Below are 64,879 nucleotides of genomic sequence, written 5' to 3' on the forward strand. Positions count from 1 at the left end.
ATATTCCAACGCTGGATAAACAGGGGGCGGTAGGAATGGAGGAGCTAAATACTATTAAGATCACCAAGGAGGTGGTATTAGGGAAATTAATGAGACTGAAGGAGGATAAATCCCCTGGGCCTGATGGATTACATCCAAGGGTCTTGAGGGAGATAGCGGTGGGGATTGTGGATGCATTGGTGATAATTTTCCAAAACTCCCTGGAGGCAGGAACGGTCCCAGTGGATTGGAAAATGGCCAATGTAACACCTATATTTAAAAAAGGAAGTAAACAGAAGGCGGGTAACTATAGACCGGTTAGTCTAACATCGGTGGTGGGTAAAAGTTAGAGACAATTATTAAAGAAACACTAACGGGGCACTTGGATAAACATGACTTCATCGGACAGAACCAGCATGGTTTTGTGAAGGGGAAGTCCTGTTTAACGAATCTGCTCGAATTCTTTGAGGAAGTAACAACCCGGGTGGATAAAGGGGAACCGGTGGATGTGGTATACTTGGACTTCCAAAAGGCTTTTGACAAGGTGCCACATAAGAGACTATTGCTAAAAATAAAAAATTATGGGATTGGGGGTAATATATTAGCATGGGTAGAGGATTGGCTAACAAATAGGAAGCAGAGAGTGGGGATAAATGGTTCATACTCGGGATGGCAACCGGTAACTAGCGGGGTTCCGCAAGGGTCGGTGCTGGGACCCCAGTTGTTCACAATTTATATAAATGATTTGGAGGAGGGAACCAAGTGTAATATATCAAAATTTGCGGACGATACAAAAATGGGAGGAAAAGTAGGGGATGAGGAGGATAGGAAGAGTCTGCAAAAGGATATAGATAAGCTAGGTGAGTGGGCAACAACTTGGCAGATGAAGTTTAATACTAATAAATGTGAAGTCATTCACTTTGGGAAAAAAAATGATAGGGCAAGTTATTTTCTAAATGAGGAGGAGCTGCGTTGTAATGCAACGCAAAGGGATCTAGGGGTATTAGTACATGAATCACTAAAAGTTAGTATGCAGGTGCAGCAAGCAATCAGGAAGGCCAATGGAGTTTTGGCCTTTATTGCTAGGGGGATTGAGTATAAAAACACGGAGGTCTTGCTGCAGCTGTACACAGTATTAGTGAGACCACATTTGGAATACTGTGTACAGTTCTGGGGTCCATACTTAAGAAAGGATGTACTAGCCCTGGAGGCAGTGCAGCGAAGGTTTACAAGATTAATTCCTGCAATGAGGGGATTGACATATGAGGAAAGGTTAAGTAGGCTGGAACTCTACTCTTTGGAGTTTAGAAGAATGAGAGGCGATCTCATTGAAACATATAAGATCGTGAGGGGCCTTGATCGGGTGGATGCACCGAGGATGTTCCCAATGATCGGGGAAACTAGAACTAGGGGACATAGTTGCAGAATAAGGGGGGGCTCTTTTAAAACGGAGATGAGGAAGAACTTCTTCACCCAGAGGGTGGTTAATTTATGGAATTCACTGCCCCAGGGAGCAGTGGAAGCAGAAACTTTAAATATATTTAAGACTAAAATAGATGGTTTTTTAGCTGCCAAGGGGATAAGGGGCTACGGGGAGAGGGCAGGGATATGGACCTAGGTATGGTTAGTATAGTAAGACCTGAGTGATCTCCTGGACAAGTGTCGATCGCCTGGATTGGGGTCGGAGAGGAATTTCCCGGATTTTTTTCCCGAATTGGACCTGGGTTTTTATCCGGTTTTTTGCCTCTCCCAGGAGATCACGAGGTTTTTGGGGTGGAGAGGGGTGATAGCGGTATAAAGGGGAGGGTAGTGTCTTGTGTTCTGTGTCTTGTGTCTACTGTTTGTGGGTAAGTGTGTCTGTTTAGTGTTCAGCCATGAGCGAATGGCGGTGCGGGCTCGACGGACCTGGTGGTCTACTCTCGCACCTACTTTCTATGTTTCTATGTTTCTATTTCAATTTTCCACACATAGACTGGGAAACACATTCTGTAAATGGGCTGGATGGTTTGGAGTTTGTAAAATGTGTGCAGGATAGTTTTTAGCAGCAATACATAGAGGTACCTACTAGAGAAGGGGCAGTGCTGGAACTCCTGTTAGGAAATGAGACGGTCAGGTGGCAGAGGTATGCGTTGGGGAACAGTTCGGGTCCAGTGATCACAATACCATTAGTTTCAATATAATTATGGAGAGGGTCAGAACTGGACCTAGGGTTGAGATTTTTGATTGGAGAAAGGCTAACTTTGAGGAGATGCGAAAGGATTTAAAAGGAGAAAATTGGGACATTTTGTTTTATGGGAAAGATGTGGAAGAGAAATGGAGGACATTTAAAGGTGACATTTTAAGAGTACAGAATCTTTATGTCCCTGTTCGGTTGAAAGGAAATAGTAAAAATTGGAAAGAGCCCTGGTTTTCAAGGGAAATTGGACACTTGGTTTGGAAAAAGAGAGAGATCTACAATAATTATAGGCAGCATGGAGTGAATGAGGTGCTTGAGGAGTATAAAGAATGTAAAAATAATCTTAAGAAAGAAATTAGAAAAGCTAAAAGAAGATATGAGGTTGCTTTGGCAAGTAAGGTGAAAGTAAATCCAAAAGGTTTCTACAGCTATATTAATAGCAAAAGGATAACGAGGGATAAAATTGGTCCATTAGAGAGTCAGAGTGGACAGCTATCTGCAGAGCCAAAAGAGATGGGGGAGATATTGAACAATTTCTTTTCTTCGGTATTCACCAAGGAGAAGGATATTGAATTATGTGAGGTAAGGGAAACAAGTAGAGTAACTATGGAAACTATGAGATTCAAAGAAGTGGAAGTACTGACACTTTTGAGAAATATAAAAGTGGATAAGTCTCCAGGTCCGGACAGGGTATTCCCTAGGACATTGAGGGAAATTAGTGTAGAAATAGCAGGGGCCATGACAGAAATATTTCAAATGTCATTAGAAACGGGAATAGTGCCGGAGGATTGGCGTACTGCGCATGTTGTTCCATTGTTTAAAAAGGGTTCTAAGAGTAAACCTAACAATTATAGACCTGTTATTTTGATGTCAATGGTGGGCAAATAAATGGAAAGGATACTTAGAGATAATATATATAAGCATCTGGATAAACAGGGTCTGATTAGGAACAGTCAACATGGATTTGTGCCTGGAAGGTCATGTTTGACTAATCTTCTTGAATTTTTTTAAGAGGTTACTCGGGAAATTGATGAGGGTAAAGCAGTGGATGTTGTATATATGGACTTCAGTAAGGCCTTTGACAAAGTTCCTCATGGAAGGTTGGTTAAGAAGGTTCAATTGTTGGGTATTAAAGGTGGAGTAGCAAGATGGATTCAACAGTGGCTGAATGGGAGATGCCAGAGAGTAATGGTGGATGGCTGTTTATCAGGTTGGAGGCCAGTGACTAGTGGGGTGCCACAGGGATCTGTGTTGGGTCCACTGTTGTTTGTCATGTACATCAATGATCTGGATGATGGTGTGGTAAATTGGATTAGTAAGTATGCAGATGATACTAAGATAGGTGGTGTTGTGGATAATGAAGTAGATTTTCAAAGTCTAAAGAGAGATTTATGCCAGTTGGAAGAGTGGGCTGAAAGATGGCAGATGGAGTTTAATGCTGATAAGTGTGAGGTGCTACATCTTGGCAGGACAAATCAAAATAGGACGTACATGGTAAATGGTAGGGAATTGAAGAATGCAGTTGAACAGAGGGATCTGGGAATAACTGTGCATAGTTCCCTGAAGGTGGAATCTCATGTAGCTAGGGTGGTAAAGAAAGCTTTTGGTGTGCTGGCCTTTATAAATCAGAGCATTGAGTATAGAAGTTGGGATGTAATGTTAAAATTGTACAAGGCCAATTCTGGAGCATGGTGTACAATTTTGGTCGCCTAATTATAGGAAGGATGTCAACAAAATAGAGAGAGTACAGAGGAGATTTACTAGAATGTTGCCTGGGTTTCAGCAACTAAGTTACAGAGAAAGGTTGAACAAGTTAGGTCTTTATTCTTTGGAGCGCAGAAGGTTAAGGGGGGACTTGATAGAGGTCTTTAAAATGATGAGAGGGATAGACAGAGTTGACGTGGATAAGCTTTTCCCACTGAGAGTAGGGAAGATTCAAACAAGAGGACATGACTTGAGAATTAAGAGACAGAAGTTTAGGGGTAACATGAGGGGGAACTTCTTTACTCAGAGAGTGGTGGCTGTGTGGAATGAGCTTCCAGTGAAGGTGGTGGAGGCAGGTTCAATTTTATCATTTAAAAATAAATTGGATAGTTATATGGACGGGAAAGGAATGGAGGGTTATGGTCTGAGTGCAGGTAGATGGGACATGGGGAGAATACGTGTTCGGCACGGACTAGAAGGGCCGAGATGGCCTGTTTCCGTGCTGTAATTGTTATATGGTTATATGGTTGTAAGCCAGCACCTGCCATTCCTTATGTGTCCATACTCTTTACTCTGTCTTTCTTAACTTCATTGCTTTCCAGGTTTGTATTTGCCGCTCCACCTATTGTTTATGGCACCTGCCCCTTAACCTCTCACTCAAAACCTTAAGTGATATTGGCTGCATTTGTACAAATTGCTGCGAATCATTTGGCATTGGCCAAATTTCCTCAGAGTTCGTAGAAGTAGAGACATTGGTGTGCTTTGTTCCACTATCTGTCACAATTTGTTTCTACAGTCCTTCAGAGTAAACTCATCCAGGATATATGTTGGTCATTAAATAATCGAATAAATTTGCATAGATCATCAATCTCGCGAAAGTAATGAAGACAAAGTGGCTGGAAGTAATTTTTCTAATCCAATTTATCCTATCTATCTAAGGTCATATTAGAATAAAATACTAGAATCTCTCTGTATTATCACGTCTAACTCTATCTCCATTCTACACTATTTTTTAGAGTTTGTAGATGTAGCGCGGAAACATGGCCCTTCGGCCCACCGAGCCCACACCGACCAACAAACCCCGCACGCCAACACTATCCTACACGCACTAGCGACAATTGACATGTATACCAAGCCCATTAGCCTACAAACCTGTACGTCTTTGGAATGTGGGTGGGGATCCCGGAGTAAACCCACGCAGATCGTGGGGTGAACGTACAAACTCCGTACAGACAAGCACCTGTATTCAGGATTTGTAGCGCTTAAATTCTCTTTTTTGTCTTTTGCTCTCATTCAACACAGCACAGTATGTTAACTAAGTTTAACACGAACAAAATGTTTAATAAAACATACAACTAGGAACAGGAGAAGGCCACTCAGCCCCTCAAGCCTATAGTGTCATTCAATCATTCCATGGCCGATCTAACAGTAACCACCACTGCACATTCCCACCTATACACAATAATCTTTCACCATTTTTATACCATAATTCATATATCTCTGTCTTGAAGACATTTAGATGGTCAAACTTCGAGGAAAGCTGTTTCAAGACCTCAAAGCCCTGAGAGAAAGAAAACATATTTTAACTGTGACTTAAATGGATGGCCCCTTATTTTTAAACAGGGACCTCACGTTTTAGATTCTCCAACAGCAAGAAACTACCTCTCCCCATCCAACCTCACAGATGCTGCTTGAACTGTTGAGTTCCTCCAGTGGCTTGCGTTTTACTCAAGATAGACACAAAGTGCTGGAGTAACTCAGCGGGTCGGGCAGCATCTCTGGAGAAATAGGATGGGTGACGTTTCTGGTCAAGACCCTTCTTTAAACTAAAGAAGGACTTTGTGTCCATCTTTGATATAAACCAGCATCTTCAGTTCTTTGTTTCTGCTTTTTATTCATGTTTAAATCAAGACCACTCTCACTCTTTTCAACTCCAGCCAATCTACGCCTAGCCTGAGCAACCATTCCAATTAGACGACCCAACCATTCCAGGTATGAGTCGAGTAAACCCTGTCTGAACGGCTGCCAATGCATTAACATCCTTCCGTACATAAGGAGAGGGGTACAATATGTAGAACTCCAGCTGTGGTCTCACCAATGTCCTGAACAACTGAGGCATCAACGTCCTACAGTTGTGTTCAATACTTTGCACTAAATGATAACATTCTGTTTGCTGCCCGCAGTATTGTGTACCTGCACTCTTGCCTTTTGTGGATCGCGCATTGGGATTCCTATTTAAGTTATTCCTACTCGAGTTGACTATTATGTCACAGGATAACCTACTGTTCAAATGCTTGACATCCATCCTGAATTGATGTGTTTTATTGTTGCAGGCTGACATAACAGGTGAGAGGGCCATCAAGAGAGAAGAAGGAGAGAGACTGGCCAGGGTAAGGTGAACACTCCCCCCATTCAATTGCACAAAATCATGAACTTGCATCTCATTTCCTAGAATTTAACTGTACAAGGTTCAATATTGCCAATACAAGGGATTCCACATGCTGGAACCTGGAGCAACAAAGACAAACTGTCGGAGGAAACAATGGATCAGGCAGCATCTGTGGAGGCAAAAGGATGGTAAACGTTTCGGGTTGAAACTGAGAGTGTGAAGGGAAGATACTATTAAGAGGGTAGTGGGAGGGGGAAGGCAGGAGCTGGTAGGTGATGTGGAACCAGATGAGGTGGGGGAAAATTAGACAATCAGAGCCACGTGAGGTAGGAGGAGGTGGTTGGAGTTTAAAGCCCAAAGGCTAGTGGGTGAAAGGTGGAAACAGATAAAGGACGGATGATAGGCAGATGGAACCAGGTAGTGAAGGGGATAGGAGTGGATGGGTGTGTGGGTGATAGGTGGGGGGAACCAGATGAGGGAGGGTAATGGATCAGGGTAATAGGGAGGGTGGCAGGAGGAAAAGGTGAACATTGTGAGAGAGAGAACATGGGGGGGGGATTATTTTCACCTCCAAGACTGCAGGCCCAGGTTGTTGAGCACAAACTCCGACTGACAATCCAGTCCTGCGATGCTGCAGGTGTCGGCCAGGTGTGATACGAAACAGAGATCACACTGAGGGCCACAAGATCCCGTGGCAGCTTTGGAAGTTGATGCGTGTCTACATATTTATCCCTCAAATAGGATCAGCAACATAATGCAATCTGTTTTTGAGATCTTGCTGTCTGTCATTGGCTGTTATGCTTCCTATTTACACCAATAACTGCTCTTCCAAATACTTCATTGGCTGTAAAAGGGGATTTATGAGGTTTTGAAGGCATCATGTAACTGATGTTACAACTGATTGCAAGATAATGAGTTCCTTCTTTCTGATCCACAGGAATATGGCGTTCCTTTCATAGAGACCAGTGCCAAAACTGGCATCAATGTTGAACTAGCATTTCTTGCCGTAGCAAAGTAAGTTGTTATTTAATTTGCGTTTGTGAAGTGGGCGGCAAGGTTGTTTTTATTACCAAACTCTAGTTGTTCTGAGGGTACCCAGACAGCACGGGCTCTGAGTCGGAGAGTGGTTATGAGGCCATTCAACTCTTTGAGTCTGGACTAGTTCTATGTGGGGACCTTTGGCCTAGTCCCACCTCTATCCTCTTCCCTCGTCCCTGCAAATTCTCTCACTTATGATTTTTATTCAGTCCCATTTTGAACGCTGCCATTGAATCCACGTCAAAGATAGTCCGAGGGTTTCCAATGAGGTGGATAGCACTCCTGTGCTACCATGTACCTCATTGGGGAACCTCAGGCTATCTTTGATCAGAATTTACTGGACTTTATCTTGCAGTAAATATTATTCACGTAATTCCCTTTGTCATGTGTCTACGTTCAAGAAGGAACTGCAGATGCTGGAAAAGCGAAGGTAGACAAAAGTGCTGGAGAAACTCAGCGGGAGCGGCAGCATCTATGGAGCGAAGGAAATAGGCAACGTTTCGTTCCGAAACGTTGCCTATTTCCTTCGCTCCATAGATGCTGCCGCACCCGCTGAGTTTCTCCAGCACTTTTGTCTACCATCATGTGTCTAAACACTGTGGACGGCTCGATTGTAATAATGTATTGTCTTTCCACTGACTGAACAGCATGCAACCAAAGCTTCTCACTTTCCCTAAGTAAATGTGACAATAAACTAAACTAAACTAAACTCTATGACCAAGGCAGTGCATTGCAGACCCCAGCCACTCAGCGAGTGAGAATAATTTTAATTTGTGTCACTGTTTGTTCTTTAATCTTCATTCGATGTTCCTCAGTGTCTGACAGATGGCACAATGGGCTAAGTGTTCGGCTGGCAACCGGAAGGTAGCCGGTTCGAATCCCGCTTGGAGTGCATACTGTCGTTGTGTCCTTGGGCAAGACACTTCACCCACCTTTGCCTGTGTGTGAATGTGTGTGAATGTGTGTGAGTGATTGGTGGTGGTCGGAGGGGCCGTAGGCGCAGATTGGCAGCCACGCTTCCGTCAGTCTGCCCCAGGGCAGCTGTGGCTACAGAAGTAGCTTACCACCACCGAGTGTGACTGAGGAGTGAATGAATAATGCGATGTAAAGCGCCTTGAGTATTAGAAAGGCGCTATATAAATCCCATCCATTATTATTATTATTGACCTCTCTGCCAATGCAGCAGCTTTGACTCTGTCTGAGACGGTCATGGTCTTGAACACCACGACTGGAACTTCATATCTCCCCACAACCTTCGCTTTTCCAAGGCGATTCCCAGCTTCAGTCAATCCTCATAAATTCCATGATTCCTGGAAACATGTCTGTAAATCTTTTCCGTGTCCTCTCCAAATAAAGTGTAGCATCTGGAACCAAGCACTGCACTCGAATTGTGGCCGAACTAGTACTTTAAAAAAAGATTCATACTGACCTTCTTGCCCTTGTTGTCTGTGCCCAAATGCCCCTGTCCCACTTATGCCCCTGTCCCACTTAGGAAACCTGAACGGAAACCTCTGGAGACTTTGCGCCCTACCCAAGGTTTCTGTGCGGTTCCCGGAGGTTGCAGGTAGTGGAAGCAGGTAGGGAGACTGACAAAAACCTCCGTGAACCGCACGGAAACCTTGGGTGGGGCGCAAAGTCTCCAGAGGTTTCCGTTCAGGTTTCCTAAGTGGGACAGGGGCATTAGCTGTAAAGCTCACTGTTCTGCGCACATTTGAGCAACTTTCTCCATCTGACCCTGCCAAATCCCTCTGTTCTTGCACCTTATTTTTGAATTATCCCTGTCAGTTTATATTGCCCCTTCTCATTCTGCCCACCAAAATGTAACACCTCACATTGCCCAGCATTAAACTTCCATCTGCCACCCCTCCCTCCTCCCATTCTACCAGATGTTCCAGTTGCCCAGTTGGGTTGAGGTGAATGATTCAGTCCCACTGTCTGATGGATCCATGGTTCAATGGGTTGTCCTTGGAAAGAAGAAGATCCTTTGCCCAAAGCCCAAAGCAAGGGCTTGTTAGAAAACTGACCCCAATTACCTGTAAAGTAACAAACTCACTGTTTCTTTCCAGGGAACTGAAGCAGAGATCTGCCAATCAACCCAATGAGCCCAAGTTCCGAATCCACGAGTACATCGAATCTCAGAGGGAAAAGTCAAGATGCTGTGGGTTTGAATAAGTGGCTGACCTGGTTGGAGGACTCAGGGTGTGGAGCAGTAATCAGCTTCACCAACTGACTGTGAAACGTGCACCATTTGTAAACCACCAGTCACTCTCAGCTTGGTGTTTAACTTAACCGCCCTGCACCCACCCATGCCCTTACCCATTATATATTACCTCCTTATCCGCTCTGTGCCCATACTGCCCCTTTAGCCTCAAAGGCCTGGGGTAACTCAGCAGCTCAGGCAGCATGCCTGGAGAACATGGCCAGGGAACATTTCGGGTTGGGATCCATCTTCAGATCCTGATCTGAAAAGTCAGTTATCCACGTTCTCCTGAAATGCTCCAGACCATTGTGTCCTTTTTTGAAAACTAGCATCTGCAGTTCCTGGTTTCTCCATGTCCTTAGCTATTTGGGATGGATTCCTTCCATAGCCATCCTCTGAATCATCCCAATCCTTACCCATCCAGTACCTGCCTCATACGTATCACCCTTACGTTTACTGACCTAAAGCTTCCAGTCTACAAACACTAGTTTCCCTGACATCCCTCCTCCCCACTTTTGTAACTCCTTCAGCTTGAACAGCTTTAACACCCCAAGATACAACTTCCCTCAAAATCTATCCTCGGGCTATTCTCATTGTATTTTAGCTGTGCAGACCCAAAACTCTGGAGTTCTCTCCTCACCAGCAGGTGTCCACTCAATGACCAAGCACATTGTGTGTCCGGGATATCATTAGGAAGTGGGAATAGGCTGGGAATGTTCAGGTCTGTGCCAACCCGTCAGTCATTCATCCCCCTGCTATGAATGGACCTCGACCCTTCAACCCAACAACTCACTTTGAAGCAACTAAATGCACAGGGACCTATGGGCAGCACCTCCTCCTCATGTGACCTGGGCTGAAGCAGCTTTTAGGCACTGATCTCAAACTTGATCTTGAGAGGAATAGATCGGGTAGATGCACAGTCTCTGGCCCAAAGCAGGGGAATCGAGAATCACAGGACATAGGTTTACGGTGAGGGGGGAAAGATTTAATAAGAACCTGATGGGTAGCCTTTTCACACAAAGGGTGCAGGGTGTGTGGAACGAGCTGCCGGAGGAGGTAGTTGACGCAGGTACTATCACAATGTTTAAGAAACATTTGGACAGGTACATGGATAGGACAGGTTTGAGGGATATGGGCCAAACGCAGGCAGGTGGGATTAATGTAAATGGGCCATGTTGGTTGGTGTGGACAAGTTGGGCTGAAGGGCCTGTTTCCACACTGTATGACTATAACGATGCATTCAGCGGTAGATAGATTAGATTAGATAGAGGCTGGGTTACTGGCTCACCAGAATAACTCCAGAGACAAAGGGTTAATTATGAAGACCTATGAAGCAAGATTGCAAAAGACCGGAATCTGAGAGTTTGAAGATTGTGAGAGGGTAGGTTAAAATCTAGTTGTTCATGTCGGCAACGACTTCACCACACAGAGGGGACTGGAATTCCAGGATGGGAATCAAGTGGAAATTTTAAAACAGAGATCTATTTTTTTGTTGTGATGAAAACCAATTGGTTCTAATGGACTTAGGATGCACATCAGCTAATTGAAAGGCAGAATAGGCTTGAGGGGCTGAATGGCCTCGTCCTGCTCCCATCTAACTTATCAGTACATCCAGTCTCATCTACTTCAGGTGTGAACACAGCATGAGTGCAGGCCCTTCATCCACGCACCCAGACAGTGGGAGGAGGGAACTGTACCTGCCCCTGCCCCGTATAAGGAGCCCGAACACAGATGCTGTTCAACCAACATTAGACCCGACTCCTTTCCAATTGCATTGACCACCACAGATCCTGCTCAGCTGCAATGTGTATGATCTCTGCACAGCCTTCAATTAAATGAACAACGCCCAGCTTCAGTGTGGAAACGAGAGCTGCAGATGCCAATTTACACAAAGGGACACAAAGTACTGGATTAACTCAGCGGGTCAGGCAGCAAGTCTGGAGAACATGGATAGGTGACGTTTCGGGTCAGAACCCTTCTTCAGACTCAGTGGACGGGTGCTGACTGAAAGGTCACCTATGATGCCGCCTGACCTGCTGAGTTACTCCAGCATTTAATGTCCAGCTTCACCTCCTCACCAGGTAACAGTTTCTTCAGGCTCTTTGCTCCAAACTCTCTATCATGCCACCAATGTATATTTCTGCTTTTAAGCATGATTTAAACTGAAGTTTCATCCCAATGGTCACCAGCGGCTCAATTCGTTTGACAACATCTAGAGAAATTATAAAATGCCTTTTTAACCACGAGGTGAAATTATTGTATATAAAATGCTCTTTGCTTGGTACTGGGCAATGAGATTGCTGTTCTGATGTTTAAACTGGGAATGCATTTGTTTTACATGTAAGTTTCTTCAGTCATGTAGCTTATGGAAAAAAATGGTGCCTACAACAGGAAGTGAAGTAACAGTATTTCCTGGAAAGTGTCCTTTGACCTCTTGCTGAAAGTGGCGAAGCCTTTCATCACAAAATGCTAATGCAATGTTGGCATCTCCGCCAGAGTGCCCCAGATGCCTTGCACCTTGCCATTAATCATGCTCTTGTGTTAGATTTGCACCATGCCCCCCTTTCCCCAGGGTGCGTGTTGACATCCCGTGACAATGTTGTGTGAGAGGCACACAAGACAAGATGGTGACAGAAGGAACTGCAGATGCTGGAGTCTTGTGCAAAAACACACAAAGGTGTTGGAGGAACTCAGCGGGTCAGGCAGCATCTGTGGAGGGAATGGGCAGAGGAAGAGATGGTGTCTTTACTTTCCACAGGGCAGAAGGTGCAACAGCAGACTCATGTGAGCGGGGCGACAGGGAGATTACTTCTCACAGAGTGAGTTGCCCTTGTGTGGAAGGTGCAGGGGGCACGTTAGTATGTTTGGAGGTGGGATGGCTTGTAGTTCTTATGGAAGAACCGACATAAGCACTGATGCAGTGTTTGTGTCTCTAAGGTAATTCTGGATAGAATGCTAGCCTAGTACCGAGCCTAGGATTCAACAGTGTAATACTTGCATGGGACAGGTTTCCTCGTGCAAAGTTTGGAGATGTTCTGGAGAAAAGGGCGGCACGATGGCGCAGCAGTATTGTTGCCTTACAGCGCCAGAGACCCGGGTTCAATCCTGACTACGGATGCTGTTTGTGCAGAGTTTGAATCTTCTCTCTGTGACCAAGTGGGTTTTCTCCGGGTGCTCGAGTTTCCTCCCACACTCCAAAAACATGCAGGTTTGTAGGTGATTTGGCTTGGTAAATTTGTAAATTGTCCCGAGTGTGTGTAGAATAGTGCTAGTGTACTGGACATGGACTCGGTGGGCCGAAGGGCCTGTTTCCGCGCTGTATTTCCAAACTAAACCAAAAGAGTGTTCACCTGCTCCAGGGACACAGGCCGTGAGTGAACAGTTCACCATATGGATGAATGAAGGGGAGCAGGTTCTGGATCTGACTAAGGTCAGTGAATCTGAATAAGGGGGTGAATAAGGTTACCACCTGTGGTGTGTCTTACCCCAGAGTCCAGCACAGCTGAGACACACACACACACACCCCGGTCAGCCGCTGTGGATCCGATTCCAGCTTCAGGTTCACGGCCTTATCCCAGGCTGGCTTCCTGGCGGAGTGGTGAGGGAGCGCTCCCTGACAAACCTCTCTCTCTCTCGGGTGGATGTGCAGGATAATAGATCACCGTTTTTGTTTTGGGTTACCTTGCATTGTAAAAGTAATTCCGTGATATTTTAATTTGATAGTTTGTAGTATCATCGACGAGCCTACCACTTGGTCCAAAGTATCTCGCTTAGTGTAAGAAGATAGACACAAAAAGCCGGAGTAACTCAGCGGGACAGGCAGCATCTCCGGAGAGAAGGAATGGGTGACGTTTCGGGTCGAGACCCTTAGTGTAAGGACAGGTGAGGGGGTCTGTCTTTTTTTTTCCATTCCAAGGAATTTATTCACCGATTGCATATTACAGTTACCAAAAGTACAAAAATGTTCAATGGTCACAATACATCAAGCAGTCATTATAGTACAACGGTGCAATCTTTATCTACAATGCTCTCGACCCGACCGCCCGTGGCAAGTAGCTCCAGAGTCCCCGTGGACATTGCGTGTTCCCTCTACAGGGACACGCGAGCACGGACGTAGGCCCCGAAGATGGTGTGACCATCGACCGCCCGCTGCCTGGACCCGCGAATGTCCATCTTGGCCAGGCCCAGGAGCAAACCGACAGGGAGATCCCACCTTTCCAGATGGCCCTCCCCACTCCCTGCCCCGTGCCCAAACATCAGGATGGTGGAAGTAAAATGCAACCAAAACTTGAGGAGCAGCCGCTTCAGATATTGGTGCAGGGGCAGCAACCGCTCACACTCCATACACACGTGGAACACGGTCTCTTCCTCGCTGCACACGTTGCAGGCGGCTGGCGAGTCCGTGAACCGACTCAAAAGTTTATTACACACCACGGCTCTGTGCAACACTCTTCACCCCAGGTCCTCGATGCGAAGGGGGAGGACTACCTTGTGGAGAGAACTCCACTGGGGACCGACAGGGGGTCTCTCTGTCTCTGTCTCTGTCTCTCTCTCTCTGTGAAGAACCCAGTCCGTGAAATAAAGTTGGTCATAGTCAAACAGCACGGAAACAGGCCCTTCAGCCCAACTCGTCCATGCCGACCAAGATGTTGGTTAAAACCTAACGTGCTGGAGTAACTCCATGGGTTAGGCAGCATCTGGAGGGAATGGAGAGGCAACGTTTTGGGTCAGGGTCCTTCTTCAGACTCTGGCTGTTGGTTATGTGACAGATTAGATTCACTGCCACTCGCTGGTGTTTGCCTCGAGTCCACCCTTGGGGCAAACACTTGCCGAGTTGTGGAGGGGGTCAGAGGGAGAGATTAGTGCGTTTGGGTTGTTCACGGTGAGAGTCACTGTGTGAGTTCAGACCCATCCTTTAACCACTGTGCCGGGCCGGGTAAAGGTGACCCCCTCCCCCTCGCTCATGGCTCCATCCCAACACACAGGGCCCCTCCATTTCCTTCCCCCCGCCCCGTCGCATCGTGTTGTTGTTTGATGAATAAAGTACCTTGTTTGCCATCACTGACTCGCTGTTTCCCTGCCGCCCGATCCTCTCGGCTCCTGGGGACGGGTCGGTTTTCGAAGCCCGCGGCCGCGTGGAGTTACCGACGGTGAGTTGGGTGGTAACTGGGGACCCGGGCAAGCGATCGGCCCCGCCGCTCTGCTGGTGGGACGGTGCATACACACACACACACACACACACAGGTTGCCCACGCCACATGTAGCCCCCGTTCAGGAGAGGGAACAGCTGCTTTCGGTGGTGAGATGGAAAGATATTCAATGCCCTGGGATGTGAAACTGAACACAGGTCGGTGCTGAGCTGTGGGTTGAAAGGGGGAGCAGGAGAATGTTCAACCACTATGTAGCTAGTCCAGCGTGTAGCCCACACACACTCTCTTTCCAAATAGTGAAAGGCCTGGATAGAGTGGATGTGGGGAGGATGTTTCCACAAGTGGGAAAGTCTAGGAACAGAGGCCGAGGCCATAGCATCAGAATAAAGACATGTACCTTTAGAAAGCAGATGAGGAGTTTCTTTAGTCAGAGATTGGTGAATCTGTGGAATTCATTGCCATAGAAGGCTGTGGAATCTAAGTCAATAGATATTTTTAAGGCAGAGATTGACAGATTCTTAATTAGTAAGGGTGCCAGGGTTTAAGGGGAAAAGGCAGGAGAATGGGTTTGCGAGAGAAAGATGGATCAGCCATGATTGAATGGCGGAGTAGACGTGACGGGCCGAATGGCCTAATTCTGCTCGTATGATTTATGAACTTCCTCTGGGACTAGACCACCCAGTGGTTGAGATCCAGGTGAATTACAAAAGCTTGAATCCAGAAAGGTAGTGCCTTTTGTAGTTGAATAATACATGGATAGTCCCTGCTAGACTATCACACGATTAAGTTGGCCAAGCAGTGGTCTGATCAGGCTGGTTTTGGCGATCAAGGTGTTTGATAGGACATTATTAATTTGCTGGTGAGAGACATAAAAAGCAACAATACCTCAGCGGGTCAGGCTGCTTGTCCGCTGAGTTACACCAACTGTTTGTGTCTATCACCAGCAAATTAATGGTGTCGCTGGTGTCCAATCAAACACCTTGTCTATCTTTGGTTTAAACCAGAATCTGCAGTTCCTTCCTAAGCATTCATTTGTTGCTGGCGGTCAGAATTAAGTGGCGATGACTTTAACCTCACAGCTGGGGCCTGTAGTTGAGAGGAACACACGGGAGAAACACTGGAACTCTCCCCCAAAAACAGGTAGTGGAGACAGGAGGATCGACGGAAGCTTTCAAAGTCACGGTTAGCAGATCGCGTCGCGAACAGTATCGAGGAATGTGGGGCAGCAGGTAAACGGGTGAGATGCAGATCAGACCCGTTCCAATGGCGTGGAGGAGCAGGCCCGACAGGCTGTGGTGGTGCTGGTTTAAACCGAAGATAGACACAAAAAGCTGGAGTAACTATGCGGGGCAGGCAACATCTCTGGAGAGATGGAATGGGTGACGTTTCGGGTCGAGAACCCTTCAGACTGGTTCGGGATAAGTGAAACGAGAGATATAGACGGTGATGTGGAGAGATAAAGAACAATGAATGAAAGATATGCAAAAAAGTAACGTTGAAAAAGGAAACAGGTCATTGTAAACTGTTTGTTGGGTGGAAATGAGAAGCTAGTGTGACTTGGGTGGGGGAGGGGTAGAGAGAGATGGAATGCCAGGGCTACCTGAAGTGAGAGAAATCAATATTCATACCACTGGGCTGTAAGCTGTCCAAGCAAAATATGAGATGCTCTTCATCCAATTGTTTAGCCTCACTCTCTGACAATGGACGAGACTGAGGACAGAATGGTCTGTGTGAGAATGGGAAGGAGAATTAAAGTGTCAGCAACTGGGAGATCAGGTTGGATCACGCGGGCTGAGTGAAGTTGTTCCGCAAAACGATCGCCCAGTCTGCGTTTGGTCTCGCCGATGTAGACCACAGAGTCCAGTAGGGAGGCGGGCCACGTGCACGAGCAGCGGCTCAGGGTGAGCCCGGACATCCCGGCACCCATGACATCTACCGTCCGATCCGGCACCGGGGACAGATGCAGTCCGCTTTGGCATTGGGGAAATCATCCCGCGGACCGTAGTTTGATGCCCTTAGTCTGGTTTATCACTATTTCTCTCGGAACCCCTAGCGACCTCTTGCGGAACCCTGGCGTTCCGGGCAACATCGGCAGAGAAACGCTGGTCTAACCTGTCCAATCCCTTTAAGAATTTTGTTTCGATAAGATATCCTCTCATCCTTCTAAATTTCAGTGAATATAAGCCCAATCAATCCATTCTTTCATCATATGTCAGTCCCGCCATCCCAGGAATCAACCTGGTGAATCTACACCACTCTCCCTCAATAGCAAGAATGTCCTTTCGCAAATTAGGAGACCAAAACTACACACAATACTCCAGGTGTGGTCTCACCGGGGCCCTGTACAACTGCAGTAGGACCTCCATGCTACTATACTCAAATCCTCTTGCTATGAAGGCCAACATGTAATTTGCTTTCTTCACTGCCTCCTGTACCTGCATGTTTACTTTCAGTGACTGATGTACAAGGCCAACCAGGTCTTGTTGCACCTCCCTGTTTCCTAATCTCACACCATTCAGATAATAATGTCTTCTTGTTCTTGCCACCAAAGTGGGTCACCTCACATTTATTCACATTATACTGCATCTGCCCACTCACCCAACCTATCCAAGTCACCCTGCAGCCTCATAGCATACTCCTCGCAGCTCACAATGCCACCCACCTTTGTGTCGTATGCAAACTTGGGGATGTTACATTTAATTCCTTCGTCTAAAACATGAATATGTAAATAAAAACATATGTAAATAAAAAAAACACCTTTTAATTCTGAGGCTATGACCTCTGGTCCAAGACTCTCCCACCAGTGGAAACAACCTTCCCACATCCACAATATCTATGCCTTTCATTATTCTGTAATGCCCCTGTCCCACTTAGGAAACCTGAATGGAAACCTTTGGTGACTTTGCGCCCCACCCAAGGTTTCCGTGCGGTTCCCAGAGGTTTTTGTCAGTCTCCCTACCTGCTTCCACTACCTGCAACCTCCGGCAACCACCTGCAAAATCCAGGAACCGCACGGAAACCTTGGGTGGGGCGCAAAGTCTCCAGAGGTTTCCGTTCAGGTTTCCTAAGTGGGGCAGGGGCATTAGTGTCAATGAGGTCCCCCTTCAACCTTCTAAACTCCAGAGGCCCAGTGCTGTCAAGCTCTCATCATATGCTAACCCACTAACCTCAGTTGGCTTAAAGGAGGAGAATAAGTTGTGCAACCCAGCGTCAGGTGAAACCATCTCTTTTATTTAAACAAAGCATCATAAAACTGCTCATGTGTAACTTAAGCCCCTGTCCCACTTAGGTGATTTTTTTCGGCGACTACGCTATCGCCACATGGTAGCAGGGTGACGTCTGTATGGTCGTGACGTAGCTTGTCTCCTGTCGTAGGTGGTGTCGTAGGTTGTCGCCAGGATGACACAGGTTGTCGGCAGGTGACGTTGGTTGTCGCCAGGTCCGTTGGCGACTATCTGCTTCAACCGGCGACAGGTGCCGGTGACTGAATTGTCTTCAGTTGTCACCGACAGGGTCGTTGCTTGTCGTGGGTGGACGTAGGTTGACTTCGGTTGTCGCCTGTGTGGTCATAGGTTGTCGTAGGTGGACATCCTAATGGGTCGCTGGTTGTCGTAGCTTGTCGTAAGCATTGTCGTGGGGGGGGGGGTCCAGTCGCCAGTTTTTCGACGACCTGCTAAGACAATGACAGTCGCCTAAGTGGGACAGGCCCTTAAAGCTAAGATTTAGTTCAATGAACTTTTTGCAACTTTGTCGGCGGCAGAAACGTGGTGACTCTTGTGTACTGTCTAGGTGGGATCTGCTGTCTGATTTTACCGGGTCGTATGCAAAACAAAACATTTCATGCTTTGAAATGGTGCATGTGACAATAAAGTATGATTGAATCAATGAAACATCAGCAGGGTCGGGTGGGAAGGAGTCCTTCTCTCTGTCGCTGTGAATTATTCGGACTAATAGAGCCCCAACTCCTGTCTTCAGGTCCTGGTCAGCAAGCAATTTCTGGGCTCCAGGCCTTTTTGTGAGCAGACCATGTACAGACCAGGCGACAGCAGAAGAGGGCAGGTGAGAGTTGTACGGGCTATATCTGTGGTGCAGGAGGCAATGAAGGCCCTTAGCAGGAGAGGAAATAGGAGCGGTGACAGAGAGAGCCAGGCACTTGGGGTCTTCCGGCTGCGCTGGTTATGCTGCTTCTGTGTACAGGTCCACCACCGATGTTCCAGCAACTGGTGGTCTGGCACCTCCTTTAATCCAGATACAATAATGAGAGCGCGCTTGAAATCCCCCTCCCCTCCCCCCCGGAGGTCCCCCCGAAAATGTGGCATCTTGGCCGAATGTGGTGGCCGATCTCAACCTCATCGCGATTGGCGGGGCAAATTTGCTGCCTGAAGCCGGGTTTCTGGGACTTGGACCCGGCCAGAGCCGTTAGATCCGTTCCCATAGCCGGCTTTGCGGGCCAGTATCTCACCCCCCCCCCCCGCTGAAAAATCAGTGGTGGACCTGTAATATCTTATCCTGGCCGCTCACACAGAGTGAATTTGTTGCCTTAACCCGGTCTGCCTTAAGGGCCTGTCCCAATTAGGAGATCTAAACAGCAACCTCTGGTGACCTTGCCCGCCACCCAAGGTTTTCACGAGGTCACAGGAGGTTTTGGTCACTCTTCCTAATAGTCGAAAGTGGTTTCCGCGTGGTCGAGGCTTCATCTAGGTTGCTGCCATTTTTTCATCATGATTAAAACTGGCCTCGACTAAAAATAGGTTGCTGTTTTAAAAATCGATAATTTTGTGGTCGCAAGTCTAGTCGTAGCCGGTTGTGATGTTCGTCAAAGGTAATATCCCCGGGGTGGGAAACAAAAGTCAATAAGCATGTGACCTCTGTCACTCCTGGCCGTTCTCAATCACAGTTCAGGGGGGATTCGTATAAAGTTTTTAAATCCTCTTGCAGCACATTCATCAGGTTATCATTACTGTCCAATCTTCTCTGCTTCACCCACTGACACCTCTTCTTGTGCTTTCCCTTCTGCCTTTCTTGAAAGGCTGATGAAGCAAAAGGGCTGCTGACAGCAGTAGATGTACTTTTTGTAACATCCACCCAACTAGTTCCTTCACTGCTCGCATGGTTCAGAATGATTTTTTTTTTAAATCTGGGAGGCTTTTATTGTAAGAAAAAAAATGCATTCATGACATCATTTTATCATTGCCTCCTGCACCACAGATATAGCCCGTGCATTCATGACATCTGAGCTGTAACCAGTCGACGCTGGTCATTGTTGGTTTTCAGTTTGGTTGTTTGAGGTCGAAGGGGGCGCTGTTCAATCGCGGACCAATTTAACAGAGACCATCCTCGAGTAAAACGTGCAAGGTCGAAGCCAGTTTTCAACATTGTCGAAGGAGGTCGCTGTAGGTTGAAGGAGGTTTTCTTCATGGTCGAAGGAAGGTTTTCAACACATGCGTGGGAGGTGGTAGGAGGTTGCAGGTCACCTCGACCTTGATTTTTTTTGGGTGGCGGGCAAGGTCACCAGAGGTTGCTGTTTAGGTCTCCTAAGTGGGACAGGTCCCTTTAATACATGACTCTAAACCCAACAATCAGGTTCAGATCGACACCGCTTGCAACGGGACTGGGTAGATGCAATGCACCAGGATGTAATGCAATGCAATAGGACTGGGCAGATGCAATGCACCCTGCACGGGTGAGTAGCAGCAATGCATCAGACCGCCACAAGCAGTGGGCAGAAACAGGGAGAAGCTTGACTATCAGCAGCTGAGCAAAACGTAGCCTACATCCACGACCACTCAATGTTCAGTTAAGTGTTAAAATGTGTTATCAAAAAGAGTTAAATGCTCGCGTGGGAATTTGGATCAACAGCTCCCTCGCCTGGTGAATCACCGCAAGCTCAGCATCTCTTGCTGCTGAAAGTCTGCCTGGAGTCCAGGCTTCGATCAGCCCCTGGTGGCTGTCAGTCCGCCACCTCGCTGTAGTAATACTTCTGGGCACTGTCCGACATCTTCCAGTTTCCTGCCCGGAACTCGATGATCTCCAGCAGCAGGAGCCGCGACAGTGAGGAGGGCCGGTCCTGGAGCAGGAAGCCGTCTCGCAGAAGGCAGAAGAGCTGGTCCATGCGCTGGGTGCTGGCCCGCTGCAGCTGCTCCCCGATGCGATGTAACTGTATCACCAGGCAGTCGACCTGCAGAGGGAAAAACAGGCCTCAGGTGGGGTGGTGGGGGGGGCCGTGAACAGAGAGAGAGCTTCGGGGGCAACCGCAAAGCAGTCGCAGACAGAGAGCCAACGTCTTACAAGGAAGGTGGAGCAGGTCAGAGTAATACGGCACGAAAACGGCCCCTTCGGCCCAAATTACCCATGCTGTCCAAGATGCTCCACCCCACGGTGGTGAACCTGGGGAATTCTTTGGCACAGAAGGCTGAGCTCAAGTCAGTGGATATATTAAAGGCAGAGATAGATAGATTCTTGATTAGTATGGGTGTCAGAGGTTATGGGGGGGAAGGCAGGAGAATGAGGTTAGGAGGGAGAGATAGATCAGCCATGATTGAATGGCGGAGTAGACTCGATGTGCTGAATGGCCTAATTCTGCTCCTATCACTTATGATCTACACGTCCCACCTGCCCCCATGTCCCTCCTGGCCTTTGCCTGTCCATGTATCTGTCCAAATGCCTTTTAAATGTTGTTTGTGAGGCGTGGAAAGGACTCTCAACTTTAGTCTATAAGGCCTGAGGCAAACAAAGCCACGGGATATCAGACACAGAGAGAGAGACAGAGAGAGAGAGAGAGAGAGAGAGAGAGAGAGAGAGAGAGAGAGAGAGAGAGAGAGACAGAGAGAGAGAGAGAGAGAGAGAGAGAGAGACAGAGACAGAGCGAGAGAGAGACTGAGACAGGCACAGTCAGAGAGAGACAGAGACAGAGACAGAGAGAGCGAGAGAGAGAGAGAGCGAGAGAGAGACAGAGAGAGACAGAGAGAGAGAGAGAGAGAGACAGCGAGAGAGAGACACAGAGAGAGAGAGAGACAGAGAGAGAGAGGCAGACAGGCACAGTCAGAGAGAGAGATAGAGAGAGAAAGAGAGACAGAGAGAGGGAGACAGAGAGAGGGAGACAGAGAAAGAGAGACAGAGACAGAGAGAGAGAGAGAGAGAGAGAGAAAGAGAGAGAGTGTAACTCAGTAGGTCGGGCAGCATCTCAAGAGACAATAGGAGACTTTGCCTAATCGCCTATTACTTTTCTCCAGAGATGCTGCCTGACCCGCTGAGTTTCTCAAGCATTTTATGTCTATCTTCAAAGAGAAAATGAGGTCCATTAATCAGGAGACAAAGCTGGTTACTGGAGCCTTGTTCAAAACAAATAATCAACGTCTCTGTCTTCATTCAGGACCGAGATACTGACAGGCGAGAGAGGGTGGAGAAAGTAACAAGTTGGGGTAATTAGATTATCTGGAGTCAGAGACAAAGCTCTAGTGATGACAGGCTACAAGTCGGCAGAGAGGGAAACAGGGCTCTGCTGTACTGGACATTACTGAGTGTATCAGTTATATGTAGCGTTATATCAGGGGAGATGGATTTCTGGCAGGGGTCTAGTGTGAGCCTTTGCTACCGTGATGGATGCCAGTGATGGATGCCCGCGGTCAGTGTGGGGAGCCTGGTGTTGGCTGGGCAAGGGGTTGCAGTACAGACACACAGCACCTGATGGTGTGCACACATCCCCAGATCCTACGGCCTCTTTCATTACCGTCTACACTCAGACTTACAGTGGCTTGCAAAAGTATTCATACCCCTTGAACTTTTCCACATTTTGTCACGTTACAACCACAAACGTAAATGTATTTTATTGGGATTTTATGTGGTAGACCAACACAAAGTGGCGCATAATTGTGAAGTGGAAGGAAAATGATACATGGTTTTCACATATTTTTACAAATAAAAAAATGAAGTGTGGCGTGCAAAAGTATTCAGCCCCCTTTACTCTGATACCCCTAAATAAAATCCAGTGCAACCAATTGCCTTCAGAAGTCACCTAATTAGTAAATAGAGTCCACTTGTGTGTAATCTAATCTCAGTATAAATACAGCTGTTCTGTGAAGGCCTCAGAGGTTTGTTAGAGAACATTAGTGAACAAACAGCATCATGAAGCCCAAGGAACACACCAGACAGGTCAGGGATAAAGTTGTGGAGAAGTTTAAAGCAGGGTTAGGTTATAAAAAAATATCCCAAGCTTTGAACATCTCACGGAGCACTGTTCAATCCATCATCCGAAAATGGAAATAGTATGGCACAACTGCAAACCTACCAAGACATGGCCGTCCACCTAAACTGACAGGCCGGGCAAGGAGAGCATTGATCAGAGAAGCAGCCAAGAGGCCCATGGTAACTCTGGAGGAGCTGCAGAGATCCACAGCTCAGGTGGGAGAATCTGTCCACAGGACAACTATTAGTCGTGCACTCCACAAATCGGGCCTTTATGGAAGAGTGGCAAGAAAAAAGCCATTGTTGAAAAAAAGCCATAAGAAGTCCCGTTTGCAGTTTGCCACAAGCCATGTGGGGGACACAGCAAACATGTGGAAGAAGGTGCTCTGGTCAGATGAGACCAAAATTGAAGTTTTTGGCCTAAATGCAAAACGCTATGTGTGGCGGAAAACTAACACTGCACATCACCCTGAACACACCATCCCCACTGTGAAACATGGTGGTGGCAGCATCATGCTGTGGGGATGCTTTTCTTCAGCAGGGACAGGGAAGCTGGTCAGAGTTGATGGCAAGATGGATGGAGCCAAATACAGGGCAATCTTGGAAGAAAACCTGTTAGAGTCTGCAAAAGACTTGAGACTGGGGCAGAGGTTCACCTTCCAGCAGGAAAACGACCCTAAACATACAGCCAGAGCTACAATGGAATGGTTTAGATCAAGGCGTATTCATGTGTTAGAATGGCCCAGTCAAAGTCCAGACCTAAATCCAATTGAGAATCTCTGGCAAGACTTGAAAATTGCTGTTCACAGACGCTCTCCATCCAATCTGACTGAGCTTGAGCTATTTTGCAAAGAAGAATGGGCAAACATTTCAGTCTCTAGATGTGCAAAGCTGGTAGAGACATACCCCAAAAGACTTGCAGCTGTAATCGCAGCGAAAGGTGGTTCTACAAAGTATTGACTCAGGGGGGCTGAATACTTTTGCACGCCACACTTTTCAGTTTTTTATTTGAAAAAAAATTTGAAAACCATGTATCATTTTCCTTCCACTTCACAATTATGCACCACTTTGTGTTGGTCTATCACATAAAATCCCAATAAAATACATTTACGTTTGTGGTTGTAACGTGACAAAATGTGGAAAAGTTCAAGGGGTATGAATACTTTTGCAAGCCACTGTATATAGCACGTAAACTGGCCCTTTTACCAAACAAGGTGCCCATCTTACCCAGTCCCACATTTGGCCACGTTTGACGTATCCTCCTCTAAACCTCTCCTATCCTTATCCATGTACATATCCAAATGTTTTTAAGTTAGAACGAGTAGAGAGAAGATTTGCAAGGATTTTACCAGGAATAGAAGGCTGAGGGAGAGGTTGGGCAGGCTAGGACTTTATTCCTTGGAATGAGGGAACTGAGGGACCATCTTATAAAGGTGTCTAAACTCATGAGTGTGGGTGGGGTGGGATAGGATGATGAGCACAGTCTTTTTCCCAGGGTAGTGAAATCAAGAACTCGAGGGCATAGGTTTAAGGAGAGAGGGGAAAGATTTAATAGGAACCATTGGGGCAACATTTTGAACAAAGGGTGGTGGGTATGTGGAACATGCTGCGAGAGTTGAGAGTTGAGGCAGGTACAATTACAGCATTTAAAATACATTTGGGCAGGTACATGGATTTAGAGGGATATGGGCAAAATACAGGCAAATGAGACTTACTTAGTTGGGGAATCTTGGCTGGCATGAACGAGTTGGGCCGTGTGAATCTATGAGTGTTATCTACTGGGTGTGGTGGAAGCTGCTGCCTCCACCTTTACCTGTTTGGCTGCACGGCTGTCCCCACACTCAATGTTGGTCACTGGGCTTCCAACACATCTCTGGGCAGGAGGGAGTTGTTCTCAACACACAGAGGTGGAGAGAGCAACTTTGTCCACGTTGTACAGGTGAGAGATGTGGGCACCCTGTCCACACATGAAGCTGTTGCTCCCAGTTCCCAACCACCATTGTATTCTCCCTGTTGCCAGAGAGCAGCCCTGAGTCACGCATCATAAGGTCATTAGGAGTAGAATTAGGCCATTCGGCCCATCAAGTCTACTCTGCCATGCAATCATGGCTGATCTATCTCTCCCTCCTAACCTCATTCTCCTGCCATCTCCCCATAACCTCTGATACCTGTACTAATCTAACATGATATCATGGCTCTGGGGAGCCTCATCCCCTACTCTTGCCCACCCAATGACAACCCCTGCCTCTCCACAGCAGGGCAGGAAGGGATGAGAGTGGAAGGCAAGGACCAGTGGCATGGCAGAAGCAGGCGTGGAATAGGTGTCCAAGATGGGGGGAAATGAAGACAATGCAACAAGCCAGAGATCTCTGGGCAGTGCTGAATGGGGTTTCAGTGTCATCTGACAGTCCACAGGCAGAGAAAGGAAGAGAGAGAGAGGGAGAGTCATAGGGCTCCAGTGATCCAACCCCATGCATTCAGAAAGAGAAACAGGGCTCAGAGGTTTGTCAGAGAGACGCAAGATCCGAGTAATCATTCTCTTCAGAGAGGAAGAGAGAGCAAGGCAGAGAGTAAGGGTAGAGGGTATAGAGGAACATAGAAGCGGGAGGGATAAGTAGCTGGGGTAGTGGGAGATATAGAGGAGGGGGTGGGGGAAGGAGATAGTGGGAGGAGAGGGGAGTGGGAGGGAGTAGATGTGGGTGGGAGGGGGGTAGTGGGAGCGGGAGGGAGGGTGGGAATTGGGGAGGGGGAGTTGGGGAAGGAGGGAGTGAGAAAGGGGAGAGGGAGGTGGAAGGTAAGGATGGTAGGGGAGGGAGGGAGGGGAGAGGGAAGAAGAGGTCCAGGGCTCAGGCTATGAGACAGTCTGCAGCCACACAGTAGAAACTGGATAATGGAAGTCCATCACTGACTGAAACAGAGAAAGCAACAGGACTCAGCTAACCATTCATCTACTGAGAGGAACAGAAGGGAAACACAAGGCTCTGTCTCCAGTCAGAGAGCAGCAGATGCAGGCAATCAGACCTTTACTGCCTGCAGACAGTTTTATTACCTGAACCATGACCCTCCCCTCTCTGTCTACAGACGGTCCTGCCCTCCCCTCTACCACAGGCAGTCAGATTATTGTGTGTGTTACAGTGTCCTGTTACTGGGTCTGTCCACCCCTGGTGGTTGGTGGGACCTCCTGAAGCCTACTTCACTCTGACTGTAGACAGTGGCATTCCCTGGGCTGTGTGCTGCTCGATCACAGAGGGGAGGGGCAATAACATAAGTGTAGAGGCCGTGGTTAACGGCCGCTGTAAGGGCCTGCATTACAAATGGCTGAGCAAAGATGCGGGGGTTGATCTCTTTAGACTGGAGGGATGTGTACGCTGGGGTTGCTCAGGGTCTGCTTGGCTGAATGAATATTAGCAATGCGGATAGAGGACACGGTGTCTAAATCGGCAATGAGACAGATTCTGGAGGCATCGTGGAGGCCAGTGATAGACCTAGAAGATAGTGGGTGGAAAGGTGGTAAATGAAATTTAAGTCTGAGATTGTGAGGTGCTACATTTTGGTGGAAGAATAAGTGGAGGCAATGTAAACCAGAGGGCGCAACGCAGGAACATAGAATGAAGATGGTTAACAGCAAACAAAACAAATGGCACGGGGACAATTTTTTAACGCAGCGTAGGGTTTGGGAAGTGGAATACATGGCCAGGGAAATAGTCGAGGTAGATTCAATGTCGTGTTCATAAGATGGATGGATAATCAGCTGGGAAGAAGGAATGCACAAGGTTAAGGGGAGAGGACAGAGCAAGGGGCCTCTGACATAGAAAACAGTGTAGACTCGATGGGCCAAATGAAACCGTCCTGCAGTTCTATGGGAGGGAAAAGCCTGGGCAGAACAGTCAGCATGCCTGCAGAGAGAGGGTGAGAGAAGGGGAGGTGGGAGAGGGAATGGGCTCGGGGAATGCAGTGGATGGGAAGCAGTCCCCTTCCTCACCTCCTCTTCATTCTGCAGAGCGTCGGGTTGGGCAAGGCGCACCAGGCAGTCAAACACGGGATTAACCAGCGCCATCATGGGCATGTTATTCACCTGAAACATAAAGCAGGAGTGAGACCTCCGAGACTCCGGCCTCCGACACGGGGGGGCATTGGCCAGGGGGGAGGGCAATGGCCGGGGGAGGTGGGTTCCAACCAGTGCCCACCTCCAGGGACATCCGATGCCACCAGGAGTGTAACGTGGATCGGGGAGATGACGGGCTGACTGACCCCCTCCTCCCCCGCTGCTGATGACCAGCAGATACAGCAAGGCCATGGGCTTCATAAAAGAAACCGGCGTCTAATCACAATGACTGTGTCTATTGATGTGCATTCCTTAAATTAACACAACATAAATTCAATGTTATACCTGGCACTAAACGCTGTACCCTTTATCTCTGCACTGTTGACGGCTTGATTGTATTTTCATTGAGTGAATAGCACGCAACAGCTTATCACTGTATCTCGGTACACGTGGCAATAATAAACTGCACACCGTCAGGTTATTCACCTGAAACATAATCTCCTTGACACCTGAAACACTGTGCTGGTGGGAAACACTGTGCTGACAGGGGGGGGGGGGGGGGCATCACAGAGACAAACAGGCAGCACCAGACACATTGACATCTGCAGAGTGGGGAATAACAGAGACAATGACACAGCTATGGTCCCAGTGTGAACACGAGGAGAGGGGAGAGGGGGGGGGAAATGCATCATCACTGAGGATCTTTAACAGTTTTTTTGTGTTTTGGGGTGGCACAGTGATGGAGTTGCTGCCTTACAGCGCCAGAGACACGAGTTCGATACTGACTTTGTGTGTGCCATCTGTACGGAGTTTGTACGTTCTCCCCGTGACAGCCTGGGATTTCCCGGGTGCTCCGGTTTTCTTCTACATTAAAAAAAAGTACAGGTTTGTCGTTTAATTTGGCTTCGATAAAAATGGTGAATTGTTCCTAGTGTGTAGGGATAGTGCCAGTGAATGGGATTTGCTAGTCGGCACGGACTTAGTGTGATAAAGGGCCTGTTTCCACCCTGCATCTTCAAACTCTAAAAACTGTAAACTGACTGAGCCAGCGTGGTAACTGTGGGTGTGAGACTGAGAGAGGGGAATGTGGGAGATAAAACTGGCCATAATGAGGAGAGCGTGATTGATGCCCAGGCTTGGGCAGGTTAGAAAACGCCATTGCTAGCATCCTGATATTGAAGACTGGGTTTGCTATTCTTAGTGGAAGCTCGATCCACTGTTTATGTGTCAAGGAGATTATCATTAAATGATGAAGTTAGACGGTGACCGGGTGTAAACTGAATGGGGATCAGGGTACTGGGAACCAAAAGATGTTAGAAGCAAGATCATGACAGGAATGGCACGGTGGCGCAGAGGTAGAGTTGCTGCCTTACAGCGCCAGAGACCCGGGTTCAATCCTGACTACGGGTGCTGTCTGCGTTCTCCCCGTGACCCGCGTGGGCTTCCTCCGGGTACACAGGTTTCCGCCCACACTCCAAAGACGTACAGATTTGTAGGTTAATTGGCTTTGGTAAAATTGTCCCTTGTGTGTAGGACATAAAGTGCTAGTGTACGACGATGGTTGGTCGGTGCAGACTCAGTGGGCCGAAGTGCTTGTTTCCATGTTGTATCTCTAAACTAAACTCTAAAGTAAGGAGCCTGTGCTCTGCCAAGTAGCTTTGCTGCCACTGTCAATAAACAGCAGAGTACACTCAAGATACTGAAGCTCAGGGACCCCCCCCCCCCCCCCGACAGTGTACCTGCGTTGACACCGGTGGGACGGACGGGTCTGATCCACAACCTAGAAGTAGCCGCCCTTTGGTCCAACTGGTCCAGTCCTGCACTGCCACCACCCAACAGAGGGGAGGAGTGCCAAGAGAGGGGCTATCCAGCACAGGTGGACAAATCCAAGCTGGGCAATTACTGTTACCTTGGACAGTTCTCAGTCCCCAGCGGAACGACGGCTGGTGTTGTCAACGGTGCTTCCAAGTGGCACTTAGTGAGCTGCTCAACACACCAACGCTCACTTTGATTCCCACCAGCGCCACTTGCTCCAGAACTCTTCCCGACCTTACCGCAAAGAGCTAGGAGCCCGATGGTGCACGCTGTGTTTCCCCGGAAATGTGAAGTTCCTGTGGGACTCCAGGAGGAAGCTTCCTGCTTCATTGACACTCTATTCTCTGCCTTAGAAAACGTACCCCCCCCCCCCCCTTCACACACAATGGGTGCAGTGTGTGTGTCGTTTACAAGATTCACTGCACCAAGCCACCAAGCTCAACCTCAAGGGCACTACAAAGGAGAGTGGCAGCAGGCATAACACCTCCAAGGGCTTCTCTGCAATATTCTGACATTCACCCCTCAAAGACCTGACCAATAGACCTTCTCCAAACAGACAGCAACAGTTCATGATGTGGACACCCCCCACCCCTCCATCAAGCTCCAGGAGACAGGCAGTGGAAGCAACCTGCTTGGAATACCCACACTTTACCCTTTAGAGATCTTCGGCCCACCGAGTCCACACCAACCAGAGACCCCCGTACACTTGAACTATCCTACACACTAGGGACAATTTACAATTTTACCGATGTTAATTACCTATAAACCTGTACTTCTTTGGAGTGTGGGAGGAAACCGGAGCACCCGGCCGGTGATGACACACCTGGTCACAGGGAGAATGTACAAACTCCGCAACGACAGCATCCCTGGTTGGGATCAAACCTGGATCTCTGGCGCTGTGAGGCAGCAACTCTACTGCTGCGCCACTGTGACACCCACATACATTGATGAGTATTCACACTCATCAATGACTCTATGGGGATTCATGGAGAGGTACAATATGGAAACAGGCCCTTCGGACCAATGGCCAGACTAGCCATCAGCCACCCATTTGGCACAATCCTACACTAATCTCATTTTATTCACGTATAAATATCACCAATCTACCACTCCCCTACAATTGGGACTATTTAGTGGCTAATTAACCCAACACATACATTAGTGGAATGTGCGAGGATATTGGTCAAACTCCACACAGACAGCACCGGGGGTGTGGACTGAACCTGCTTCGCGGGAGCCAGGAGGCAGCAGCACTATCAGCTGCGCGACTGTGCCGGCCTCACCCCCCCCCCCCCCCCCCCACCCCACCCCGAGTGTCACAGCTCGAAACTCGAGGGGCACGACTGAATAGTTAAACTTGCATTAGTTAAACTACATTTTACCCGGCGTGACCCAACGTGAAGCCGCCATTGACTGAGAGTTCATCAAACTTTCAAAATAAACTTTAAAAACTGGCTGCAGCCCAAAGAACCTGTGGGTGGAGTTCACACACAAACAGCATGAACCCTTTCGACACGTTCCTTATTTATTTCCTCCAAAGCATCCCTGCAGCAATCCATCCCTGGAGTACTCAACACCCGATCCATCACCGGCACGTTACTTACCCACCATCAAAACATCGACATGATGCGCTACCAAAAGAAGGCACCATCCATCACTGCCACGTTACTAGGACCACTACCACCATCGGGCAGAAGGTACAGAAGCTGAAGTCCCACACCACCAGGTTCAGGAACATTTACTTTCCTACAACCATCCGATTCTTGAACTGACCTGCACAACCCTAATCACACCTCAGTAACAAAACATTCTCTTGCACCACTGTTTTCTGATTATGTTTTGCAATAATGTCTTGGGGTCTTTTTTGCAGTCTTCCTTTTCACTGTCCTGTAGAGTTTATGTACAACTTACTCCAGCATTTTGTGTCTATCTTTGGCATAAAACAGCATCTGCAGTTCCTTATCAATACGTAATGTTTTTGTGTGTTGTCCGAGTCTATATCCCTGTGATACTGCTACAAGAGTGTGCCTGCAACTCTCATAGTACTTGTGCACATGACAATAAACTCCACTTGACTTGAAACAGATTGCAGGAGCTCCTACTGCTGATCAGATCAAAGTTGCTCCTCATTATACAACCCTTCCATGTTTCTATGTTTCTGTGAAAAGCGATGACAGGAACTAATTAAATTGACTTAAAAAAGAAGAGACGAGACACAGATAGCCCTGTCATAAGGGGGAGTTTGCACCAATCAGTTGCCCTGTGGGTGTTCCTGTAATGGGAGCAACAAGCGGCGAACAGTAGATTATCGATCGTCCTTAACGAGCTCCTCTGAGTGATCAGAGGGCGAGTTGGATGCAGTAGAGTTTAGGAGGAATTAAACACGAGCTGAAGTCACAGTCAAAAGCTGTGCTTGTTCATTGAAGTCCAAATTCTGTATCTTCCAGTATTTTAAATCACATTATTCTTTTGGAGGTTCTTTTGTATTTCTGTTATAGTTTAGCTTAGTTTAGAGATACAGCACAGAAACAGGCCCTTCAGCCCACTGAGTCCGCGTCGACTAGCGATTCCCGCACACGAGCACTACCCTACACACCAGGGACAATTTACAATCTTTATCAAAGCCAATTAACCTACAAACCTGTACGTCTTTGGAATGTGGGAGGAAACCGGAGCGCCCGGGGAAAACCCACGCGGTCACGGAGAGAACGTACAAACTCCGTACATGCAGCACCAGGATCGAATCTTGGTCTCTGGCGCTGTAATGCAACAACTCTACCGCAGTGCCACCCACACTTGTGTTTATGCACTATGGTTCCCTAGTATTATGCTAATTAATTTATTACATTTTTGTTTATTATATATTATCTGTGTGTTATTGTGTTGATGGGCCTGTTAAGGTGCAACACATAAGAATATGGGTCCCGACCTGAAATATCACCGATCCATGTTCTCCAGAGATGCTGCCTGACTGGCTGAGTTACTCCAGCACTCTGTGCCTTTTCTTTATAAGAATTTCATTGTTCTGTTGTTGGTATATATGTGAATTAAACACTAACTCTCTCTCCAGACACTGGCCTATTATCAGCACTTTAAGGGCCTGTCCCACTTACGCGACTTTGCAGCAAACTGTCTGCGACCTTCAAGCTCGGGGGCACTCGCCTGAAACACACATCGCAAAGGCGGGGGCCAGGGAAAGCGGGGGAGCGCTGTCTGAAATTCACACGGTGCAAAGCCAAGGTGAAACCCGCGATGAACAGGAAGGTTAAAGACGGCTAGCACAGTGTACAGTAAGTCCTTTAAAAGAGCGGGGGGGGGGGGGGGGGGGGGGAGAAGGGAGAAGGGGTGAAGACACTTTTAGAATCCAGACAACTTTTAGTAAGCCAGAGATACACAGCTGTGAAGTTTGACGGGCATTTACATTACCGGTCGGTTTTCCTTGGTTCTGAAAACTCGTGCTTACGTTTTTTCCCCCAATGAGCCAATTAAAATGTCCGGTCAACAAAGGAGATTAACTAAAACTACGGCTACCTCGACTACCTACAACGACATGGCGACCCCACTACCACTGCACCTATGACTACAAAAGTATCGATTTTCTCCAGGGCGACCAATTTTTGGTAGCGGAAAAATGTTCAACATGTTGAAAAATTTTGCGTGACCATGCTGAGGCCGCGAATAGTTACCACCATGCGGGAACTCCTCTTGACCATGAAGGAGACTCACCAGAGACCGCCAACGAACATATGGCGACCATGTGGCGAGCGCAGAGTCTCCTGAACTTGCAAATAAAGTCGCCTAAGTGGGACAGGCGCTTTACACTTCTGCTTTTTGGTGTTAGCTGGATGCTTACTTTGTTGTGAGAAATGTTGAGAAGAGGCCAGAGTTGTGATGCTCTGTGAGCCTGGATTAGTTTTACACCACTGGAAGAGGAGGGAGGGGTTCAAGGCAAACCAAGAGAACTGGTGAAAGGCAGGGCGGCCGACAGGCTTGGTGTTCAACATGGGGCCCAACGAGGGGGAAATGGAGGGTAGGGTTGAGTAGAGATGAATGGGGATGCACCATTCTTGCTGCGACTGACCCTGTCAGGCTGAGTAATGGCAGCATTCCAGTGGATGAAGGACACCAACGGTCGATAACATCAGTCACTGCGGAGAATGCAATTGTTAGTGTGGGAACATCCGAGGGATGAACCATTCCAGAGCGCCACAGGGAAGGAGAGAGATGCACTGCTGCAGGAGTGTAACTGGGAACCCGAGCGCCAGAGTTGTGGAGAGAGATATGTTGTCAGCTCCGAGCTGCTGCACCAACTGCCCCATCAGCCTTGACCATGGCCCAGAGCTAGAGGACACTCACCTTCAGGTAATCAAACACGTTGCAGATGAAGGTGACCAGGCAGACCCAGGCATTGACCGAGCGATCCCGCACCTGCTCCTTGGCCAGGAACTCCTGCTGCAGCCGATTCAGGATGTACCGGCGGAAGTTACTGTTTCCGCCATGCTTGCTCTCAGCCTGGAACCAGGAACAAAACATTCGGGAGGCGAAGGGTCTGAAGAAATGTCCCGACCCGAAGCGTCGCCTATCCATGTTCCCCAGAGATGCTGCCTGACCCACTGACAATTTAATAACTCTGGCACTGGCCACTCAAATCAGCTGCCCTGGACATTTTAATGACTGTTTTTACTGTATTTTAATGTTGCTGTTTTACCTGCTTTTTAACTATTTGTACTGTTTCATCAGGGACTGGATTGTTTTTATTGTTTTATTATGTGTGAAATGTTTAAGATTTATGTGCGATTCTCCGGTATTCCCTGGGAAACGCCTTCTCATTTTGCACTGTACAACTGTTGCTTTGCAAGATGACAATAAAGGTTGATTGATTGATTGATTGGTTGATTGATTGGTTGATTGATTGATTGATTGATTGATTGATTGATTGATTGATTGATTGATTGATTGCTTGATTGATTGATTGATTGATTGATTGAATCCAGCACTCTATGCCCCCTTTAGAAAACTAACAACTGCAGTCCCTTCTGTTCCAACAAAACACTCCGAATCAAAACAAGGTCCTTGGGGCGAGCAGGGAGCATGATGCTGGGTCAGATTAAGGAGTTGATGCTGGGTCCAGGTTCGGGGGCTTATCCCCACGATTCAGGCCTCTAAGGGGTGACCGACACTGAACTAGTATTAGAGGGAAGATACTAGCATGGATGGCTGGTTAAACTGAATGGCAGAATAAAAGAATGGGAATAAAGGGGGCTTTTTCTGGTTGGCTAGTGCTGTTCCACAGGGGTCAGTGCTGGGGTTGCTACTCTTCACGTTGTATATCAATGATTTGAACGAGGGAATCGAAGGCTTTTGCTGCCAAGTTTGCAGATAATACGGAGATAGGTGGAGGGGTAGGCAGTGTAGAGGAAGCAGTGAATCTGCAGAAGGACTTGGACAGGTTGGGAGAGTGGGCAAAGTGGCAGATGGAATACAGCATCGGCCCAGACATTGTACACTGAAGGGTCTGTTTCTGTGCCGTACTGTTCTATGTTGTACTGTAGAGGAAACTCCTCCACATTGCTTCAAAAACAACAAAAACTGGGAGGGCAGATGCGTCTTCAGAGCAGCAGCCGACCCAGGGGACAAGGGGGTGTGGGATATCACTGAGAACAGGATAACATGTGTGGACAGTAGTCCCAGCACAGCTTACTCGTCCACAGCATCGGGAGTGGATTCTCCCCGAGGGGCACCAGACTCTCCACTGTCTTAACGGAAAAGCAGGGCCCTGGGGACACACGCCGTACCTGGACAATGGTGTAGCAGATGCGTCCGGCTTCCTTGCTGAACACCAGGTCCTTCATGGACTGCTCGACGATCACAGAGGCCACTTTCTCCAAGTCTACTGAAGCCGGTTCTGTGAAACAATCGCAGCAGCTATTACCTGGTGTCGCTTTTCACCGCTGACTTTCCCCTCGGTCACTCCCATCCCGCTCCTCCCTCCTGCAAACACTAACCCTGGCACAGGGAGACGCACACAAGCAGTTCTGCAAGACCATAAGATATAGGAGCAGAATTAGGCCATTCGGCCCATCGAGTCAGCTCCACCATTCAATCATGGCTGACCTATTTTTCCCTCTCAACCCCATTCTCCTGCCTTCTCCCTGTAATCTTTGACACCCTTCCTAACCAAGAACCTATCAATCTCAGCCTTAAAAATTCCCAATGACGGCCTTCACAGCCAAAGATCATACAGTGGAGCTCCGCTCTATGATCTTTGTTCACAGCCATTTGTGGCAAGAAATTCCACAGATTCACCACCCTCTGGCGAAAGAAATCCCTCCTTATCTCCACTCCAATAATAATAATAATAATAAATTTTATTTATGGGCGCCTTTCAAGAGTCTCAAGGACACCTTCCATTCTCCAATGGTCCGTCCTTTTATTCTGAGGCTGTGCCCTCTGGTTCTAGACTCTCCCATTACTGGAACCATCCTTTCCATGTTCACTCTGTCTTGGCCTTGCATTATCTGGTCGGTCACAATGAGATCTCCCCTCATCCTTCTTAACTCAGTTCTGCTGTGATTCGGGTCCTACCGCCAGGGGATGTGTTTTGGGGAGAGACGAGGGGAAAAGCTGAACCCAGCACCTTCCAGACTTGCCACCACCCCCCTTCCCCACCCACCCTGCCTCACCCACCCTGCCTCACCCACCCACCCACCCACTCACCTTTCAGTGCCATCTTCAACAGCCACTGTGTGTCAGCATCGAATGACTGGATCTTGTAATCCTCGGCGGATGAGTTTTCCATGGTTGTGGGCTTGGGGTCATGAGACAGAAGGGGTCTGTGGAGAGAGAGAGCACACACCCTGATGGCAGCATTCCTCAGCAAGGGCACAGAGGAACAGCGCAGGAGAAGCCACATGCTCTGCAACAAGCAAGATTGGCACCGATCCCCACATCCCTTCATAGAGTCAGTCCTGCAGCATGGAAACAGGCCATTCAGCCCAACTTATCCATACTAACAAGGATGCCCCTCTCTCCAAATCCCTTTTGCCCGCATTTGATCCATATCCCTCCATACCCTTCCTCTCCAAATGTCTATTATGTAGTGTTTAAGAAGGAACTGCAGATGCTGGAAAAGCCTATCTCCTTCGTTCCATAGATGCTGCTGCACCCGCTGAGTTTCTTCAGCATTTTTGTGTACCGTCTATTATGTAGTGTAAGCTCATAGGTCTTCGGAGCAGAATAAGGCCATTCAGCCCATCAAGTCTACTCTGCCATTCAATCATAGCTGAACTATCTTTCAACCCCATTCTCCTGCTTTCGCCCCATAACCCCTGACACCCTTACTAATCAAATTCTTATTAATAATTATTGTCGTAATATTACACAATGACAATTAGTATTAATAACTATTTGTTATTGTATCTGGTTCAACTATTTCCTCTGGCAGCTCATTCTATATACCACCACCTTGTTTGTGAAAATGTTGTCCCTTGATTCCCCTACGCTGGGATAAAGACTGTGCGCATTCATCCTATCCACTCACTCATGGTTTTATACACCTCTGTACTGTCACCCCCTTTGCTCCAAGCAATAGACTCCAAGCCTGTCCAATCTCTGCCTATAACTCTGTCCCTCATGTCGCTGGGAGGAAAGCCCGGATAGAGGGGAGAATATAAGTCATCTTCTGATGAAGAGATTCTGTCGGGGGGAGGGGTGGGGGGAGGGTGCTATCCAGTACAGACCAAGTCCCGAACTATGCCTCTGCACACCAATGAGCGGCCTCAGAGGAGGAAGGGGCGGGGGTGGCTGTGAACTGGAGCCCTCTCCGCACTGTCCAGACCATCTGGCATGCTCACCTCCCTAGACCCACCCCCAGGACTGGGCTCAGCTACCCCTCAAGTCCGTGGAAGGGGCAGCGGCTCACATTGGTGCTGGCGCGGCAGTTTTAAGGTGGCAGCGATTTCCTGGCCATTACCGTGTGAGACAGCATTTGGCACAGGGTTGAAATTCTGCCAAAAGGACATTAGTTCACCAGCTGGGCTATTGTAACAAACTGACTGTCTCGTGGACATTTGACATGGACAGCAGTCCGAGCCTCTCCCACACATCATCCATCTGTCCCAGCCCTCTCCCACATCTACCAACTCCCCCACATCACATAGCTGTCCTGCCCCCTCCCACATCTGTCCCAGCCCTCTCCCACATCTGCCCTAGTCTTCCCCACATCTGTCCCAGCCACAAATTCACCCCCCTCCCCCACATCTGTCCCATCCCTTCCCACATCTGTTCTGCCCCCTCCCCCTACCCTGGCCCCTCTGCACTTGCCGCCCACAGTTCCCTGCACCCAGCAGCGGTGGAAAGCCTCGATCTCTCCAACCTCCCGGCTGCCCTTCGAAGCCGGCGGGAGCTGTGGACTCAGCCCCAGTCCCAGCCCCAGCCCCCATCCAGCTGCTCCGTCAGCACCCGGCTGGCCACGGGGAGGGGGTGGAGAGTCCCACGCTGCCTTTGTCAGTTGGAGGCCAGGGGATTAACTCATCCGTTCCTGTTCAGTGCAGCTGGACAAAAGGTCAGGCGGCCATGTGACAGGGCACAATGTAGTAGAGGTGGGACAGCTGTCCCGGCGACGCGGAACCACAGCGGGGAGCAACCCCTTCTGCCCGTGGCCCCATGCCTCATACACTGTGCATCCGTGGGCTAGTTAATGATCCTGACAAAACAACGCATTCCCCTCCTCCCAAAGATGCTGCTCGACCCACTGAGTTCATCCAGCAGGTTGTCCGTTGTCGAGATTACAGCATCTGTGACATGTCTTCTTCTTCTCCCCCTCCCCTTTTCCCCCCTCCTGTTCCCAGAATTGCTGCACTGTCTCTCAAGTGAATTCCTATCCACCTCGTTGGTGATCCAAGGACTACCCTTGATCGGACCGTGTTGGCTTTACCTTGCACCAAATGTTATTCCCCTATCATGTATCTATCAGCACGCTGTAAATGGCTCGATTGTAATCGTGTATTGTCTTTCCGTGGACTGGTTAGCACACAACAAAAGCCTTCACTGTACCTCGGTACATGTGACAATAAGCTAAACTGTAAGAAATGTTAAAACTAAGGCCCTGCCTTGTCTCTTGGTGCACCATTCCAAGGATCTACAGGGGGGCTCTCCCTGAAATCCCGGCCAAATAACATTATCCCATCAATTTTGTGTAGTCTGTGTGTACAGTTTGCTGCGCACTGCAACAGTGGCAACACTTACACACTTCACATTGTCAGGGAGGCACCTTGGGAACGTCCCGCAGACCAGGAAGGTTCTGTTCTCTCTACAGACTGGAGTGGTAGAAAGGTAATGGTGCAGTGGGGTCATAGTTATCACTCTTTTTAGCTAAGGGATACGCTCCTGACATTCCCCCCCCCCCCCCCCCCACCAATCTACCTCTTTGCTGACCTTGCACTTTTAAAAATCTGCACTTTCTCTGTAGGTGTAACATAATATTCCGTAAATATCTCTTCTCTTTGCTCTACCTATTTTACTCACGTCGTTTTCGATCATAGTAGAGTCACAGAGCCATAAAGCGTGGAAACAGGCCATTCGGCCCAACACCCACACCGGCCAACATATCCCATCTACACTGGTCCCACCTGCCTGCGTTTTGTCCATATCCCTCCAAACCTGTCCCATCCATCCATGTACCTGCCTAACTGTTTGTAAAAAGTTGGGATAGTCTCCACCTCAACGACCTCCTCTGGCAGCTTGTTCCATACATCCACCTCCCTTTGTGTGAAAAAGCTACCACTCAGATTCCTATTAAATATTTTCCCCTTCACCTTAAACCTATGGTCCTCGATTCGCCTACTCTGGGCAAGAGACTCAGTGAGGTGAATGGGGCAGTAAGTGAGGGGGGTAGGTGGGGTGCATGGATGGGGACGGATGGTGTGGGTGAAGTGATGTAGGGGCGAGTGGGTAGGGTGGGCAGGGGGTGGAATGTGGAATTCATAGCAAAAGGATTTGAGTATAAGAGCAGGGAGGTTCTACTGCAGTTGTACAGGGCCTTGGTGAGACCACACCTGGAGTATTGCGTACAGTTTTGGTCTGCTAATCTGAGGAAAGACATTCTTGCCATAGAGGGAGTACAGAGAAGGTTCACCAGACTGATTCCTGGGATGGCAGGACTTTCATATGAAGAAAGACTAAATAGACTTGGCTTGTACACGCTAGAATTTAGAAGATTGAGGGGGATCTTATAGAAACTTACAAAATTCTTAAGGGGTTGGTCAGGCTAGATGCAGGAAGATTATTCCCGATGTTGGGGAAGTCCAGAACTAGTGGTCACAGTTTAAGGATAAGAGGGAAGTCTTTTAGGACCGAGATGAGAAAATCATTTTTTACACAGAGAGTGGTGAATCTGTGGAATTCTCTGCCACAGAAGGTAGTTGAGGCCAGTTCATTGGCTATATTTAAGAGGGAGTTAGATGTGGCCCTTGTGGCTAAAGGTATCAGGGGGTATGGAGAGAAGGCAGGTACAGGATACTGAGTTGGATGATCAGCCATGATCATATCGAATGGCGGTGCAGGCTCGAAGGGCCGAATGGCCTACTCCTGCACCTATTTCCTATGTTTCTATGAATGTGTGGGTGAGGGGATGGGGCAGTGTGAGGCGGGGGTACTGTAGGTGAGAGGGTGTAGTGGATTGGTGTTAGTGAGGGGTTGGTATGGGGAGGGGTGAGAGAGAGAGGGGTGTGCAGGGATATGGGGAGAGTGAGGGGTTTTGGGGGTGAGGTGAGTGATGGGGTTTGGGAAGAAGGGGGTTTGGGATGGGTGTGGGTGAAAGAGGGGTTGTGTGTGAATGAGGAGGGGGGGGAGATGCGGTGAGCGTTTAATGGGGTGCGGAGTGAATGTCTGTGTGGGATGTGTGGAGTGAGAGTGTGTTTGGGGTGAGGGGGTGTGTTGATGTTTCAGGCCGTGTTGCGGGTGGAAGGGATCGGGCTGCCGCAGCGCCTGTAGTCGCCTCTTACCTGTCGGCGGCGCCGGGCGCCCCGGGCCCGGGAGACGGCTCAGACGCTCTTGTAGTCGGGGTCGGGCTGCTGCGTGTAGATGAAGACCAGGATCAGCAGGAACGGGACGAACTCCAGCATGGAGTGTAGGTGTGGGATGGGCATCGCTAGCGGGTAGGTAGCAGCCGGGCGAGGGGGCCGGGTGGCGGGCACACCTCCCTGGGCGCTGGGAGCCGGTGTACACCAGCAACTCTTGGGCGCTGGGACTGGGGTCCGGGGCAGCGCTGGGCGCTGGGGAACCGCGAGTCCTTGCAGCGCCCGGCCCAACGCCAGCGCTTCCTCCTCGTCATTTCCTTACACGTGAAACTCGCCAGGGTTTCCTCGGGCCGGCCCAGAGCCGCCCTCCCTTCCTCAGCCTGGCCCGTCCCACCCACGTCCCGTCTACGCCCCGTCTGTCCGGCCAGTTCCTCCGACAGCAAACCTGGGCCCGCAGTCACACAAGCACGTCCCAGATATGAAGCTCACACAAACTTAAACGGTCCCGTCCCGTCACCCATGCCAGCCCCAATACTTTCACCCTTATCATCACCTCGCTAACATTTCCCCATCGCTCGCCTACTGCTTGTCCTCACTCACAACACCTCACCCACATCCACCCGACCCCACAGCCCTCAACCACACCACCCCCAGAACACCATTGTCCCCCACATCCCCTCACCTACAAATCTCCTCCCCCACACATCACCCCCACATTCTCTTCCTCACACCACCCCATGGGTCCTCACCCAATTCACCCACGCCTACCATGCATTCTACCTTCACATCCACTACCTTACTCACCCTACTCCTCCACAACCACCTTTACCCGACATAATACCCCACACAACACCCCAACCCTATCACCCAACACCGCACACCAATACCAATATAACTCCGCCACACCCACCATTCCCCAACATATCACCCACTCCAACCTATCCATCTAAACTTGTCCAAATGTTTTCAAACGTTGTGATAGTAACATTTCCAGTTAAATTGTTCTCTAACTGGAAACACTTAACATGGGGCATGTTGGTTAGCATGGGAAAGTTGTGTTGAAGGGCCTGTTTCCACACTGTATGACTATGACATTTAGCATATGTGAGTTGTAAGAAGTATTAGAAGTATATACAATTATGAGAGGCAGAGATAAGGTAGACAATCATAAACCTTTTCCCAGGATGGAAATGTCAAAAACTAGAGGACATACCTTTACGGTGAGAGGGGCAAAACTTTTTTACATAAGGGTGGTGAGTGCCTGGAACGCATTGCCTATGGGAGGTGGTGGAGGCAGATATATGATAGTAGCATTTGGATAGGCATGTGGTTATGCAGGGAATAAAGGGATATGGATCACGTGCAGGCATTTAAGATTACTTGATGGTACTTTAATTGTTCAATAGTACTTTACCTGTCACATGTCCCGAGGTACAGTGAAATTAATTTTTGTACGCAGTTCAGCAAAACATCTGGTACCATGTTCACATAGACATTGTGGACTGAAGGGCCCGTTCCTGTGGAGTCCTATCTAAATGAACATAAATAAATGATGGTTACTATTAAATCCAATTCACTGCTATCTTCTTTCCCACTGCTGAGGATATGGTATTTCTTATTAAATGAGTTTTGTATTTATTTGTATTTCAGAATACAGGTGAGGCTGGACATGCCAACATTTATTACGTGCCCCCTAATGCCCTTGAATTGAGTGGCTTGCTGGGTTATTTACAGGCAAGACCTGCAGTTACAGGTTGGCTGGATTGCTTAGGACAGCGGATATTCACGCCAGAAGGCATTAGTGAACCAGAGGGGTTCTCTTGCTGAAGACGTAAGGGGCTGCAGATGGTTGAATCTTGAGCAACAAACAAACTATAGGAGGAACTCAATGGGTCGGGCAGGATCTGTGGAAATGGGCAGAGGAAATTTCAGGTCGGGACCCTTCTTGAATGAACGAATGCTATATGATACTTTGTTATCACAGGTTACATGTCACAGTGACATTCGTTGTTTTGCATAACATTCACAAAGAATGCTAAGAGTCGCCATTTATAGGGCACCTACAAAGCGTTCAATGTTGCCCAATGGTCCCTCTTTGTTCTTGGCGCTCCCCCACCCCCCCATGCCAGGACCCTCTTTGTTCACTTGGCGGCACATCCTCGAACGACCTCCAGCATCCACCGCAAGCCCATCCGGTTGACTTCAAGACACGGAGATGAGAGGGGATGGCTGATAAAAAAAGATGGGAGGAAGGAGTGAGCCAAGAGCTGGCAAGTAGTAGATGGATCCAGTTGAAGAGGGGATGATTGGTAGATGAGTCAGGTAGGGAGGAGAAAGATGGAGATGGTAACCATGGGTGGAGGTGCCAAGTGGTGAGGAGGAAGGACAGCAGATGGTGGAATCTGATAAGAAAGGAAGGTGGGGAGTGAAATGTAGAACCAGAGGGATCGTTGATGGTATCTCTCCAGTGCCTTGAGATGCCTGCTGCAGTTAGTCCAGCTCTTAGAAGCACACAAAGGAGGGCAGGGGTCACTACTGCCCAGTAGACCATGAGCATGAATTAAGTCTTGATGTTCAAACACCTTTGTTCTTAATTGACCAGCTGCATTGGCACATGGAAGGCCATCACGAATTTCATCTTTGACATCTGCCTTCACCGAGATTTTATCACATTCTCAAGATTCTCAAAAATCTGCGAGGAACCGGTTAGAAAATTGTCTAGGAAGGAACTGCAGATGCTGATTTATACTTAAGATAGACACAAAATGCTGGAATAACTCTGCGGGTCAGGCAGTATCTCTGGAGAAAAGATCTTAACCCAAAATGTCACCTATTCCTTTTCTCCAGACATGCTAAGTTACTCCAGCATTTTGTGCCTAATTTCTATTGGAAAAGACAACACCAAAATTGACAGTGAGGAAGGCTTTCAAAGGATACGGCAGGATATACAGTAGATCAGTTACAGATATGGGCAGAGCAAATTGAGTTTATTCCAAGCGAGTGTGAGGTGTTTGGGAGGTCGAATGTAAGGGGAAAGTATATAGTTAATGGCAAGGCCTTTAATGTCATTGATATACAGAAGAATCTTGGGGTCCAAGTCCATAGGTTCCTGAAAGTGGCAACGCAAGTAGATAAAGTGGTAATGAAGGCATGTAGTATGCTTGCCTTCATCAGTCACAGGGCATTGAGTATATGTCAAGAAGTCATGTTGCAGCATCATAAAACTTTGATTAAGCCGCATTTGGAGGATTGTGTGGGCTTCTGTGCTTTGCATTACAGAAAAGATGAGGAGGCTTTGGAGAAGATACAGAAGAGGTTTGCCAAAATGCCTGGATTTAAGGTTATTAACTATAAGGAATTAGCTATAAGCCGTGGATGGAGGACCCACCTGGCAGGCCCAGCTCTCCCTCCACCGACAGAGGACCCGTGTTGCAGCCCATCTGCGGGAGGCCCGGCTCGCCCGCCTAGACTGGAAGGAGTTGGATGGAGGGCCGGTAAGCAGACAATCTGCGGGAGAGTTGGCCACTGGAGGACCTGCCACAGCCTGCTAGTTGGCTGGACCAGGCCCCGCTCTATGAGGCCGAGTGGAGAGGCATGGACTGCACGTGGCTAACAGCGGAGAAGGACACCACAGCTACGCTTGGCCAGGACGACACTGCAACACTGCCAGGACAATGGGCCGTCATGGTTAGGTCAAAAGCCCTGTACTTTCAACTGGGACTTGAAAATGGTGCCAAACTGGCGATTCTGTATACTGCCTCGGTGTACTACTGCTATATACTTGTACTGTATCTGAGATGCTTATCTAAGGTGTAGCTAAGAACTTGTACTGAACTGTATACAAAGTGAATTTCACTACACCTCAGTACATGTGACAAATAAAGTACAATTGACTGTAAGGTCGGACAAACTTGGGGAAAACAATGTTCTGGAGTAATGCAGCAGGTCAGGCAGCTTCTTTGGAGAGAATGGATAGGTGACATTTCAGGTCAGGACCCTGGTTCAGGGTAATTGTAGTAGGCGGGAGAAATCAGGAAGAGAGATGGAGGCCGGAAAAGCCTGTAACTGGGGAAGGGTTTGATTGCCAGATGGGGAGGGCAAAGACTAGAGATGAAAAGGAGAAACTTGGATTGTTTTTTCTATGGAGCGTCAATGGTTGAGGGAAAACCTGATAGTATATGAAATTATGAGAGGATAGTTAGGATAGTCAGAATCCTTTTCTTGGGGTGGAAATGAGAAAGACGAGTATAGTTTTTTGGACAGAGGTGGGTGCGGTGGGTGCCTGGAATGCATTGTCTGGAGTAACAGTGGAAGCAGATAGAGGTGGTGTCAGCATATGCGGCTTTTGGATAGGCATATGGATGTGCAGGGAATGGAGGGTTATGGATCATGTGCAGGCAGGGGAGATTAATTTAATTTGGCATCATGTTTGGCACAGGCATTGTAGCAAAGGGCCTGTTCCTGTCCTGTGTTCTATGTACCAGGAGAGTCAGTGCAGAGATTAGTGGCCTTCAACATATGTTAGACTGTTCACTTCACTGCTTGAATTGAGTCAAATATCCAATTTGTTAAATCAGCAGGTCATGCCAGATTATGTAGATTCAAGCTGTGATAGGGATTTAAATGCAAAGCCAATATAAAATTGTTTCATTCCGTGCTTGGCTGGCAGATCTCAGCTTGGGGCAACAGTGAGGGTTTCTCTGCTGTGACCCAGATCGTGGGAATAATCAGCCAGGAATCCTGCTGCAGTCATCAGCTGCAGACAAATCTTCCCTATTTACACAGGAGATTTCCAACACTTTTTTCAATAGTTAGTAGGGTTTTAACACAAATTTTAGCATATGTGTGTGCATTGGCAGGAAAGCCATGAGTTGTGGCCCGTGCCTGCAAAGCCCTGACAAATAATGTTTATTTACAATGCTTACAACAATTTTAGAATAAATGCATTCCTCGCTGTCCCAGATGCACTCCAGCCTCTGCAGTGCCCAGTGGGACAGAAGACCTCCAGTGATCCAGAGGTCTCCCAAGTGCTTGATTGTAGGCATGGGCTATCAGGGCTCTCGCTTAACTTTTTTTCCCTGTTGCCAGCCGGGCAACCTTGGCAGCTTTTTAGGTTGCCAAATTACAGTTTAGGTGGTCATTTAAGATGGCTTGCATGACGCGTGCAATAATGAGCTCGGACGAAGTGCGTAGTTACCAGTCGGAATTATACTCAATGAAGCATTCACATATTATTTCTGCTTCAAATAAAGTCAAACTAAACATATTCACCAATCAAGACATGATACATCCCACAATGACATGCAGCAAAATTATAAGACAGTATCTCAACTCTTTTTACACATTGCAATTAATGCAATTTCTATTAGTTCTTTCCACTTCCAAACAAAAATGTGGTTGGATTATTCAGCGTATGATTAACCTGTGTCAATAAATCCTGGACCATGGTAACATATATGCATACGTATAGTTGTGAATGTTGCTCATTAAATAACTACAGTACTGATACTCCATATTAAGAGCATTGATTTGCCGTTAAAATGAATTCTGTGATAACGTGTCAACAGCAGCAATGACAATCAAACACTGTCTGGGCATGCGGGAGGGTTTGTATTGAAAGTGCTGTTAGCGGGTTTGCAAGCAGCGGCCGCTATCAGGGCGGGCGGGAGGAGGAGGAGATGGAGCCGCTGTTCAGGGCCCGTCATTCGCTCCGACCCTTCCTCACCCCGCACCTAGTATTTTTCCCACGCAATGCAGCAGTCACCGCCGACATAAAACGTCGCATTCCTTTTCTCCAGAGATGCTGCCTGACCCGTGGAGTTACTCCAGTTTTTTGTGTCTGTCTTCGGTACAAACCAGTATCTGGTTTCCAAGCCGGGCAAAATGACTCGGTGTTTAGGTTGCCCGGCGGCGCTTTGAGTGGTCAGTGGCACCCGGGCAACCATTAATTTAGAGCCCTGGCTATACATAAGTAGGGTGTTCATAAACTGGGGCGAACCTATAATGGAAAGTAAGGAGACAGGGACACTGCTGATCTGATTTAAGTCAGTTATAGTTTGGTGAGGGAACGAGGGAAGAGGAGAAAAAGCATTGTTGCAACAAATCTGGCAGTTAAAGATTCATAATCGAGTTCAGAATGGAGTACATAATCCCAAACTGACAGTCAAGGCAGAACAAGTGCGGGAGTGAGCGTTGAACCATCAAGAATAGGGTCTAGTGGGCAAGTGTTAAACTGTGCCCTCTACTGTCTGTATTGGGAGCCTGTATTAACATTAAAGATCCCAGGGACAGTTTGAAAAGCAGGGAGTTTGCCCTATTCTGCCGATGTAATCAAATTCATATCACTCATCTTGTGCTTGGGGTCATTCTGTGCATAACACAACTTATTTCTCAGACTGCAATTAAACAGACACATTCAAACAGAACCTTTGTTGTTTTTTTATTAAAAATACATGAATATTGCGAGTATAAATACTGAGGTATAAATCATGGACGGTTCGAAGTCACACCAGACACCGCACAGATTTAGCATTCACCTCAAACATCTTTTCTCCTCCTGTGCCTTGAAGCTGCTGATTGTTGCACTCAGCCCACTGCATCACATCCGCATACCACCGATGTGTACCATTTAACAGGTCAGTAAGCTGTAGAGAGCACACCAGAGCTTGGTCCATCCAAGCCCAATGTGTAGATCTGGAAATTGCCACCGCTTGTGATTCACAAGTAGCAGTGTGAGCATTTCCATTACAACATGACAAACATACAATCGCACACTGCAATGTCAAATCCTTCCGTATCTTTGGCTAATCCCACAGACCTACTCCAGTGAAAATTCTCCAAATAGCATTGACCCAGAGAGAAATTGTACACTACTCAAATATTGAGAGGAGTCAGCAGTCTTGGTGTGATACTTCCAAGGGGTTGATAAATGACAGATTGCTAAATAAGTGCATCACCTTAGAAAAATAAATATTAAACATTAATACGAATATAAACTAAAGCAATGGCATGTTAACCTCACTATGTTAAGCAACTACTGAAAGTGCAGGGATCCTCAGTAGGCGCACACTTTACACACACAGCAGCAGGCAGTACAGTCAGCTCTGCCCAGTTATGATCAAAGGGTGGTAGTGCACTGTGCATCAGATGCAATCCTAGGGAAACACAGTGCTTCCTGATGAATCCCAAGAGCCGTGTACTCATTTGCCAGCACACAAAGCAGAAACCAGAGGCGGGCTTAGGCCAGACAACGATTAGTATGGCAATGGTTGAATATCATTGCTTGCGATTGAGATCTTTGCTCTGTTGCTGCTGATGTCCAGAGTTTGCCCTCTGTTTGTGGTCATTCAGGATATTGCAGAAGAGTTCGTACCAGAAAAATATAAGTCCAGTGGAAAAGGCAGCTTTCAGCATGCTGGGCGACAAGCCCTTGTAGAATCCTCTCAGCCCCTCACCCCGAGCCACCTGGAACACACAGTCCAGGAACCCTTTGTAGGTCTGCACCTGAAACACACAAACCACAGGGATAATACTGGTACTCTGACCCTACTGCCAGTCATCCAACACTATCCCCATGCCCATACCGCTTTCCGTCCTTGGCCAATCCAACCCCCTTGTACAACACAGAGATACGTTATGAAACTGTGCTTTTCATGTTTAGGCACCTGCACACTAGTTCCATAGGTGCGGTACATCCACTGCTGTCAATCCTTTTGGGCGCAGCCTAGAATTATATGGCCACTGAGATGGGAGCCCAATCACCCACTCACTTTCAACTAGGGATCACTGTGGTATCAAGCCTCAGCAGATACTTCCTCTTCCTTGCCAGGTTCAGGACAGATGCCAAGGAACTTCTATAAGCTCTGCAATGAGTGTGAACACTCAGGCCTTCTACTCAATCCAATTAGTACCACACATCCCATCTCCTTTAAAGTTTGGAGATATGCTCCATAAATGTTGATCATTCATCATTAAGTTCCCATTGCCAATGTAGAACAAAGCTTTCTCAAAGAACTCATGGACTTTATTGACTTCTAACTTTCACCCTGCCTTCAAATTCACCTGGAATACCTCTGAAACCTCTCTCCTCTTTCTTGATCCGTCTCCATCACAGGAGACAGATCAACTGACATCTACTACAAACCCCCAGTTATCTGAACTATGCTGCTTCCCACCCTGCCGTCTTGCAGATAAGCTACCCCCCTCCGCAATGTCTTGGTTCACGCATCCCTCCCCACCCAAACCACCCCTTCCCCAGGCACATTTCCCTGCAACCGCAGAAGATGCAACACCTGCCCTTATATCTCCTCCCTCAGCTCCACCCAGGGATCACCACAGTCCTTCCAGGTGAGATAGAGATTCCACGTGCACCTCCTCTATCCTCATCCACTGTATGCTCCTGTATATCAGCGAGATTAAACGCAAACTCGGTGACCGTTTCGCTGAACACTTACGCTCATCTGCCAAAGCCTATTGGATCTCCCGGTTGCTAACTATTTTAACTCCCCTTCCCTTTCTGTCCAGAGCCTCCTTCATTGCCAGAGTAATGCCACATGCAAATTGGAAGAACAGCACCTCATATTTCACTTGGGTAGCTTACAACCCAACAGTATGAAGGTTGAATTCTCTAATTTTGAACAACTGCTACATTTACTCCCACCGCACCTTCCCCCCTCCCCTCCTTCCTTCATTAAAAGTCAGATAACCAGTTCCACAGTTCACAACAATGAATCCCTCTTGGGACTACACCGTCCCTATCCAGCAATTGGCCTAACAGGGAACTACTCTGCCCAAGGTCAATAGACAATAGGTGCAGGAGTAGGCCATTCGGCCCTTCGAGCCAGCACCGCCATTCAATGTGATCATGGCTGATCATCCACAATCAGTAGCCCGTTCCTGCCTTCTCCCCATATCCCCCGACTCTGTCATCTGTTGCCAGCCCCAATTTATCCTGGTCTTTTTGCGCTTCCAGTTCCCCCCTCCACAACTTCCATGTTATTCCACTTGCACAACCACTCCCTACACACTTGGGGTAATTTGCAGAAGTCAAATAATCTACAGACCTGCACGTTTTTTGATGTGCGAGAAAACCAGGGCACCTGGAGGAAACCCCAAGCAGTCACAAGAGAGAACATGCAGGCACCACACAGACAGGTCAGGATGGAACCCAGGTCTGGCAGTTAGGCGGCAACTCTACCAGCTGTGCTACTGCGATCCAGTAATAGTTCAGCAGACACAGCAGGTCATTGTGCATGATGGTATTCCCTAGTTATTTGAGATAGAGTGACTCCGTGGAACACAATGCCTTATTGAATATTCAGCTGGAATGATTTCAGTATTAGTCCTTACTCTTAATACATTGCTGTGCTTACTACATGGGGCTACAAATCAGTTTTTTAAAAACATTCAAAGATTGCGGGTCATATCTGTGTATAGTATTGTCCGATCTGATTGGATAGTATGTAAAACAAAGTTTTTCCCTGTACCTCAGTAGACATGACAATAATGAACCTGAACCATTCCCTGTGTGAGAATACCAACAGTGCTGCTACAGAGAGAGAGTTCCAGCATTTGATCCAATGATGGTGAAGGAATGGAGATATATTTCTAAGCCAGGAGGTGTGCGAGTTGGTGGGCAACTTTCAGCTGATATATGTTTAGCTTTGTTTAGACATACAGCATGGAAACAGGTCCTTCGGCCCACCGAGTCTGTGCTGGCTGGCCAGCAAATACCCTTGCTCTATACTATCCTACACAATAGGGACAATTTATAGAAGCCAATATGGAACCGGAGCAACTGGAGAAAACATACGCGGTCACGGGGAGAACGTACAAACTCAATGCAATACTAAGCAGGCATACAAAGCCTTGGGACATCAGTGAAACAGTGACGGTACTAACCCTGTGGTAGATCCTACACTGAGAACAAATACCTGAGCAAACTGAACACAGATGATGTGCAGCAATGAGCACAACTCACCCTGCCCTGGTAACCGAGTGGAATGACCAACATCCCCAAACCACAGGACAAGTACACACAGAATTCAAAGCATGGGTCTGCAAACCCTCACCTGTCCAAAGGAGATTCGTGCCTTCTGAAAGCCATCCACTTGCATTCTCTTCTTAAGAAGGTCAAGAGGATAAGTAAGAGTTTTACTGATGATCCCTGCACAGCTTCCACATACCAGATTATGTACATTACCTTATAAAAAGGAAAAATAGGGTCAGAATAATATTCCTTGTTTGTACTTTAAGTGCATCAGCCAGTTCTCAGTTGCACTCTCATTACATCCCATTCTGGAGATTAGTCTAGTTTAGTTTAGAGATACAGTGCGGAAACAGGCCATTCGGCCATTAAGTCCACGCTGACCAGCGATCCCCGTTACACTAACACACTAGGGACAATTTTAACCAAAGCCAATTAACCTACAAACCTGTGCATCTTTGGAGTGTGGGAAGACACCAGAGCACCAGGAGAAAACCCACAAGGCGAACGTACAAACTCCGTACATACAGCACCCTTGGTCAGGATGGAACCTGGGTCTCTGGCGTTGTAAGGCAGCAACTCTACTGCTGTACCACCGTGCTGATTTTAAGAAAAAAAAATCTGCTAATATTCCAGTGTCATACTGCAGGAGGTGTTATAGGCTGTGGGCCGAGCATCAAAAATGTGTCTAGAAATGGGATTTCGTGACCCAAGTCACCAAACTACATGAAATTTTCACATATTGTGTAAAATAAATTATATAAATCACCCCTGAAACTCGATATGAAGAAGACTTGCACAGTTTTATTAAATTAGAGAAAAACCGGAAAATTTTCGGGTAATTTTTAGTCCAATCAAAGCACGTTTAACATTGATTTGTCTGCCAGTTGGCCAATCACGCGCTTTGCTTCAGGCTAGCACACAAAATGGCTAAGGGGGCTTCACAGATGCCTGTTTTACTGGAGATTCCGATTTGTTATTCTGTGGAATAAATGTCGTGGAAACTTGCAGCAGGTAATTGTATTTAGTGGGAAAAGCATTAAAAAGGCTGAAGAAAGTGCTGCGAAGTGGATTAAAGTGCAAGAAAGCCTTGAAAGCAAAGTCCCTGTGGAGGTCCTGGAACACAAAGATTTAGACAGCCAGGGACCAACTCTAACTAAAAGGTAAAATCTACAGTTTGAATTTATGAAAATCTATCTGTATGGAGTTTAATTAATTTAATTACACCCTCTTATAATGTGAATAAATTCATTCATTCACTTACTTCATTATTGAGGGCCTAAACTATATGTATCCAAAACACAGTAAATTAAACATTGTCACTAATGCCAGCCTGTTGTAGAGTAATAAGTCTTTAACAGCTAATATCTGACCATTTCTCTCTGCAATGGAAGCCTATAAATAGCGATCGATATCCCTCCGTTTTTCTCCCGTTGTCGGGGTCTGAAAACAACCGCTACAGACGGCACTATGTACAGCCTCCTCCTCCCCCCCCCCCCCCCCTTTGCCCGCCCTCGGAGATGATCCGCGGCACCGCGTTCGCGAATCGGCCGCTTATTAATTGAGACCGCGGCTTCACTTTACCGCGAGTACCTATGTCTCGCGGTCGGAGCACTTTTTCCCGGTAAGTTTTCGCAGGCAGCTCCGAGATTAGCTGTTAAAGACTTATTACTCTACAACAGGCTGACATTAGTGACAATGTTTAATTGACTGTCTTATGGATACATATAGTTTAGGCCCTCAATTTCATGAATGAATGAAGTAAGTGAATGAATTTATTCACATTATAAAAGGGTGCAATTAAATTAATTAAACTCCATACAGATAGATTTTCATAAATTCAGACTTTAGATCTTACCTTTTAGTTAGAGTTGATCCCTGGCTGTCTAAATCTTTGTGTTCCAGGACCTCAGCAGGGACTTTGCTTTCAAGGCTTTCTTGCACTTTAATCCACTTCGCAGCACTTTCTTCAGTCTTTTTAATGCTTTTCCCACTAAATACAATTACCTGCTGCAAGTTTCCACGACATTTATTCCACAGAACAACAAATCGGAATCTCCAGTAAAACAGGCATCTGTGAAGCCCCCTTAGCCATTTTGTGTGCTAGCCTGAAGCAAAGCACGTGATTGGCCAACTGGCAGACAAATCAATGTTAAACGTGCTTTGATTGGACTAAAAATTACCTGAAAATTTTCCGGTTTTTCTTTAATTTAATAAAAATGTGCAAGTCTTCTTCATATCGAGTTTCAGGGGTGATTTATATAATTTTTTTTACACAATATTTGAAAATGTCATGTAGTTTGGTGACTTGGGTCACGAAACTGCAGAATAAAGCTCCTCGGCCCACAGCCTATTAGGGCCATCTGAGGAGAAACAGGGAAACAGGAAACTAAATGGCAGAATGAACCTGGGAATTGGAATAAAAAGATACAATATCATTATTTGTATCACTGGGGAGATATCCACTATATCCAGATTATTGCTCTCTCAAAGCAACAAAAGCAGGCGTGCATGCTGGTCATTGTTGCGTTGCTGTCTATGAGATCTTGTTGTTTGCAAGTTTGTTGCCAGTCAAACAACATTTCAAATGTGCATCGTTGGTTGAGATTTTGGGACCCAAAAAATAAAATCACCCTCCAAACTCGCTAAAGAGAGCTGTTGAGAAGGGCCAATACTTCTTGCTCTAATTTCTCACGTGGAACATTTGCAACCTCAATCAACCAGCATAGAAGCCTTGTGCCCGCTTCACTAGGCATAGGCAGTCTTAATTCTGGGTTAAAAGAATTGCCAATGGCAACTTAGCTACCACACCATAGAAATGACAAAATGTTTTTTAAAATGGGACACTTTTTTTCTGATTTGCTTCTAGTTAACATAAAGGACTGGTATGGAGAATACAAAACCATGATGCATTAAGTCGAAGTGCAGAATTGGGTACTTTCTGGTGTGATGAGAGTCAGGCAACTGGAGAGATGGAAAAGAAAAACTCCCAAAAAGGGCAGAGACTATGGCTAAGGACTATGAACAAGACTCAGGACTTGGAACACCAATAATGGAGGTGGAGATCACAGCAGGAAACCCACTGAGGTAAAAGGTAGAGCTATGATCAGGAGCTTGTTGAAGGGAGAACTAGAAGGGGTCTAGGAGTGACAAATGTTCTAGGCAGGTGTTGAGATGGATCAGAGTGAATTTATTGAGCTTGAATGACAGAAGCTCTGAAAAATTAGCCCAGGTCTAAAATAAACTTGAATGGACAGCATCACAAGGCATTGCACTGAATTGTGTTTCCAATATACACAGCAGAGGAATTGTGAGGTGCACCCATGCAAGGGTGGTTTTAAGTGTGTCCTCTTCTGATGCTGCTCTGGAAAACAATGCACTGACAACAGCCAAGTGTCCGTCTTCTATTGTTAACTCTCTCTGAACAACGCACCCCACCGCTATTTCCCTTAAGGTTACAAATTACGCACCAGAAATCTTTCAGGCCTATTTGGTTTGTGCATCTAAGAGATTTCTCATTCCATTCACTCACCCGAGCTGATGCTGGCCCATTTGGAGATACGGTGAAAGATGTTGTACGAGGCAAACTGGAGCCCAGCATATGGGAAAACAGCTATAATGGAGGGAGTGAGGCCACGATAAAATGACAGGGGGCCTTCTCTTCTGAACATTGTGATCACTGCATGCCAAAGATTCCTGTAAACCTGCAATACAAATTAATCCAGGCAAAATATAGCCCACACACATTGCCAATGGCAAAATCCATGTTTCTTCTGTACATCAAATAGAAGCATGCTTATCTACAGAAGGCATAGTCTGTCCCCACCCCTCCCACTCACTACCTTCATTACTGGGGATTAAAGGACCGTGTCAAAGAAAAATTAATGCTTCACTCCAAATTCATTCGAAAGCTTTGGGTGCAGATTAGTAAATGGTAACAATATGACTAATATTTTTCAGTTTCCTTCACACTGAACAAATAAATTCCTTATAATGCAATGCAGTTGAAAGTAGAGTTCAGTGGAGATGATCTGAAATGGGCACTAACTGATCATCTCTTTGTTAGTCCAAGGTGATACAGTCTAGATCTTTGAACAAACTACAAAGGCACTAAATCAGTGTCAATAATCTAAATTCCCAGAAACAAAGTGCGCCGATATTGCTAGGAATTGATAGGAATATATTGATAGATATTGATAGGAATCTGCACCATTAGTTTATTCATTTTGGAAACCACTGCTGCAATAGCATTTTGTTTGTGTTTCCTTGCATAATTGCATATCTTAGTAATAGACAGTTATCAGGAACTCATAGGTTAACTTAGGTTTCCCTATCCACACCACTCCATCCTCACGTCAGTCAACCGTGCTGCAGCTTGGCAGCACTTCCGTCTTCGCATCAAGCTGGGCTCAGCGTGTCTGTGCGTGCGCGCAGGCAGGGGGGTTTCCACCCGTTGCCATGAGTGCACGGGAGGAGTGGTGGGAGCTGAGAGGAGGGAGGAGCAACTGGAGGAAGTAGAAACGGCGGTCGCGAGTCCTGGCGACAGAAGGAGCCCATGGCATCTCGCTGGGCTAGGCAGCCCCCTACTTCAGCAATCCAATGTTGTCATGACACGAGACCTTACAGTGAGAAAATAAGAAATTGCCTATCTCCTTGGGCCAGGATTTGACATCAGAGACTTGGAAGTTGCAAGATGGCGCCAGAGTGACACTCTGCCTGTTGTTCCAGAATAAATCAACTATACTTGTGTTTGACTGGATAGCATGGCAGAACAAGTTTTTCACTATCGCTCTGGACGTGACAATAATGAAACCATTAAACCACAACTCTGCCACCACTCAGGAAGCCTGCTGCTTCAATGTTACCCAACTGCAGCTCCCCAATACCCCGATGGGGCCTAAAACACAGGTTCAAGGCCACGTGCTTTAGCATCAATTCTTACCTTGGGTTCTCCCTGAGCCACAAATCGGGTACGGAGTGTGTCCATAGGCTGCACGGTAACCGTGGCGGTGGAGGCCGCCAGGCCTCCACAAACAAAGTGCACTATGGGATTCCTCGCATCGTACAACATGGCATTGTGGGCAAATTTTGTTAGAAACTCAAAACTTGCAAACTGGGGGGGAAAACGGAGGAAATTTGGTCAAACATCTTGCAACAAAGTAGATCAGAAATTTTAAAGAGACTTGGATAAACAAATTGTCCTTTCATGACACCCAAAACACCTTGCAGTCTATGAAGCACTGTTTGTAGTCAAAGATAATAGTCAATTCACACACTGAGGAATAACACAAAAGGCAAATTGAGAATGAAGAGACCATTATTTTATATCTGGCGGTTAAAAACAGGCCAGGATTGAGCAGTTCTGCACTTCTTCAAACTAGGTCTGTGGAAATCTGTACATCTACTTGAGAGGGCAATTCAACATTTCAGAAAACACCAGCATTCCCTCAGTAAAGACATGTCAGTGATTGAATCAGTGACATATTGACACAGAGGATATCAAAATTAAACTGGAGGGAATCGTCCAAATTTCAAACTCAAAAAATGTAGTCCTCCGCATTCTGGTTGACCATTCCAGTGATGTGACGGTGTCATGAGTACCAGTCTCCATTCACCAGCACTCTTAACCATCAGTTCAATGGGCACATGGATTTACAATTTACTTAGTGATATTCTGCCACACATTAATATGGTCTTAGAAAAAGAGTTTGATGAAGCGATGGGACATACCTGGACAGCTCCATAAGAGATGGACAAAAGCTGGGCTGGAACATGACCCTTCCAGAAAGCCCGCAGGCCCTCCTCTCTGAATATCCTGTTGGTGGCCTGCGCAATGCCAAGATACTTGGCCCTTGGCTCCAGCAGTGAAAAGCGCTCGATCTGGAGCTGAGAAAACAAAACCACATCAGTGAACGTTCATTATATTACATGATTAGTGCCTGTTTTCGCCATTGTTTCTTCAAGGAATTCCTGCAGATCAATCACCCAAACACAATCTTCAGTTTTGAAATCTATGAGAACTATTGAAGAAAAATCACGAGCCAAGGAACTTGGAACCTTGAGCAAAACACAAAGTGCTGGAGTAACTCAGCAGGTTAGGTAGCATCTGTGGAAAGAAAGGACAAGCAACATTTTGGGTCAGAACCCTTCGTAAGACTCACATTGACCTACCACAGTTGACTCTCCTCAAATAGTCACCTGGTATTAGCAGCATTTACCTGCTGCTCTGTACAATTGCCCTATATTTGGGTTATATACCAGCTCTGGGAGGCCTGTCCAAGATGGCGGCGCTGGCTTAACAGCTGCGGCCCACCTGCAGTCCGTCTGTTTTTTTCTTTCGTTTTTGTTCATTGTCATGTTTTAGTTAATTTTGTTTTATTAAGTTGTGTATGTGTGTGGGTGGGGTGGGAGAAACATGTTTTGGTCTCTTCCTTCGGGGGATGCGACTTTTTCTTCGGTCGTATTCCCCGTCTCCGTCTGCGCCGAGGCCTAATGGCGGAGCTGGCGACATCGGAGCTGTAGCAGCAGCAGCGGCGGCAGCGGAGACCTGACTCGGCCCCGAAACTGTGGCGGCGGCGGCGGCAGCAGCGGAGACCGGACTCGTCACCGAAGCTGTAGCAGCGGCAGCAGCGGCAGCGGAGACCCGGCTCGGCCCTGGGGCTGTAGCAGCAACAGCAGCGGAGACCCGGCTCGGCCCTGGAGCTGTAGCAGCAACAGCAGCGGCAGCAGAGACCTGACTCGGCCCCGAAGCTCTAGCGGCGGCAGCAGCAGCAGCGGAGACCCGGCTCGGCACAGAAGCTGCGGTGGCGGCAGCAGCAGCAGCAGCGGCGGAGACCCGACTCGGCCCTGGAGTTGCGGCGGAGGCAGCAACCACCCGCGGAGTTTGAACCGTCGCCTCGGCGCAGAGGGAGAACAAAGGGGGAAGAGACAGAGACTTTAAGATTTTGCCTTCCACCACAGTGAGGAGGTGTTTGGTGAACTCACTGTGGTGGATGTTAAATTTGTGTTGATTGTGTGTTTTTGCCATTTTTAAAAATTATATGTATGACTGCAGGGAAACAAAATTTCGTTCAGACCGAAAGGTCTGAATGACAATAAAACGAATCTAATCTAATCTAATCTAATCTAATCCCCTGCATAGTTAACTGGTATTCTAAACTACCTGCACTCATATCTCAATCTTCATAGATTTGCTATTCATGGTTTTGAATATTATCGAGCAGCATGCACAGAACACTGCAAGGGAAAAAACTATTCGCAAAGCTCGCAAAAGCAGCGCAAGTTTTCACATAACACATTGTCCCTGCAAACTTATACGCAAAACAGTACAGCATAGCAAACCTACCTCAATGTTGATGAATATTTCATATACATCATCACCAAAAAATGGCAATGAAGTGGTTAAAAAGGAAAATAGTAAAGTCTTGAGTCAAACAGATCCAGTGGTTAGATAAACATAGTAGCCAGAAAAGTAACATAGTCATGGCTATGATAGGAAATGCATTACGCCAATGGGCAGAGGATGTGAACCAAAAGAACATTCCCAGAGATCAGAATGTAATTCCCCTGTAAAGAATTGGTCTTTTCAAATTATTTCACAAGCAACCGGAGACATTAGAGCAAATGCTAGCTGCCCACCAATCTTTGTTGTTATTAAGGATTGGTTTGAGAAATGTACCGAGATTCTCATCCCATGATATATTACACAATGGTGAGACAGCATTTGTGGTCATGAACCAGTAAGTCTTGCCCACCCAAGTTTCTCAAGCTCATTCAGATGGGCAATAAGGCTAATAAGAGTTCAATACAGGCAAGACTGCCTTATGGTGGCAGTAGATGTCTACCTACACTTGCATTTCATAAGGAAGAGAAACTATCTGGATTTAAGGCAACAAAGAACTGAGTAACTCTTTATTTCAGCAGTAATGCTGAAGGCTTCATGATGCACTGTGTCATGAATCACAGACATTAACGGTTAAAAATAAAAACATTGCTCATGTATTAGTCTAATAAGAAAGCCTGGGTTTCTTTAACACCAACTATGGACTGGTGCCACAAATATTTTGCGTGCATAGTTGAGAAACAACTCCAGGAGAAGGGATAGACATCAAGGGCATTCAAATCATTGTTTGATATATTTAACCAGTACTTGGCAGAGTTTCCAATTACTGGTACAGTTGCCATATTTTTGTCCGACATATTTACAAGCTGACCAATGCAGTCACCTATTATTTGTCCAGAGCAACCTCTTGGTATTTCCCCACTGCCTAGTATCATTATTGCCTCCTGACCACAGAACTTCTGAGTATTTAATGGCTGGTTTCTCACTATTTACCAATATTTACCCATTGACTAGTATAGTTGCCCCACGATGTTTCCCAAGGCAGAGTAGTTTCCTAAAAGGTGCCCACGCCCTTGTATAGGGACTGTATTTGGTATTTACATATTACCCAGTATAGTTAATTGATCTAGACACCTTGCATTTACTGCATCCTGACACTGTTACCCAATACCCAGTCTCTGCCCAATATTTACTCAACATCCTATTACCAAGTATTTGTCCAGCAGTTTACCTGCCACACACAATGATATGGTCTCCAGATATTCATCAGCTGCCCGATATTTACTTGCCACCCCATATAGTTACCCATATATAGCCGCCTCAATCTGTATGGTATAGTTGCCCCATATGTACCCGTCACCTGGTGTTGACCAATCATCCAGGGTGGGCGTCAGGTATTTACCCACCACCCAGTATAGCTGCCCATTGCTAGCCCACCACCTGGCATAGTTGCCCAGTAGTCATCCATCACCCAGGATAGTTGCCCCATATTCCAGCAGTTGCCTGGTATTCGCCCACCGTCCAGCATAGTTGCCAGTATCCACCAGCAGAATAGGTGCCCAATATTTATCCACCACCCAGACTATTAGCCCAACATTTATCACCATCCGGAATAGTAACCTGGTATTCACCCACCACCCCGAATATTTGTTCAATATTCAAACACCACCCCGAATATTTTCTCAATACTCACCCACTGTCCAGCATAGTTGCCCAGTGTTCACCCGCCTTCTAACATAGTCATACTCAACCACCACCCGGGATGGGTGCCCAACACTCACCCACCACCCGAACTAAGTGCCAGATACAGGATGTCATAACTTAAATAACTAATAAAATTTAGATTTAGATACCCGAGAACATGGTTCGTAAAAAGAACATTACAACAGTAAAATAATTAAAACAGTTCAAACAGACTAAAGTGCAGATGTGTCTGTGTGACATGACCATCCGAGGGAGACAGTCCATGGGGGGTGGGGGACACTCAGCAGAGCCGGTTCAGAGCCTCTATAGCTCTGGGAATTAAGCTGTTCCCGAAGGTACACACAATTGCTGGGGAAACTCAGCGGGTGCAGCAGCATCTATGGAGCGAAGGAAATAGGCGACGTTTCGGGCCGAAACCCTTCTTCAGACTGATGGGGGGTGGGGAAAGAAAGAAGGAAAAGGGGGGGAGGAGGAGGAGCCCGAGGGCGGGCGGATGGGAGGGTGGGAGGAGACAGCTAGAGGGTTAAGGAAGGGGAGGAGACAGTACGGGCTAGCCAAATTGGGAGAATTCAATGTTAATGCCATAAGGACGCAAGGACCCCAGACGGAATATGAGGTGCTGTTCCTCCAATTTCCGCTGTTGCTCACTCTGGCAATGGAGGAGACCCAGGACAGAGAGGTCGGATTGGGAATGGGAGGGGGAGTTGAAGTGCTGAGCCACCGGGAGGTCAGGTAGGTTATTGCGGACTGAGCGGAGGTGTTCGGCGAAACGATCGCCCAACCTACGCTTGGTCTCACCGATGTAAATCAGCTGACATCTAGAGCAGCGGATGCAGTAGATGAGGTTGGAGGAGATACAGGTGAACGTTTGTCGCACCTGGAACGACTGCTTGGGACCTTGAATGGAGTCGAGGGGGGAGGTGAAGGGACAGGTGTTGCATTTCTTGCGGTTGCAACGGAAAGTGCCCGGGGAGGGGGTGGTGCGGGAGGGAAGGGAAGAATTGACGAGGGAGTTGCAGAGGGAGCGGTCTTTGCGGAAGGCAGACATGGGGGGAGATGGGAAGATGTGGCGAGTGGTGGGGTCACGTTGGAGGTGGCGGAAATGGCGGAGGATTATGTGTTGTATTTGCCGGCTGGTGGGGTGAAAGGTGAGGACCAGAGGGAGCTGTTCCCGAGTCTGGAGGTTCGGGCGTAGAAGGCCTTGTAACGTCTGCCGGAGGGAAGTAGTTCAGACAGTCCATTACAAGGGTGTGAGGAGTCTTTATGGATGCTGACGGCCTTCCTGAGGCACCGTGTGTGGTAGATGCCCTCCAAGGCTGGTAGCTGTGTCCCAATAATCTTCTGCGCTCTGTGGACAACGCGCTGAAGAGCTCTCCTCTCCGCCTCCGTGCAGCTGAGATACCACACAGAGATGCCATACGTTAATATGCTCTCTGTGGTGCAGCGGTAAAAGGTTGTCAGCAGCTGTTGGGGCAGACCAGTCTTTTTTAATGTTCTCAGGAAGAACAGTCGTTGCTGTGCCTTCTTGACCAGCGCAGCAGTGTTGGTGGACCATGTGAGGTCCTCTGAAATGTGAGTGCCCAGACACCTAAATTTATTGTCATTTGGACCCCTTGAGGTCCAAACGAAATGCCGTTTCTGCAGCCATACATTACAAACAAATAGACCCAAGACACAACATAATTTACATAAACATCCATCACATTGCTGTGATGGAAGGCCAAAAAAACTTCTCTCTCCACTGCACTCTCCCCCCCCATGTCAGAGTCAGAGTCAAAGTCAAAGCCCCCGGCGGGTATTTACCCGACGCCCAGCTTTTTCCGCCGCCATTCTACCTGGAAGCGGATTTTGAGGACGTCCAGCGGGTTGATGAAGACCCGGGTGAAGAGACCGGCAGCCGAGCCCGCCACGGCCGCCTTGCTGGACGAGAGGCCCTGTCCTTGGTCCTGCGGCCGCGGGTCATAGCCCACCATGATCCCGCCTCCCTTCTCGCCCGGAAGCGCCGGCCGGCCGCCGCCGGAACTGGGGCCGCTGTGACTGACATCGGGCTCCACCAATCACAGTGGGACATGCCTGATTTGAGGTGGGTTTGAGTGACGGGCCTTCCATTCACTAAAAACCCGGCTTCTTGGGCAGTCTGCAACTAAATGCCAATCATCCAATCCCCGGTATATTTAAAATGTAAAGACTTTAAGAAAAGTTTAGCAACAGGGCTGATTTCTGCATATTTTGCCTTATCGGCGGCAGGTTCATGCAATAAACTCCCGAGGGGCGGCACGGTGGCGCAGCGGGACAGGCAGCATCTCTGGAGAGAAGGAATGGGTGACGTTTCGGGTCGAGACCCTGACTCCATTCCTTCTCTCCAGAGATGCTGCTAGCTCCAGCAATTAAAGTAAAAAAGAGTGCGCGCCGTGGTGAGCGGGCGGGCGGGCACAGCCCAACCAGGGGCGGTGCGAGGGTCGCAGTGCAGGGGCAGCGCGGAGGGAGGCGAGATATCATGCGGTCATCTTCGACACGGTGGGGGGGCGGGGCAACAAGAGGTCATCTTCGACACGGTGGGGGGGCGGGGCAACAAGAGGTCATCTTCGACACAGGGGGGGCGGGGCAACAAGGGGTCATCTTAGACACAGGGGGGCGGTGTAGCGCAGGGAGTGGGGGCGTGGCAACAAGGGAGGTCACCTTGCTGAGGGAAGGGACTGAGCGGGAGTGGGGCAGCAGCAGTCGCCATGGATACAGAAGGGCCGGAGCCGCGCAGGGAGTAGGGGCGGGGCAACACGGGAGGCTGGGCGGGGCTTGTAGAGAGAGGTGGGGCAACCGGCAGTCACCGTGGATACGGGGGGTGGGCGGGGCCGTGTGGGGCAAACAGCGCTCACCGTGGATGCAGAAGGGGCGGGGCAGCGGGTGGGGGCAGGGCATCCAGCAGTCGCCCTGGATACGGAAGGGGTGGAGCGGGACAACCAGCTGTCGCCGTGAACCAAAGCAAAGATCTTATAGCAGCTCTGCTATAGGATCTTTGAACCAAAGATTGCTCCTCCAGTATCTTTACCGTGAACCGTGAAGGATCGGGGCGGGGCAGCAACTGGGGGGTGGGGTGTCGATTAATCATTATTGCTGATTTGATCCATGTCTGGCCCGATCCTTGAACCCGATCCGTAATCCATGTCGGGTTTCCACTATGCCATCTGTATGTCAGCAGCTATGCTTTCAGATTAAGTATGATCTTTGGTTTAACCTACGACTTCGAGCCTACAATACCTGCGGCTATGGTCTCTGTATGTATTCTTATTAAAGTACTTATTATGAAGTCCAACGACTCAGTGTTATCAGTACTTCTTACATGTGGTGGGGGGGCAACCACAGTTAGAGGCGGAGCGGGGCCGGCGCAACTAGCAGCCACCATGGAGCTCGGATGGGGTGAGCACGGATAACGGAGGCAGTAACATCATGATCATAAAGTTATGTGACAAGAGCAGAATTAGGCAATTCGGTCCATCAAGTCTTCTCCGACATTCAATCATGGATGATCTATCTCTTCCCAGCTAGCACAATTCTCCTCCCCGCACTAATCAAGAAGATTATCAAGAAGTGCCCAAGAAGAGTAAGGTGATGTGCCTCAATGACTATCGACCAGTGGCACTAACGCCGGTAGTGATGAAGTGCTTTGAGAGGTTGATCATGGAGCAAATCAACTCCTACCTCGACAAAAATCTGGACCCACTGCAGTTCGCTTACCGCCACAATAGATCAACGGTTGATGCGATCTCGCTGGCCCTCCACTCATCTCTGGACCACTTGGACATCAAAAACATATGTCAGGCTGTTATTCATCGATTACAGCTTGGCATTTAACCCAATCATCCCCTCCAAGCTGGTTACCAAACTCGCAGAACTGGGTCTCTGCGCATCCCTCTGCAATTGGATCCTCGACTTCCTCATTCACAGACCACAGTCTGTTCGTATTGGTGGAAATGTGTCAGCCTCGATAACAATCAGCACGGGAGCACATCAAGGCTGCGTGCTCAGTCCCCTGCTGTACTCACTCTATACTCACGACTGCGTAGCCAGTCACAGTGCGAACTCCATCATCAAGTTCGCTGACGACACCACTGTTGTGGGACGGATCACTGATGGGGATGAGTCAGAGTATAGAAGAGAGATCGAGCAACTGTCCATATGGTGCCAGCGCAATAACCTGGCCCTCAACACCAGCAAAACCAAGGAATTGATTGTGGACTTTGGAAGGAGTAGGACGGGGGCCCACATCCCCATTTATATCAACGGGTCGATGGTTGAAAGGGTCAAGAGCTTCAAATTCCTGGGCGTGCACATCTCTGAAGATCTTTCCTGGTCCGAGAACACTAATGCAATTATCAAGAAAGCTCATCAGCGCCTCTACTTCCTGAGAAGTTTACGGAGAGTCGGTTTGTCAAGGAGGACTCTCTCTAATTTCTACAGGTGCACAGTAGAGAGCATGCTTACCGGTTGCATCGTGGCTTGGTTCGGCAATTTGAGCGCCCTGGAGAGGAAAAGACTACAAAAAGTAGTAAACACTGCCCAGTCCATCATCGGCTCTGACCTTCCTTCCATCTAGGGGATTTATCGCAGTCGCTGCCTCAAAAAGGCTGGCAGTATCGTCAAAGACCCACACCATCCTGGCCACACACTCATCTCCCTGCTTCCTTCAGGTAGAAGGTACAGGAGCCTGAAGACTGCAATGACCAGGTTCAGGAATAGCTACTTCCCCACAGCCATCAGGCTATTAAACCTGGCTCGGCCAAAACTCTGATTATTAATAACCCATTATCTGTTATTCGCACTTTATCAGTTTAGTTATTCATGTGTGTATATATTTATATTATGCTATATGGACACACTTATCTGTTTTGTAGTAAATGCCTACTATGTTCAGTGTGCTGAAGCAAAGCAAGAATTTCATTGTCCTATACAGGGACACATGACAATAAACTCACTTGAACTTGAACTTGAATCTATGGCTTCAATCCCCATGGAGAGGACGTTGATGGACTCATGGATGGTGTTACCAGCTACATAAAGTTATGTGTGGATAACGTTGTCCCTGAGGAGACTGTACACTGTTTCCCCAACAAGCCCTGGGTCACCAGTGACATAAAGGCCCTTCTCAACAAGAAGAGGGCCTTCAGGAATGGTGACATGGAGGAGGTGAAACGGGTGCAGAAAGACCGGAAGGCGAGACTAAGGCAAGGAAGACTACAGGAGGAAGCTGGAACTGACCCCCCCGATCCGCTTCCTCTGTCCTTTCTTTGTCGCACCTGACCATCAAGGTGAGGAAAGAGCTGAGCAGACTCCGCCCAGGCAAAGCCACAGTTCCCGATGGTGTAAGCCCTAGAGTACTCAAGGCGCACGCCAGCCAGTTGTGCGGAGTACTTCAGCATATCTTCAACCTGAGCCTGGAGAGGGTTCCTGTGATGTGAAAGATATCCTGCCTGGTTCCTGTACCAAAGAGGATGCATCTCAGCTCCTCCACTGACCGGTGGCGCTGACTTCACACATCTTGAAGTCCCTGGAGAGGCTGGTCTCACTCACCTGCAATCCCAGGTTAAACCCAACCTGGACCCCCTGCTGTTCACTTACCAAACCAAGATGGGTGTTGTGGACACCATCATCCACCTGCTCCATCATTCCTATGCTCACCTGGATAAGCCGGGTGCTGCCTCGGAAGCCACGGGGATGAATCTCGGGCTAAGGCTCCGCTCCGATGCCCGACCTCTGGGTCACTGTCCCTCACCTCCCCTGGACTCCCGGATCACTGACCCTCACCTCCCCCGGACCCCAGCTGGACAGAGCACCTGGGCTGGCCCGCATTCGCGGGGAAGGGGAGTAGAGAGAGGGAAATGTTCCCCAGACATCGGCAAGTCTCCGCTCACTCCGGGTGTTGTCGCCGCTTCACTGACACACTCTCACACACAACCTAGCACAGACCCTACACACAAACTGGGACACACAAGATTTAAAGGGATATGAGCCAAATGCGGATAAATGGGACTAGTTTAGATGGGGCATCTTGATCTGCATGGACAAGTTGGGATGAAGGGCCCGTTTCCATGCTGTAAGACTATGACACACTGTAGAAAGGGTGCAATTGCTCTGGAGAGGATTCAGGTACGATAT

General features: G+C 47.8%; 3 protein-coding genes across 7 annotated transcripts in view; 1 reads left to right on the plus strand and 2 right to left on the minus strand.

Moving 5' to 3' along the window:
* LOC116988000 (ras-related protein Rab-37-like) overlaps nucleotides 1–10,178 on the plus strand; it is a 159,459-nt gene extending 149,281 nt beyond the window's left edge. For all 3 annotated transcript variants that reach the window (XM_033044387.1, XM_033044389.1, XM_033044388.1), the window contains 3 exons: nucleotides 6,193–6,249; nucleotides 7,186–7,262; nucleotides 9,353–10,178. In XM_033044387.1, the coding sequence (XP_032900278.1) occupies nucleotides 6,193–6,249; nucleotides 7,186–7,262; nucleotides 9,353–9,458 (240 nt within the window). In that variant the 3' untranslated portion in view covers nucleotides 9,459–10,178. The remainder of the gene's footprint in view (nucleotides 1–6,192; nucleotides 6,250–7,185; nucleotides 7,263–9,352) is intronic.
* A 9,592-nt stretch (nucleotides 10,179–19,770) lies between these two features.
* Nucleotides 19,771–40,161, minus strand: mif4gd (MIF4G domain containing). Of its 3 annotated transcripts, none has more exons than XM_033044393.1 (6): nucleotides 39,684–40,153; nucleotides 35,398–35,513; nucleotides 34,476–34,585; nucleotides 33,037–33,192; nucleotides 26,803–26,895; nucleotides 19,771–20,814 (listed from the first exon to the last, which is right to left on the minus strand). In XM_033044393.1, the coding sequence occupies exons 2-6, from the start codon at nucleotides 35,477–35,479 to the stop codon at nucleotides 20,587–20,589; spliced, it is 669 nt and encodes a 222-aa protein (XP_032900284.1). In that variant the 5' UTR covers nucleotides 35,480–35,513; nucleotides 39,684–40,153; the 3' UTR covers nucleotides 19,771–20,586. The 3 variants fall into 3 exon arrangements, with proteins under 3 accessions (XP_032900284.1, XP_032900285.1, XP_032900283.1); XM_033044392.1 differs by having other exon boundaries at nucleotides 20,587–20,814; nucleotides 35,398–35,517; nucleotides 39,701–40,156; XM_033044394.1 differs by lacking the exon at nucleotides 26,803–26,895 and having other exon boundaries at nucleotides 39,684–40,161.
* A 5,961-nt stretch (nucleotides 40,162–46,122) lies between these two features.
* Nucleotides 46,123–60,739, minus strand: slc25a19 (solute carrier family 25 member 19). The gene is made up of 6 exons (XM_033044391.1): nucleotides 60,565–60,739; nucleotides 55,414–55,569; nucleotides 54,626–54,796; nucleotides 53,216–53,387; nucleotides 49,769–49,899; nucleotides 46,123–47,201 (listed from the first exon to the last, which is right to left on the minus strand). Exons 1-6 carry the CDS (start codon nucleotides 60,700–60,702, stop codon nucleotides 46,974–46,976), a joined length of 996 nt encoding a protein of 331 aa, XP_032900282.1. The 5' UTR covers nucleotides 60,703–60,739; the 3' UTR covers nucleotides 46,123–46,973.
* Nucleotides 60,740–64,879: the final 4,140 nt, after the last annotated feature.

This window comes from Amblyraja radiata, chromosome 26, assembly GCF_010909765.2.
Source record: "Amblyraja radiata isolate CabotCenter1 chromosome 26, sAmbRad1.1.pri, whole genome shotgun sequence".
NCBI classification, from domain to species: domain Eukaryota; kingdom Metazoa; phylum Chordata; class Chondrichthyes; order Rajiformes; family Rajidae; genus Amblyraja; species Amblyraja radiata.

Excerpts from the sequence above, each read along its gene's own strand:
- slc25a19 (XM_033044391.1), bottom strand. The coding sequence starts at position 60,702 with ATGGTGGGCTATGACCCGCGGCCGCAGGACCAAGGACAGGGCCTCTCG. Across the intron at positions 54,797-55,413 it reads TCTCTTATGGAGCTGTCCAG|TTTGCAAGTTTTGAGTTTCT; the intron begins GTATGTCCCATC and ends TTTCCCCCCCAG. Across the intron at positions 53,388-54,625 it reads TGGCTCAGGGAGAACCCAAG|GTTTACAGGAATCTTTGGCA; the intron begins GTAAGAATTGAT and ends TTTGTATTGCAG.
- mif4gd (XM_033044393.1), bottom strand. The coding sequence starts at position 35,479 with ATGGAAAACTCATCCGCCGAGGATTACAAGATCCAGTCATTCGATGCT. Across the intron at positions 34,586-35,397 it reads GTTGAAGATGGCACTGAAAG|AACCGGCTTCAGTAGACTTG; the intron begins GTGAGTGGGTGG and ends ATTGTTTCACAG. Across the intron at positions 26,896-33,036 it reads ACGTGTTTGATTACCTGAAG|GTGAATAACATGCCCATGAT; the intron begins GTGAGTGTCCTC and ends TTTATGTTTCAG.